This window comes from Zingiber officinale, chromosome 4A (genome assembly GCF_018446385.1).
Source record: "Zingiber officinale cultivar Zhangliang chromosome 4A, Zo_v1.1, whole genome shotgun sequence".
Classification (NCBI taxonomy): domain Eukaryota; kingdom Viridiplantae; phylum Streptophyta; class Magnoliopsida; order Zingiberales; family Zingiberaceae; genus Zingiber; species Zingiber officinale.
Genome location: NC_055992.1, coordinates 148207689 through 148279777, shown reverse-complemented (window position 1 = coordinate 148279777; position 72089 = coordinate 148207689). Strand labels below are relative to the sequence as shown.

Below are 72089 nucleotides of genomic sequence, written 5' to 3'. Positions count from 1 at the left end.
AGAAGACAGATTGTCTAGCATATCGAGGTTATGTAATTTTGGCTTTCAGGATGTACGTTATATTGCTGGTTTGAAAGTTGCAAAAAGGAATTTACAAGACTATAATCAGAAGAAAGGATAACTTCTTCCACATCATCTACATAAACAATAGAGTAGATGGAGAATGTATCAGAAACATCTGATTGTACTTCTACTAAATCAAGATTTGTGCAGGTAACTAGTTTTGCTTCTCTAGTATATAAATTCATTTTATTTTGGCAAGCAGAAAATAAATGTCCTGGTTCATTATAGGCGAAAAATGTGATGATATTAGCATACATCTTCTTTGGTTTGAACTTTCACACATGTTTTTCTTTATTAGATGGGGTTTCTTTGCTCTATTTTTTCTAACATAGTAGGTATTTTTGGGTTTTATTGCCTTGGGCCTTGATACCGATCTTTTGGGTATTCTTGATGAATGATTTAATCTTGGTCTAGGTTGGGTGAGACCATATTGTTGAGGGGTATATATCTGGTTACAAAATTCATATTGTTGATTTTTTAGTTGCTTTTGTATGTGGATATAGGTATATTTTTCTTTAAGTATGGAAATAATGTATTGGATTCTTATTCCAATGTTATTGTATTGTGGTGCTACATTCATATTTGTCCAAGCTTTATATATTTCCTTTCATAAGTCTCTTGGAAGCTTGCTAAAGAGTCTTTCTCCTAATTTTGGGTTATAATAGTTTCCTGAGGCTGCTGTTAATGCTAAGAAGTCATTACAAAAAGGTTTAATTCAGTTCTAGCTAAAGAGTTGTAATTATTCTAAGTTCCACATAGCTTCTCTTTGTCTTATATCTAATTGAGTATTTGCATCTCTGGCAATAAATAACCTATGAATTTTATAGCAAAAATTAAGTATGTTATTTCCTTGTGAGGTCATCCTAGCTACTTCTTCAGGATATGTAGTTTTATAGGCTTTCCATGCTGCTCTGGCAACATCGCCTAGGTAATTTTCCCATACTGTTATCATGACTTCTCCTGTTTCTATGTCTAGTTCATGTCTGGCTTAATAATCTCTTTTCACGGAGACTATCCACTGTTCTAAATAGGTATCATAAAGTTGTGGATCATCATATTCTCCAATATTTAGTAAGACTGAATTTTTATCAAAGTAATTTCAGGTGGTCTCCTTTTTCCTATTGTTCTCAACAAAGGATTATTATAAGTATATGGGGTAATCTTTGTTCTTGGAGGATGTCCTTCTCCATAATCCATAATTCTCATAGAGCTTTCAAAGTATTTTACTTATAATGGTTGTGGTCTGAAATTACTAGTGCTACTAGATTCAGCTGGATTCATTAGGTTTACTATTGAAAAGTAATATTGCTTTTTAGCAATTATATTATGGTCTTCATCGAAATATAACATCCAGTCAGCTTCTAATTTATGGTGTAAAAGGTCAAAAGTTTTTAATTCTTTTAAATCTTTTTTAGTGAAATAAGTAGCTATTTCAAATGGGATGTAAACATATTCATTTAAGTCATCATAAAATAAATAGTTATTCTCAACATTGTTGTTTGTATGAGTTTCCAGTATGTTATATTCTATGTTCATTAAGTTCATATTAATTTGATTTTCTTCATGATCTTCTCCTTGTGATGTTGAGGGTTTGTAATTATGAAATTTTACTATGGAGCTACAATGTCTATCTTTATAAATAATGGATTTCGTTGGTTTTAAAATTTATGGTTTAGCGCTTAGCTAAAAAAATATTAAAAAAAATAAAAATAATAGTAAAAAAATTACAGCAACATTACATTACTGTTGTTATTATTTACTTTATTGTTACAATCCACTACTATTACACTTTCTTTTCTATCATTTACTTTCCTGTTTGCTATTAGTATTTACTGTTCATTGTTACGATACTACTTTTCCAATGTAATTTCTTAGAAGAAATATAAAAATGTCTATTATTATTATATTTTCTTTTCTACTATTTATTTTACTTTATTATTTACTATTACCATTTACTATTTATTGTTACTATACTATTATGGTTACTATACTACTTTTCCAACGTAATTTTTTTAAAAAAAATTATAATCTCATTTAGTCTCATTGACTATCTCTGGGGTGACCGATCTGATCCCACGGAAGTTTCTCAACGGTCACTAGGGTAAATCGAGAAGCGCACATGGCGGTCAGCCCAGAAACCCAACATCCTTTGATTATACTCTCTATTTAGAGAAAAAAATCTATAAATACATCGTAACTAAGATTCAAACTGTGGATACTGAATGACAATATGAATATCCTCCATATACAGTATACCCTTAAATTTTAATGATTTGGAGTTTTAAAAAAAAACTCGTTTTCTATTTTACCCAAGTTTCTTAGGAAAATCTGGTCCACCTACCTCCAAAGGACAGGTGTCTCGTGGAATCTACATCTCCTACACACCTACCTCCAAAGGACAGGTGAAGGTGTCTCATGGAATCTACCACCTACCTCCAAAGGACAGGTGAAGGTGTCTATGGAATCTACGTGAAGGTGTCTCATGGAATCTACCACCTACCTCCAAAGGACAGGTGAAGGTGTCTCATGGAATCTACCACCTATCTGGAATCTACCACCTACCTCCAAAGGACAGGTGTCTCATGGAATCTACCATCTAGATTGACCAACCAGTTGACAAATATTGTCATACATTCAATTAAAAGGTGCGACACTTAAAATGTTACTTCTATATTGCCTACCGTAGAGGATCTCATCCTACTCTTGGGGTTGTACGATGCATCCTAAATCCATAACTTAGAGATGAATCTCATGTGTATCGTTCTAAATTGATTCAACGTGCTAGCACTTTGCAAGAATATAAACACCACACAGAACCTTCATACTAAGGGAGTTATACTTCCAATGTCTGAATTGCATCTTATGTTTTAGGGGTGGAGGATAGTCATGAGTACCTCTTTTCCTTAGGATATCTTGGATCATTAGAATTCCAAATGAGTTTTTTTTATAGTCTGTTATATAAAAATCTAAAAATTATTACTCTCTTTGTTACAAAATAAATTTCTTATAACTTTTTCGTGGCCCTATTATTAAATTACAATCTTTATTTTTTTTTATAATTTAATCTTAAAAAATTTATAGGCCCACCCATAGTAATCAATTTTAAGGAAAAAAATTGTTTGAAATTTCAAAAGTGGTCTTTAATTAAAAATATCAAATCTAGCCTATAATGGTTCCAGTTTTTTCGTTAACTTTTTATGAATACTTTTTTAAAAATTTTGTTTTGAAGGGTTAAAAACAGTGGGAAAATGCCAATAATGTCAACTCTCTCGAGTAAAACCCCATTAATGATTCAACTGCCAATAGATACCTCTTACAAGATCATTGATCAAGACGATTAAAAGTAACATTTCTCTAATTTTTATCTGTAGGAACCGGATCCGACATCATTAATTATCCCCAAAACTATAAGAGCGAATTAACTCCCCAATTCAGCGAGCATGCCATGCATTTATTGAGGATAAATCCTCTAGATCGCTTTTGTGATTTAGGGGATGATCCTTAAATATATATTGGTGGAATATATGACTCCTACTTATAAAATAAGTGAGGATCATTCATCCTCATCAATAAATACTTAAAAATCATTCCCTGAATCGCAAAAAACAATCCAAAGGATCCGGGCTTGCATTTATTCAACGAGTCAATAAATTCCTTAGATGCATCACGATACGTCACTCCATCTCCTGTTTAGCTCTTTCTTTTATTGTTTTAATTTTATTTTTTATAAGTCGGCACTTGGAACTAGACCTGACCATGGTTCGGAACCGACGGTTCGACGGTTTGGAACCGCCGGTTCGACGGTTCAGAACCGCCGGTTCGACGGTTCCAGGCAGGTCGACCCTTAACCTTAACCGCCCAAGACGGTTACGGTTCACGGTTCAGAACCGCCGGTTTACGGTTCGGTTCACGGTTCGTCATGGTTCGCCACGGTTCAAGATTAATATGTTAAAAAAAATTAAAAATTAAACATTAAAAAATAGAAATTAAAATTTATTGAAAAAAGGGCTTGCATTTATTTAAGTTGCCTACGTATCCCTTTAGGGGAATCAAAGCTCACGTAGTTCTTTTACATTTTTATCCTTTTACATTTTCATTCACTTCCATTTTCTGTTCCTGTCGTATTTGTTCCTTCAGTATCAAAATCTTCAACTTCGTCATCTGAAAGTTGCATTCCTTGGATTCTTTTCTCCGCTCTGGTCCAATCGTCCAGTAATGCTTGGGCTTCCAATGAGTCGGGAGACAAAGTTGATCGTCGTTCATCTAATATGTTGCCGCTGGCACTGAACGTCTGCTCCACAGCAACAGTTGACACTGGACAAGCTAAAATTTCTTTTGCGATCACGGAGAGAACAGGAAAGCTTTGAGCCTTCTGTGACCACCACTTTAAGATATCGAAGTTTTCGCTATCTGCTTCATTAAAATTAAAAGAAGTCGTAAAATAATTCTCAAGTTCCTGTGTGGAACTTGAGGATCCTTGTGGACGTTTTGTCCCTTCTTTTAATAAGAGTTGTGCTTTTGTAAATTTTAAATTACTACTAGTAGTTTGTTGAATTTCAGAAATATTAATTTGTGTTCCATATTTTACATAATATTGATTATAAATATCATATAAATAAATTCTAACATTATATATAATATTAACTAGATCAGGGGAAGAAGAATCTTTAATTGAAATTAAAGCGTCATAATATAAAGTTAACATTTCTTGTAAAACTTCTAATTTAAATCTAGGATCTAAAACAAATGCAATTAAATAAATTTCAGGAATTAAATAAAAATATTTTTCCCATTTAGTTTTCATAGCTAACATGCAAGGAGATAAAGATTCATTATTAATATGTTCATTTAAAACTAATACTATATTAGAGAAATTTTCTAAAACTAATTGAGCAGTGGGATAATAAACACCGGAAAGTTGTTCGGTTGCATCATTAAATACTTTTAAAATTTCACAAATACTACTACAAATATTCCATTGTTGTGAAAATAAATATATATTAGTATTAGTGTTTTGTGCACAAAATGAACATAATAATTCTTTATATTGAAATGAATCTTGTAATAATTGGTATGTTGAATTCCAACGTGTTGGTACATCACGTGGAAATTTTTTAGGTCTCATTCCATTAATTTTACAAAACCTACCCCATTGTTTCATTATAGATGGATGAGACCATAAATAAGAAATTGTAATTCTAATTGGTTTAATATAACTTTCTAAAATTTTTAAACCATCTTGAACACATAAATTTAAAACATGGCATACACAACGAATATGAAAAATAAACCTCCCACAATAGGTTGACAAACAAATTTTAGATCATCTATACAAGCGGTATTAGAACTAGCATTATCTAATGATATTGAAAATATTTTATGAGTTAAACCATATTCTTCTAAAATTAAACATAATAATTGTGCGATATTATGAGCATTATGTGATTCATCAAAAACTCTATAAGCTAATAATCTTTTTTGGAGGTTCCAAGAGTTATCGATCCAATGGCAAGTCACACCCATATACGAATGTGTTTGCCAATGATCACTCCAAATATCGGAACATAAAGAAACTTTATTATCTAATTTACTAAATTCATCAATTAAATTCTTTTTCCTTGTTTTACTAATTTTTAATTATACGAGTAAGTGTAGTCCTAGGAACACGTTTAGCACATGGATTAAGAGATTCTTTACAAAAATCTTCAAATGTGCATTTAGATCCAAAACTAAAAGAAAGATGTTCTACGGAAACAAATTTAGCTAATGATTCTCTTAATTTATTATCCGAATATAAAAATAAACTGGAATCGGTACTACCGCTATTTGAAGAAAATCTTGATAATTGTGTTTGAGAACGGTCGAGTCCATATTCCGTCGGGTGCTTCGTTTCTACATGTCGTTTCAACGACCCATAGCCGCCGCCGGCTTGGAATTTGTAGGAAGCATTGCAGTGCTTACATTTTGCACGCATTTCTCCCGACGGAAGAGTGACCTTCTCAAAATGTTTAGTAAAAATAGAAGACTTTAGAGGAGGAAGTTCCCGAACCTTAGAAGTAATTGCATCGGTACTTCCTTGTGTTTCGAGTGTCGGATTCGGAAGATGCTCGATCTCATCATCGGTGGATTGAATGTTGGAGTCCTCCTCCCATGGATTCATTATTTGCTTTCCCTTCCGAGCTCGAGATGATGCACCTCCGCGGCCTCCTTCCATTGTAATTGAAAATTGACAACGAAAGCGTGTAGAGATTAGAGAATACGAAAATGAGATTAAGAGTAGAGAAGATGTGTGTGAAAAATGATGAAATGAGCTCTCTATTTATAGAGTTTTGATAGTAACGGACACTAAATCATAGCTATTGATCAAAAAACGGTCAAATGATCCTAACCGTTGAAAAAAAAATACCCAAAAAACCCTCCCAATGGCTACAAACCGCCAGTTAACTGGCGGTTCCAACGGCTATGAACCGTCGGTTAACCGGCGGTTCAAGTCGTTTAAAAAAAAAAAAGCCGGGCCGGTTCCGGTTCGACCCGGCGAACTGGGTCAACGGGCAACCGGCCCGTTGACCCGGTTACGGGCCCGGGCCGGGTCCGGACCAGACCCGGCCCGGGGTCGGGTCTACTTGGAACCTCTTCAATGGTTAGTTTTAAATGAATTTTTTTTTCAAATCTAAATATATCATATCAATAATATAAAAATTTATTAAAATATCTCTGATGATTATATATCTAAATTAAATGATATTTTTTAAAATTCAATTTATAGCATGAGTTACATGACTTCATACATATTGCGTCAAATTTTATCTCTATAATAATTCAAGATTTTTTATTTAGTTTTTTAGATTTTACAAACCTATCTTAAATTTTATATTGGAGATGCATGCCCTTATGTATCCAATTTAGGTTGATAATTTTAAGATTGACTGATTGTCTTATAGAAGTTTCCATTAATTACTATGGTAAATTGAGAAGTATTTATAGTGGATAGTTCATCGGTCCAACGTTCTTGAATTAATCATCTACTGATTTACCTCCTCCGTGTTGGTATAGGGACGGGTTGGCGGGGGCACTGGGGGTGAGCGAATCATCTTTTGCCACTTGAATTAATCATCTATTAGTCCTCTCAGAGCTATGCGATGATTAAGACATGGGGTGTTATCACATGAGATTTTGGGATCAAAACTCGACATGCCTGAGTAAGCCTTCCCCCATACCTTTACCACCTGTACTAATGGCTAGTAGTCACCTATGATTTACTTCCTCTGTGTTGATCTAGAGATGAATTGACGGGGGCGCTAGGGTGAACAAATCACCTTTTGCCACTTGAATTAACTATCTATTAAATAAAATTTATCTGCTAATTCGCTAAAATTATGACTCAATTCTTATATAAGAAGACGTTATGCAACTGTGCTATTACCCAGAGCTATTTTCTTCCTTGCAATAATAAAGGTGAAGTCATCATCTTAATGATTTGTTCCTAGGGATCTAAACGAGCCGAACCGAGTTGAACAGTATTAAGCTCGAGCTTGGCTCGTTTAAGTTATATTTGAGCTTGAGCTCGGCTCGAGCTCGGCTCGAGCTCGAATCGAACTTTTATTACAAGGCTCGAGTTTAACTCGATTTGAAATTATCAAGCTCGCGAACAGTTCGAGCTCGGTTCGTTATTAGTCCGATTATCATAGTTAACGAGCCTAATTCGTTAAGTGAGCTTGGGCTCATTTTAGAGCTCATTTTTTTGGCTCGTTTTAAAGCTCGTTTTAAGGTTCGTTTTAGAACTCATTTTTTTGGCTCGATTTAAGATTCATTTTAAGGCTCATTTTTTGGCTCGTGAACCTATAAACGAACATGTTCGCGAACTTACGAGCCGAATATCTTTAAGCTCGAGCTCGGTTCGATAAAACTGTCGAGCTCGAAATCGAGCTCGAGTTCGGCTCGATAAGATAAACGAACGAACTCGAATAAGTTTTTTAGTGAACCGAGTTCCGAATAACTCACGAACTGTTTGATTCATTTACATCCCTAAATATTTCTATATCCCTAGAAAATCTCAAAATTTATTACAACAAATATCCATATGTATACTACTTGCGCTAATTCTTTGGGAGCCAATCTTGGGCAATCATAGAAACACAAGGCTAGAAGATGAGCTATTAGAAAATAGAGTAGACAGATGAAGTTGCGTGGAGATTCATGCTGCTCCAGAATACTTTAAATGATTTTTTAAAGAATTTCATAATGAAATGTTTTTTTAAGAGGACCGAATTAGGTATTTTATGTCCATTAAAAGTTAATCCTAACATTTATTTGAAGAAATATCTATTTTAAAATTTTAGGGACGTGTTTGATTTAGGGATATCACAAATAACTAAAGTTATTTGTCCATGATAACTGTGTTTGTTTCGAGATTTTTTTGGATTCCTAAGTTTTTCTTGATTTCGAAATGTAAGTAAGCGTCATCAATCTTGGTATTGAATCTAGAATCAAAAAACCAAGGGGCACCCAAGGTTTTTCTCGATTTCGGAAGTTAGACAATTTTTTTGCCGAAATTATCCTGAAGGATTAGAGTGCGGTAGTGCGGTGTGGAGGTTCACTGCGGAACTTTATGTGGCGTGCGATGGAGTGGTGGCCGGAGGTGGCAGTGGCGGGCGGCAACAGTAGGCGACGGACGACAGTAGTGGGCGGCAGGTGGTGCCGGATCAACAACGGGGCGGTGCGGCAAGCAATGACGTTGCATTCCTTCATGCATGCAGATCACCGCGAAGCTTCATGGTGATCGAAGGTGGCAACAGTTGCAGTGGCAGAGTGGAGGCAACAGGTGTCGACAGTGGGCGGTAGGCGGTGCCGGATCGGCAACGAGGCGGTGCGGCAAGCAGCGGTGTTGCATTCCTCCACGCATGCAGATCGCCATGAAGCTTCGTGACAGCCGGAGGTGGCAGCAGCAGCAGTGGGCGACGGAGGTGGCAACAACGACAGTGGGCGACAACGACAATCGGTGGACAACGACAGTGGCGGGTGGCGACGGATGACAAGCGGTGATAAGCGACGGGCAGCCAATGTCTTTTTTTGTGCAAGAAAAAAATTCAACACAAAACATCAATAGAAGGCATGCATGCGAAATAATTAATTTGATAAATAAAGCTAAAAACTAAAGCAAATTAAATTTAAAGCATGTATAAAAATTAATTTTAATCAGGTTAAATATGCTTTTGGAATCCAAAATGTTTTTATCTACTGAATTTATCAGAAATTTTTAGGGTATATAATTTCTATGAATTTTTCTAATTCGACCCTTGTGAAATTAAAAATATCAATTTAACCCTTGAAATTTCTAAAATTTTGAATATTTGAACATGCAAAATTTTCAAGACATTCTATCTGTTATTTTAATTTTACATTTTCATTTGTAACTTTATCAAATTCTTCTGGTGGATATGCTTTGGCTAAGATGGTTTTTAAGTTTACATTTTCCTTTTTCAATTTATTATTCTTAGACTTGAGTTTATACATTGATCTAGACATTAAGGTTATACCAGAATATAATGATAAGAAGGTAAAAGACATATTTTACTTACTATATCTGATCTGAAGCTGAATTCTCTCTCTTCATTGCTACTTTCTTAAGATGTAGCTCCTCCTTTATCATTGGTCTCATTTCGATGACTTGCCATTAGTGCTAGTCCAACATACTCCTCTAATTCGGATTCTGATGATGACTCGTCCTATGCTACCTTTATATTCTTGTGTTTCAATTTGCTTGGTCTTTTGTTTTTCTCCTTCATTTTTAGCTCCGGGTAGTTATCCTTGATATGTCATTATTCTTGGCAGTTGTAGCATTTGACTTTCCTTTTTCTAGGAAGAAATTGCTTAGCCTGCGACTTGTTAAATTTATTAGATTTAAAAAACTTTGAATATTTTCTTACCAAGAAAGTTGTTTCGTCTTCGTCTAACGATGTGTCAGACTCCAGTTCATCTTTTATAGCTTTCAGTGCTAGATTCTGACTTGGCTCATTTTCTTTCCTCATACTTGCCCATCTATATTTGTGTAATTCCAAAGTTGAAAATAGTTCTTCTAAATTACTTATCTCTAAATTCTTTGATATATAGTAGGCGTCTACTATTTATGCCCACTATTGAGTTATAGGGAGGCTTTGAGAGCATATCAGATTGAATCCTGATTCGTTACCAGTTCTCCGAGGTTTGTCAGTCCAATGATAAACTCCTTAATCTTTTTGTGTAATTGGGCTATCGTTTCTCCTTCTTGCATCCAGAAGTTTGTCAGCTGATTTTTGAGCAAGTCTTGTCTTGCTAGCTTGGCCTTCGATGTCCCTTCATACAATTTCAGAAATTTCTCCCAGAGTTCCTTTGCGGAGTCGTAAGTGGCGATCCGGTTGACTTCTTGCGACAGTAAAACATTCAGCAGATGGAACTCTGCTTTACCGTCTGCCACAGAGTTGACTTACTCCTTTTTGCTCTAGAATTGTTCTTCTTTTTCGGCTCCTTGTTGATCTCTGTACACTGAAAACTCATATTTAATTGTAAGTAAATTGTCAAAATCCATTTAAAAAAATACCTCTATTTTTTTTTTCAGATAGTGAAGTCCCCTTCAAACTTTGATAAGTGAATGCTTGCTCCGACCATTTCTTTGATGCTTAAGTTGACGGTTAGTCCTTCTGAGATAGTTTAACTCTGATACTAATTGTTGGTACAGTTGAGACTAGCTGGAGGGGGGTGAATAGCCTGTAAGTATAATTTTAAAACCAATCTCTTACTTTTTACTTAGCAAGGACACACTGTTAGTTTAAACAAAATAAATAACATAAAGAAAGAGTAAGAGACAAGAAGTTTTACTTAGTTACAACAAGGATGACTGTTAATTCAAGGCAGTTGAAGCTCACTAAAAGTTCTCCTTTAACTAAGGCAGAGTAACCTCTTACAATCGTTGAAAGCACAGAAACAAAGAACAGAATTCCAATACAGTGTTGTATTAAACTTCTAGGACCAAGGCTCTATTTATAGTCTACTGGTCGAATTCATCCTTTGGTTGACATGGCAGCTCTGGATGCTTGGAGCAAGTTCGGGTGCCCCCAGTAGTGCACATTATCCACTTCGCAACAGCTCTTTATCCGCGTGAAGATAAAGTTTTATCCTCGCTCGGGCACCTAGACCAATCCAGGCACTTGAAGTGTTGCTGACGTGGACCCAAACTCTATCCATGCCGCAACATCTCTAAAAGGGCAACTTACTGGTCTAAACTAGTCCTGGCACCTAGATTCCAGGTGTTTGAACAAGTCAACTTTATATTGACTGTTGCAGCAATCTGTGTGACCTTAGATTTTGATATTTGGGCAAAGATTTAAGTTAGGATTATTGTTGTATTTGATATGCGTTGTGAGTATGTAAGATGTAACGCGCGCCCCTCCTGCTAGTAGGGCGGGGGTTACTTTACTTAACTATTTGCAGAAACATTCATGCGTATTAAAAATTTCTTTCGAAAGTAAAACAGTAGAAATATCCCGAAGTCATGCGGAACAATAACATAATAAACTTAGTTCATATCAACATAAAACAAATAACATAAGCAGGTCTCTTATTTCGTCTTAGCCGAGCCACCACCACACACATCTCCTTGCCTCTCCTGTAGCTCCCCTAGTTCATCCATTCCTTGCCTTTATCTGCGGTACAAGGAAAGTAAGCTATAAGCACACAGGCTTAGTAAGATCCTTTCCTACTCACAAAAATCATATATCACAGCATAAACACATAAACATATAACCATGAAAATATGATCATCTAACTTCATATTGTGAACACATAGCATCATAACATATCATCTCATAAATAACATCATGCTATATCATATCATAAATCATCATGTCATAGAAAACATAAGGGCATAGCATATCATATCAAAAATCATATTATGCAAGATGTCTTTTAAAACATGTGTCATATCATATGCAAGATGTCTTAAAACATATCATATAGTACTTGAACATAATATCATCATGAGGGCCCGGCTTGTACCACATACATATATAAATGCGCGCAATCCCTAGGACAGGGTAGCTAGCTCCGAACCTACTAGGGATCTAGGTCCGTACTACGACCGTCGACCTAGGGGCGTACTAAGGAGCCCATCCCTTTACTAGACCCGTTCATAGTCCGTCGGCCTAGGGGCGCTTATGGAGCCCACCCTTGGTACAAACCATACAAAGTAAAATAGCATATCATGGTTCATGTCATAACATAGCATATCATATCTTATCATATCATGAAGAGTGCTCTTAGTCCCAAAGGAGAAGCAACTCTTAGGCCTTCACTTATCATATCATAAAGAGTGCTCTTAATCCCAACAAAAAGGGAAGCAACTCTTAGGCCTTTGCTTATCATATCATAAAGCATGCATACTTGGGCACATAGCACATCATAAGAGATATTATCATGCATGGATCATAAGCATACATAACTGAGCATATCATTTGTCATATCATAAAGCATGCATACTTGAGCACATAGCACATCATAAGAGACATTATCATGCATGGTTCATAGGTATACATAATTGCACACATCACCTATCATAGAAAAACATAATCATGCATGGAATCATTAAATAACATCTCTTAATTCATAACATAGCATGTGAGGCACATCTAGGCTCCTAAACCCATTATGGCCGAAAGTTCAAGAGTATGAACTTAAACTCTAAACAACATACAAGCATAAGAATCTCATGTTAACTTCATATCATATCATAAGGAAAGTCATAAGCATGTTAGCCCAATTTTTAAGCTTTCCTAGGTCTTGATCCTTATCATGGCCGAAAGTTCATGAAGAAGGAAAATAAGCTCCAAACAACATACAAGCATGAATATCAAGCTAACTTCATATCATATCATAAGGGGATCCATGAGCATGCTAGATTAGATTTTAAGTTTACTTGAACCCTAATTTTGTTCATGGCCGAAACTTCAAAGAAGAAAATCAAGCTCTAATCAACATGCAAGCATAAATATCTAGATAAACCCATATCATATCATAAGAGGATTCATGAGCATGCTAGGTTAAATTTTTAGCTTCCTTGAACCCTAAAATGGATCATGGCCGAAAGTCTCATGAAGAGGGAAATCAAACTTTAAACAACATACAAACATAAGTATCTAGCTAAATTCATATCATATCATAAGGAGATTCATGAGCATGCTAGATTAAATTTTAAGCTTCCTTGAACCCTAGAAATGGTCATGGCCGAAAGTTTCATGAAGAGGAAAATAAATTCCAAACAACATACAAGCATGAATATCTAGCTAAGTTCATATCATATCATAAGGAGATTCATGAGCATACTAGATTAAATTTTAAGCTTCTTTGAACCCTATATTTGTTCATGGCCGAAACTTCATGAAGAGGAAAATAAATTCCAAACAACATACAAGCATGAATATCTAGCTAAGTTCATATCATATCTTAAGGAGATTCATGAGCATGCTAGATTAAATTTTAAGGTTCTTTGAACCCTATATTTGTTCATGGCCGAAACTTCATGAAGAGGAAAATAAATTCCAAACAACATACAAGCATGAATATCTAGCTAAGTTCATATCATATCATAAGGAGATTTATGAGCATGTTAGATTAAATTTTAAGGTTCTTTGAACCCTATATTTGTTCATGGCCGAAACTTCATGAAGAGGAAAATACATTCCAAACAACATACAAGCATGAATATCTAGCTAAGTTCATATCATATCATAAGGAGATTCATAAGCATGCTAGATTAAATTTTAAGGTTCTTTGAACCCTATATTTGTTCATGGCCGAAACTTCATGAAGAGGAAAATAAATTCCAAACAACATACAAGCATGAATATCTAGCTAAGTTCATATCATATCATAAGGAGATTCATGAGCATGCTAGATTAAATTTTAAGCTTCCTTGAACCCTAAATTTGTTCATGGCCGAAACTTCATAAAGAGGAAAATAAATTCCAAACAACATGCAAGCATGAATATCTAGCTAGGTTCAAATCATATCATAAGGGAATCCATGAGTATGCTAGTGATCCTGTCCGAAAGCTGAATCAACGAACACTGGGCACGTGGCGCTTTCCAAGCGGCTGACGTAGATCTCCTGACTGCCTGCACGGACCTCCGGTGATCCTGCACAGAAGTCGGGCCGGGAAGGGTTCCCGGCGATGACCCTCCGATGCTCAAGTCAGGTAAAGCTCGACAACAAAGCAGTGGCTCCAAAGCTCGTAGAATGCGTACCTCCGATGAAGGGTGAAGACCCTTTATATAGGGCTGTGAAGAGGCTTGAGCACATGTACCGAGGTGCATACGTGTCCTCTGTCCATACCCCGGTATGGGCTTGTCAGAAGAGCTTACCTAACCCCATACTGCTACAGTTTGAGCACGTCTCTGATAGGACAGCGGATCCTTCTGTCATAGGATTTTGAGTATGGCCTGAATGCAACACATGCTCGCTGTCAGAAAAAGATGTCGTTTGTCCTTTTGTCCTTACTCTCTGGCGGGCGTCTGGCCGGCCAGCCTCCGCAACATCCGGCCGGACGTATACAGTGGTTTACTTGGGGAGATTCTCAATCACGTGCTTTGTGGAGACTATTAGCAGTAGGCTACCTCATGTATTCGGCCGAGCGTGCCATCCGCTCGGCTCTGTGATAATGTCCGACGAGCGCCGGAACCCTAACTCTCGACAGGGTGCCTTTATCCATCCATTAAACGCCGGGCCGGTCGGCCTGCCGGTCGACCCATCCCTCTCCGGCCGGCCACCTGCCCTTTTGACTCCCACGTGGAATCGACCCCACCGAAAAGGGGTCCCCTGTTCTTACCACTGGATTATTTGCCTTATGATTCGATATCTGACCTTAATGGAAAAGGATTTGGAGAAACTATCAATATTCAATATCCTATTCAAATATTTAATTATATATATATTTTGTTGATATTAAAAGTATATTATATAGATGTTTTAATCTATTTTGTTAATTATATATTTTTTAAAAAATATGGTATTACTTCTCATTTTTTTTTTTCACTGATGATAGCTGCGTATCTCCAAGCAACCCTTTACTTGAGTGGGATCCACAGCATTGTCCTTTGACCTCCCATTAGGAAGCGTGTCAAAATTTGCTGTAGTTTAGTTGCTTGTCTAACAATAAATGTCGCAACCCCCACCCGTTTCTGTGAAACCGTATTCCGGTCTCACGAATCACGACAATACATGAGCGCATTTTCAAAAATATTTTATCCGAAATAAAACACAGAATTTGTAAATGGATGAATAGGTTCACTTCCAATATTTTATTAATTCATCCTAAGATAAAAAAAATAAATAAATTATGAACGATTATTAATTTTTAGAGTAATGATTAATATATAAGAAAGACATTTAATTATCAGTATTTCAGATTATGTTATTACGATAAAATATTTAAATTGTCATCTAAATATTTACGATTTACATTCCAGTTATATAATATTTGTAAACAATTTTTCTTCAAATGGAGAAATATAATAAAAAAATATGAAATTTCTGAACTGATAGTCGCCTGAGCTTCCAGATAGGCTTCCAGATGCGCTTGCCGATATAGGCTAACAGATTATCATTGAATCATCGGTGCCTTGCCCAACCGTCTCTCTTTCTCTGCCGTGGAGCCATGGATCCTCCCTCTTCTGCCGCCCGTCGAGCTTCTGTTATCGCTGGCCACCTCCTCGGCCCCTATCGATCTATCGCCAACTTCTCCTCTTCCCCGGTCACGCCTTCCCCGTGCCTCAACTACTCCCCACCCGACCTCTCCGAGAAGCCGCCGGCTTTCGACGTCGCAGCGCTGCGTCGGATCCTGGATGGCCACCACCACGAGGCACGGGACTGGCTGTTCCATCTGATGGAGGAAAGCCCTCTCTTTTGCCCCCGCCGCCGCGGCGAGTTCACCTTCGTCGCGCCGGATTACAACCAGACCAAGGAGCAGCAGCGCGCGGCCACGATGCGGCGGATCGAGTACCTGCTCGGCCAAGGAGTGTTCCAAGGGTGGTTCACGGGGAGCGACCCGGAAGCAGGCATGAGGAAGTTCGCGTTGTTCGAGTGCATCGCCGTCTTCGATCATTCCCTCTCCATAAAATTAGGTGTCCATTACTTTCTATGGTAAGACGCTTCTCCTTTCTTTTTCACTTTTTTGTAAAAAGAAAAATCAAATTCCGTGGGTTCTTCTGAAAAATGATGGCAAATTGCCAAATTTTGACCGGAAGGTTTAGTGGTCGTTGTCTGGCTGAGTATATCTGTAAAATTTTTGCTTTTACTGCGAAATTGATTACTTCCCATTAAGTCCATGATACACACCTCATCGCATCGAGAACATTGTGACATCTCCCTTCTTTATCCAGCATATCCAAATATTCAAACAGATTTAAATTCTTTGCCTTATGTAGAATAACCTAAACCCAAATACATTTCAATGGGGTCTGAAATAGTTTCACCACATATTCATTACCAAAAACAGACTGTTTTTTGGTAAACACATCAGACACATGAAGATATAACTATGGAGATGAGGAATGTGACATTCTTCGAAGAGATCTTTTTGCATAAACACAAGAAAGAAGAAAGTTCTAATAAAAAGAACTTACGAATTTGCAAATAGTACAAACAACTATAGGAAGGGCATATAATAGTATGTATAATGGTAAAACTCAACATAGTTGTTAGAGACATAATTCGATCTCCAGTTGTGTGATGGAAATTATGTGAAGTTGAAGGAGCAGCTTGTAGATCCTTTTGCTAAAGGCTTACTCTGAGACAACTATAGGAAGGACATCAGGTGGTTTCTTGGTAAACACATCAGATGCATGAAGATGCAACTATTGAGTCGAGGAATGTGACATTCTTCGAAGAGATCTTTTTGCATAAACACAAGAAAGAAGAAAGTTCTAATAAAAAGAACTTACGAATTCACTAATAGGTCAAACAACTATAGAAGGGCGTATAACTTAATATGGTTGTCCAAGACATAATACCATTAAATAATTGATCTCTAGTTGTGTGATGGAAATTGTGTGAAGTTGAAGGAGAAGCTTGCAGATCTTCTTACTAGAGGCTTACTCAAAGATCAAATGTATTGCATGTATATGGAATGAGTAAAAAACCTAACATATGAATCGAATAGTAGTAGCTCAACTATGATGACCGAAAATTCCAAGATCATGATTCAAATAGGACAACTAAATTATAAGATTTGAGATACATGAGAGTAATAACTCTAACTCATTCCTGTGACATAAAGGTACAACCTGCAAATAGGTATAGGTTCAACCAAAGGCTCTTAATAATTCCTACACTGTACAATTAAGGGTTTAATAAGGTGTTGCAGATATTGTTCACAGAAGATCACTTATATAGCGCAAAGTGAGGTCCACTTTAAATTGAAAGTGCGTATGGATTCTCAAGCATTATCATGGCTAAAACAATCAAAATAAAGAACTAGTAGAAGTTTAGGGGCTATTGTATGAGTATTATTATGTTGGTTTACATCAACCAACTATTGAATAATTTAAGACATTTCTCTTGGTAGCCGAGTAAATCCAATCAAATTCACTTATGGAAGCTTTAAAGTCATTAGCTACCTTTTCAACTGCACTAGTTTCTCGTTGAAACTCTTGTTTAAGACTTTTTAAATTTGTCTATAACTTTCATTTATGTTGAGATTATTGAAAATTGTTTTGTTTGCCAATCAGTTGAATAGAAACATGGATGAGCTATTTGGCAATGAAGGGTAATGAATACCACTTTTGTCCTAGTGCACTAAAACCAATAAACATAACGAAAAGTAATAGCAAGCAAGACAAACCAAGAACACTATTATTTAACGTGGTCCGACAACCTCCCAAGGCGCTTGCTTAGTGCATGATCTGTGGATCACTTCCGAATATCCATTATCTTTCTTCTTCTCGGTAGTACGATGGCAGAGAAACCTCTTACAACTCCTTTGATGATTGCACAAAGGCCATACAATATGAAAGAAGAAGATTACAGGAGATCCTCAACACTTTGACAAAGTTTAGATGTGAATCTCTTAATGGTTATGCAATTTGTAGCCCTTACAACCCTCTACATAGCCTCTCCAACGAATTCAAAAGTTAAAAAGTTATTATACCATGCTTGCGTCAATCAGTTGACATGGTTTGCACCTTCAGTTGATTGATTTCATTGTAGCATTATCTAATCCTACTATTGCATCTTCCGTATATGGATATATTTGAATTGGTCTATCTAATAACAACCAATTGACTATAGTATTACTATCATGGACAAGTCTCTTAGATGCATTGGGCTTTTGGCTCATTTGACGTGTTATTCTTCACGTCTTCAATTACATAATTCACAAGAAAGTGATGAAAAAGGCAATTATAAGGTATTATACACTTGTAAGAACAAGGAAAACTTCAAAAAATACACCAAAAAAAATAGCTAAGAAAGAAGTGAATGAAGCCAAGAATGAAAAATTTGGATGTTTATATCCATAACTAGATACAAAAGAAGGAGAAAGAGACATTTATAGAATATCTAAGCGAGAGAAAAGAAGACAAGAGATCCAAATAAGATGCATTAAAGATGAATGCAATATGATGTTATTGAATGATGAGGAAATAAAAGAACAATGGAAGAAGTATTTTCATCATCTTTTTATTGAAGGTTTAGGTGACCAACTTAACTTAGATAATTTAAGTAGGTTAATGAATATATAAATTTAATTTAAAATTCAAACTTTAAAAGTTAAAGAAACTTTAAATGGGATGCAAAATGGAAAAGTAGTTGGACGATATCTCGATAAAGGTTATGGAAGTGCTTAAAGAAACAAGATATTCAATGACTTACAAAATTATTCAATCTGATATTGAAAATGGAAAAAATATTAATGAGGACAAGTACTCTAGTTCCCTTATATAAGAACAAAGAAGACATAAAATTATACATACTATAAGAGTATTAAACTAATAAGTCATACCGTGAAATTTTGGGAACGAATAATAGAAAAAAGACTAAAGAAGTTGACAACGGTGATCAAAAATCAATTTGGATTCATGCTTGGAAGGTCGACAATAGAAGATATATATCTCCTCGGATAATTAATTGAAAAGTATTAGAAACAGAAGCAAGCTTTATATATGATATTCGTTGACCTAGAAAAATCTTATGATAGAGTCCCAAGGGAAATTTTATGGAGAATTATAGAAAAGAGAAGTGTTAGTATAGCATATATTGAACTAATTAAAGATATGTTTAAGAATGTAATGAAAGAGTGAAGAGTGAAGACTTCAGACGAATTAACAAAGCGATTTCCACAAAGATAGGGTTACATATCAACTATCTTTTTATACTAATCATGAAAGAACTCACTAGACACATCTAAGACATAGTGTACATGTTGTTTGTCGATGATATTGTTTTAATATATAAGACACGTGAAGAAGTAAATGTTAAACTCGAATTTTGGTACAAAACACCGGAAGTGAAAGGTTTTAGTCTTAGTAGAGTAAAGACAGAATATATGAAATTTAAGTTTAACAATATTAGACATAATGATACAATTGTTAAGATAAGCGATGACTATAACAAAGAGTTTTAATTATTTAAGTTTATTTTTGCAAAGGATGAAGAGATTGAGAGATGTCTTACATATAATACAAACAGAATTGCTGAAATAGAATGGAGCGTTAGATGTTCTTTATGATCGTAAAGTGTCTCAAAAATTTAAAGGGATTTTACAAAATGGTTGTTAGACTTGCTATATTATATGAAGCTGAATGTTGGGCTATGACTCCAAAACATGAAGAAAATATGAGAGTTATAGAGATGAGGATGTTAAGGTGGATATGCGGACATAAGAGGATGAATAGGATAAGAATTAAGAAATGAGAATATCAGAAAGAAAGTCAGAGTTACACCTGTTGAGGAAAAACTTTGTTGGAGTTGCATCTATTGAGGAAAAACTCTTAGGCACGTTTAAGATGATACGAACATATATTTAGATGCTTAATAAATGCTCCAGACGATGTGAAACTATAACAAATATGCACATCAAACGAGAAAGAGAAAAATAAAAAAACCTAGATTAGCAATATAAAATAAGATAAAATTTATTTAAATATAGATGATGATATAGTAGGGAATGTAGTTTCATGACATAGAATGATCCATATAGTTGACCCTATTGGGTTTTTCGGACCGCGAAAATCGCTTTTTCGCGTCGCGAAAACCCCGAAACCCCCGCCACCGGATCCGTGCAAAGAAAAATAAAACAAAAATATGAGTACGAGTTTCTAAAGTCTAGATCTACTCTAGATAAGAGCCTTACCCTCGATGCGATGCCCTTCGATATCCCGCTAGTCCAACGGTTTGCCGGATCTCAAGATTGTCAAAGTAGACAACCCTCTAGAAGTATCCACACGAATAAAATTAGGTGGAGAGGACCAAACAAAGGTGTGCTAAGAGAGAAGAGGGAGAGCAAGAAGAGAGAGCTCTAGGAGGAAGAAGATGGAATTGAATTCCCCTTTAATGAAAAAAAAAAATGAATTCCCATTCATTTGAGTGGCCGGCCACACCAAGTGTAACTCCTCTCATTAATGTGGCCGGCCACATTAAAGCAAAGGAGAAGATGTAACTTCCATTAGGTGGCACAATCATGTGTTAACTATGATGATGTGGCACATCATCATTGGCCACTTAATACCAAGTTACAAATGATGTGGCATAAAGTCAAGTCAAACTTGACTCTTCCTCTTCCTCTCAAGTCAAGTCAAACTTGACTTAATCTCTCTCATGGTTGATCTAATCCAACCATTTAATTCAAGCCAATTTAATATAATGAATCTAATTCATTTAATTAAATTGATTCAATGAGTCATAATCTAAATTAGACTCATTGAACACATGAATCAACTTGAGTCTAACTCAATTAGCCTAATTAGGATTACTCTTAATCCAATTTGATTCATCACATGAATCTAATCCTCTTGGTTCATCATATGAACCTAATCTCCATCTAATTGTCCTTTGTGTGTGACCTTATAGGTTCTTGTAACGTTGGAAATGCCCCTAAACCCATTTAGGAGCATAAGTAATGAGCGGTATCTAGCAACACATCATTACTACCCAAGTTACAAGAATGTTGAGATCCAACATCACATTGTGACTACTAATTGTGACTCCTCACAATATATGACAAGTGTCCTTCTATCCTAGACATCTAGATTGATCAATATGAGGCATAGACCGTGTCATCCTCTAATCAATCTAAATCTTGAACTCCAAGTAGACTCACTCAATATCTCATATTGACTCATTTGGGCATGGCCATGCACTTCGTGGTCTCACTCTATCAAGAATATCGATGTCGCTCCCGTCATATAGGAGGAATAGATCCCATCTACATCACTCACATCCCTCTGCATAATTCGTTACATACCCAGTAATCGCCTTTATAGTCCACCCAATTACGGGAGACGTTTGACGAAACCAAAGTACATAACTCCTTATGTAGGGATCCATGGTGACTTCAGGTCCAAGGACTAGTAGTCATACTAATAGCCGCATGAGAAAGTATATGACACTCATATAACGATCCATGAAACTTTCTCATGGCAGGTCATTTAGTATACATTCTCCAATGCATACCCATGTGTCAACTTGATATCTCTATATCCACGTGAGATTAAGTCATCGAGTTGACCTACGTTGTCTCATTAACATTGTCCCTGAATGTTAATACTCGATTAGGAATGATTAAGAGTAGTGCTCCCTATATCATCTCACTATCGGTTCAAATAACCGATTGATATAGGTGAGAACCTTCTACTCAAGGACGCTATTATACTTAATTTATTTGGCACCAATACAAGTAAGTATAATAACCAAAACAAATGCCTTTATTTATATAAGAATATGATACAACAAGTCCATAATGTAATCATCAAATGATTGGCTCTAGGGCTCTAACTAACAATCTCCCACTAGCACTAGTGCCAATCAGTGTAGGCTCTAAGCCCCAATGACCTAGTGTGACCATCATACTTCCTCTGTGCCAAAGCCTTGGTCAAGGGATCTGCGATGTTAGCCTCTGTAGGTACTCTGCATATCTTCACATTTCCTCTCTCGATAATCTCTCGAATGAGATGGAAGCGTCGTAGTATGTGTTTGGTCCGCTGGTGTGAGCGAGGTTCCTTCGCCTGTGCTATAGCTCCATTGTTGTCACAATAGAGCTCAATAGGGTCAGCGATATTGGGAACCACCCCAAGTTCAGTGATGAACTTGCGGATCCAAATCGCCTCCTTACGCCTCCGATGTAGTAATGTACTCGACCTCTCGTGAGATCATTCTTGTGTTGTGCTTGAACTCTTCCATTTCACAACACCACTATTTATGCAAAATCTGAACCCTATGCGATCGATAATCATCCCGGTTTGCGAAGCTAGATCATCGTAACCCTTTACGGCCTAGCTCATCATTGCCTCCATATATCAAGAAATATTCTTTAGTGCTTCTTAAGTACTTAAGAATGTTCTTGATCGCTATCCATGACTTTCACCGGATCTGACTGTCTCGTCATGCTTAAAGCATACGAGACATTAGGTCGAGTACATAGCACGTACATGATAGATCCATGGCTGAGGCATAAGGGATCTTATCCGTGCGGTCTCTCTCCTCTGAAGAGGGACCTCGAGTCTTCGAAGACTCACGCCACGTGACATCGGTGAAATCCCTTCTTGGAGTTCTGCGTGCAGGCAAACCAAGGAGTACCTTGTCAATATGTGTACTCGACTTAGGCCAAGCAATCTCTTGGATCTATCTCTATAGATCTGTCCCTAGAATACGGGATGCTTCACCTAAGTCCTTCATCGAGAAACAAGTCCCTAGCCAGTCTTGACATAGCGAAGGGATGTCTTTCCCAACGAGTAGTATGTCATCCACTAATATGATGAAGACAACTATGTCCCCTACATTCTTGTAGACACAAGGCTCATCTTCGTTCTTGATGAAACCAAACTGCTTGATCGCGTCATCGAATCGAAGATTCCACTCAGAAGCTTGCTTTAGTTCATAAATGGACTGTCGACTTGCGATACTGCTAGTATCTTGTGGATCTCAAAACCCTCGGTTGTGTCACACATCCTCGGCGGGTTTCCGTTCAACGCGGTTTGACATCCATCCGCCATATCTCATAGTCGTGGTATCTAATAGCAAGCGTGATCCGAATGGACTTAAACATCGCTAATGGAGAAAAGATTTCATCATAGTCGATACCATGAATCTGCTTGAAACCTTTAGCTACAAGCGACCCTTATAGATAAGTCTATCCATATCGGTCTTTCTCTTAAAGACCCACTTACACCCAATGGGTTTTACCCTTCGGGATCAACCAAAGTCCATACTTGGTTGGTGTACATGGATTCCATCTCGGATCTCACGGCCTCTAGCCATTTCTGGAATCGTCTCATCACAACTTCACGATAGGTGGTAGGCTCGTCCTCCCATGGCGTCGTCACGTGGTCGACAAGAGAAATGAATATTTCTCGGTGACGACGCATCCTATCAGACATGCGGTATACTTGAACCGGTTGTTGTTCCTCAACACTTTGTGGAACAATATCATCCACAATACTGTTCCAGTTCGACTTCCATCGAGGCTTCAGTGCTATGGTCCGCGTCTTGAACTTCTTCAAGATCGAACGTACTCCACTAGTCTTTCAAGCAAAGTCCCTTTCTAGAAAGACCCGATCTTGCCACAACTGGGAATGTATAAATAATATCCCTTAGTTTCCTTGGGATATCCAATAAAGTAGCACTTGTCGGATTTGAGTCCTAACTTGTCTGACTTGACGTCGAACGTAAACCTCACAACCCCAAATCCTCATGAAAGACACATGGGTTCTCCCATCCATATCGTATATGGTGTCTTTATCACGGCCTTGGATGGAACTCGGTTGAGTATAAAAGCTGCCATTGTCTAGAGCATAGCCCCAAAGGAATGTCGGAAGATCTGTGACTCATCATGTACCATATCTAATAAGGTACGATTCCTCCTTTCGGATACACCATTCCACTGTGTTCCAGGAGGAGTGAGTTGGGATAGAATCCCACACTCGCTAGATAGTCACGAAACTCACGGGCTAAGGTATTCTACCCTCGATCCGATCAAGTATCTTAATACTCTTGCAAGTGGTTTTGTGCTTCGTTCTTGAATTCTTTGAACTTTTGAAAGGATTCGACTTATGTGTCATCAAGTACACATAACCATATCTCTGAAGTCATCAATAAATGTGATGAAGTACCTATAACCGCCTCTGCGACGTTGAAAGGGCCACATACATCACTATGTATAAAACCTAACAAGTCAGTCTCTCACTGCGCCCACTAAAGGGAGTTTTGGTCATCTTGCCTAGTAGGCATGACTCGCGCGTCTCATAAGATTCAAAATCAAATGAGTCCAAAGAAACCATCCTTATGGAGTGGGATAATGTCGTTTATACGACTGGCGGCGATGCGAGATAGGTTTGGTTCGTATCGTTTGACTTGAACCTCTTGGTATTTATGTTATAGATAGGGCTTTTAAGGTTTAGAATGTAGAGTCCGTTCATCGAGGTGCACTACAGTATAACATATCTTTTAAATAAACTGAACAACATTTGTCTTTTATTATAAAGAGAAACCTTTCTTGTCAAACAAGAAACCGAAATTATGTTCTTAGTTAATGCGCAGTACATAACAACAATCATCCAACTCTAATACAAGCCTGAGGGCGAGATGAAAATAAGTCCCTATAGCAAAGAATCAGTGCTCCATCGCCACACGTAGGTCCACCTCGCCTTCGCCAATGCCCTGCTATTTCTCCGCATTAGTATAAATGTGAGAAGCACATCCGATTTAATACCCATGATGAAGAAATAGATAGATTGACTTCATAACATATATGAAGTGCAAGTCTCACTCGCTTCTTCTTAAGATCTTCCGTACACCTGCGGTTCCTCTTCCGGTGCGGTCGACCGCGGTGGGCGGTGCGTCATGGCGACCCTCCTTAGGGTTTCATTGCCTTGCCTTTGCCCTGGCAGGACTTTCCCTTGCCTTTGGGCTTGCCCTTGCCCTTGTGTTTCAATCATCAGAACAGAGTGGGGCTTAGCCTTAAGGTTCATTCTTAACACTCGGGCGATGGCTTGTCAATTTCGTTCATATTGTAGTTTAGAATCGAATCGACTATAGCTATCCGGCAAGGATTGCAAGATCAGGCGGCTCTTGGCCGCGGGAATCCTAACCTCTGAGGTTTTCTATGACCCAATCATCTTGAGTACATATGGGCCTACGGGAGCCCCATCTAACATCTTGCAAAGCGTGCCTTCGAGATTTTAAATCTCTCACCTCGCTTGTCCTCGATACTGACGAAGATGTTCAACGTATCGTAGCGCCCATTAACTCGTGTTGTCCGAAACTCGAGTTCACGGTCGCGAGCATTAAACAGACACATCTAATCGTCGTCTTGATGCTTCAGAAGCATCTTTTGCCCGCGTGGCGTTGGCGGGAGGAGCCTCCAGAATGGGCCGACAGTTTACGTTCTGGGTGAGAACTATTCTCAAGTTCCTGTACCAGTCCAGGAAATTTGCTCCGTTGAGCTTGTCCTTCTCAAGGACAGAACGCAGGGAGAGTGTTCGTATTCGACGTCATGGTTATCTACAACAGAAAAATGCAGAAAATAAATATCATATTCTTTTAAATCATTTAATTAGGCCTTTAACTAAATGATGCTCCCACTGAATTCTATAATTCATGTGGGACAAGATCCACATCATACTAACCCTTGAGTTAGCTTTGGCTAATACGCCCAAGATTTAGTATGATCGGTAGGTAACGATTTACCAATTACATCTCTATGCAACTCTTGTTTATATGATCATTATCCGCAGTTATATTAAAACTTGAGTTAGTTTTGGCTAATACGCCCAAGAATTAATATAAATGTGATTTATGTCCTATCTTTCCAACCATTGGAAGAATGCCTATAGTTGTACTCGATCCAACTGAGTTCACTAGGAATACTCAATCTAATTGAGTTTGTATTCGCCCATGCGTTGATAAGCGGGACCAAGATTGTCCCTCCGTACCCTACCAAGATAATATGTGTTGCTCTGCTTTGGCAGATTCAACAACACATGTGATCGAGGTAGTGATAGGTATCACGGCACGGTAGGCATTAGAGTTGACGCGATTTAGATCTAATCTAATCGAAAGGGTGCATCTTGTACACGATTTAGATCTAATCTAATCGTTAGACACTAATTAACTACTAATCATGCATCACATACACACAAACAATTAATTAAATTTATTTGTGATTAGTCATGGCCCTACTACGATATTCTCAAGCCAATGAAAAGATCGGATGGTCAACCTAAGGTCAACAGCTTCTCAAGCTTCTCCCTTTGACCACCTTGTATTGCTTGCGCCCTCCTCATAACTCCGTCACGAGTGGACCTTCTACGGCTCCAATTTTGTACATTGCAATTTTGAAACTCGAGTTACATTCGAGTCTAAACTAATTTACAACAAAAATAAAAGAGAAAGGAACACGACGCGCAGGTCGCGTATCAAGTATACAGCACACACAATCACATGACGGCACGCAGGCCGTATTATGAATTACAACACAAATATACCAATCAAATTGGGTCTTTTTGGGCCATGACCATCACAAATTATATATAATTCTAAATTATGTAATTTCCATAATTTTCTGTAATTTTAATACTAATTTTTACGAGTAAAATTTCTCGACAGTCCCGTTTAGCGGTTTTCGGGCGCAATCGCGGAACGAATCCCCTTGCGGAGCCAGGGGCAGCGTCCCTACCCGCGAACTAACCATCGCGAGTGTCCCTAAGCGATCCTACAGCGCCTTAGCCCGCTGTCCCAAAAAGATTTGGGGCGAAACCTTGCCGTTTCGGAAAAAACTTCTCGGTAGTCGAAGCCTACAAGTGTCGAAACACTTGTGCTTCGCTTCTACGAGAAAAATACCCATAAAAACTCTAAAAATCATAAAATTATAGAATATTACAGAATCTATATTTTTCATAAAAATACAAATTAAACTCGTACAAGTATTCGCACGTGGCTCTGATACCACTGTTGGATTTTTCGGGCCGCGAAAACCGCTTTTTCGCGTCTGAAACCCCAAAACCCCCGTCACTGGATCCGTGCGAAGAAAAATAAAACAAAAATACGAGTACGAGTTTCTAAAGTCTAGATCTACACTAGATAAGAGCCTTACCCTCGATGCGATGCCCTTCGCTATTTCGCTAGTCCAACGGTTTGCCGGATCTCAAGATTGTCAAAATAGACAACCCTCTAGAAGTATCCACACGAACAAAATTAGGTGGAGAGGACCAAACAAAGGTGTGCTAGCACCTAGGGTGTTCGGCCAAGAGAGAAGAGGGAGAGCAAGAAGAGAGAGCTCTAGGAGGAAGAAGATGGAATTGAATTCCCCTTTACAACAACAACAACAACAACCAAGCCTTTTCCCACTAGGTGGGGTCGGCTGTATGAATCCTTTTACGCCATTGAGCTCTATCTCCTATTATATCATCATCTATATTTAAATAAATTTTATCTTGTTTTATTATTGCTAACCAAGTCTTTTTTGGTCTTCCTCTTCCTCGTTTGATATGCATATTTATCATAGTTTCACATCGCCTAACTGGAGCATTTATTGGTCGTCTAAGTACATGTCCGTACCATCTTAAACGTGTCTCTCGGAGTTTTTCCTCAATAGATGCAACTCCGACTTTCTCTTTAATGCTCTCATTTCTTATTTTGTCCATCTTCGTATGTCCACACATCCACCTTAACATCCTCATCTCTCAGAACTCATCTTCGCTCGAGTGCTCAGTCGTGTGACATTCAGCTCCATATAACATAGCAGGTCTAACTGCGGTTTTATAGAACTTACCTTTAAGTTTAAGAGGTACTTTACGGTCACATAAAACACTCGACGCTCCCCTCCGTTTCACCCATCCTGCTTGTATTCTATGTAAGACATCTCTCTCAATCCCTCCATCATTTGGTAAAAATGATCCTAAATATTTAAATCGCTCGGTTCCAGGCAACTCGTCCTCTCCTATCTTAACAATTGTTTCATTACTTCTAATATTGCTAAACTTAAATTCCATATATTCTGTTTTTAATCTACTAAGTTTAAAACCTTTCCCTTCTAGTGTTTCCCTACAAGATTCCAGCTTAGCATTTACTCCTTCACGTGTCTCATCTACCAAAATAATATCATCTGCAAACAACATGCACCACGGTACTGTGTCTTGAATGTGCGCAGTGAGTTCATCCATAATTAGTGTAAAAAGATAGAGACTTAGAGCTGATCCTTGATGTAACCCTATCTTTATTGGAAATGCTTCAGTTACTCTTTACTCTGGTCGTTACATCCTCATACATATCCTTAATTAGTTCAATATATGTTACGCTAACACCTCTCTTTTCTAAAATTCGCCATATAATTTCTCTTGGGACTCTATCATACGCTTTTTCTAAGTCAATGAATACCATGTGTAGATCTTGTTTTTGCTCCCGATATTTTTCAATTAATTGTCTAAGAAGATGTATAGCTTCTATTGTCGACCCAAATTGATTTTCTGTCACTGTGGTCTTCTTCCTTAATCTTTTTTCTATTACTTTTTCCCAAAGTTTCATAGTATGACTCATTAGTTTAATACCCCTATAGTTTGCACAATTTTGTACGTCTCCCTTATTCTTATATAAGGGAACTAGAGTACTTATCCTCCATTGATCAGACATTTTTTTCGTTTTCAATATCATGTTAAATAATTTTGTAAGTCATTCAATACCTTGTTTCCCTAAGCACTTCCACACCTCTATCGGAATATCATCTGGTCCAACGGCTTTTCCATTGGGCATCTCATTTAAAGTTTGTTTTACTTCTGAAGTTTGAATTCTACGATAAAAATTAAAATTTCGACGCTCATTTGACCTAATTAAATTACCCAAGTTAAGTTGGTCTCCTAAACCTTCATTAAAAAGTTGATGAAAATATCTCTTCCACCGCTCTTTTATTTCTCCATCGCTTACTAATACCCTATTACATTCATCTTTAATACATTTTATTTGACTAAGATCCCTTGTTTTTCTTTCTCTCACTTTAGCTATTATATAAATGTCTCTTTCCCCTTCTTTTGTATCCAATTTTTGATATAACCGTTCAAAAGTTTCATTTTTTGCTTCACTCACCACTTTCTTAGCTTCTTTCTTGGCTATTGTATATTTTTTTAAGTTTTCCTCATTCTTACAAATATATAATTCCTTATAAGCTATTCGTTTTTCCTTCACTTTCTCTTGTACTTTCTCATTCCACCACTAAGATTCTTTACTTAGCGGTGCATGTCCCTTTGACTCACCGAGGACACTCTTAGCTACTATTTTTAACTTTGATATCATCTTATCCCATGTTGTATTAGAGTCATCATATATTTCACCTAATGCTTGTACTTCTATCTTCTCCTTAAATATATGTTGCTTCCCATCCTTTAACTTCCACCACTTAATTTTATGAGTCATATATATTTTCTTTCTATCGATACTATGTTTGAGGTATATATCCAACACTACTACCCTATGTTGGGTAGTTAAGCTTTCTCCAGGGATGACTTTGCAATCTTTACAAATCTTTCTATCCTTCTTCCTAACCATAAGAAAGTCAATTTGCGATTTATTATTCCCACTTTTGAATGTGACTAAGTGTTCTTCTCTTTTCTTAAAAAACGTATTAGCTAATATAAGGTCATATGCTATCGCAAAATCTAATATAGTTTTCCCTTCCTCATTCCTCGTTCCAAACCCATAGCTCCCATGTACTATCTCATATTTCTCATTTTTCACTCCGACATGCCCATTTAAATCACCTCCTATTAAAATCCTTTCATTTGGTGAAATATTTTGTAATATTTCATCTAAATCCTCCCAAAACCTTAATTTGGTAGCTTCATCTAATCCTACTTGTGGTACATATACGCTAATTATGTTCATAGTTTCTTTCGCCACTATTATCTTAAGGGCTATAATTCTATCCTCTTTTCTAACTACTCCTACAACTTCATCCTTTAACAAACTATCTACAATAATACCCACTCCATTTCTTGTTTTACTCTTTCCAGTGTACCATAACTTAAAACCCGAGTTCTCTATCATCTTTGCCTTCTCAACTGTCCATTTTGTCTCTTGTACACACAAAATATTAATTTTTCTCCTAATCATGATTCTACTACCTCCATTGATTTACCAGTGAGAGTTCCTATGTTCTATGTTCCAAATCTTAGATTATTAGTTTTCCTATCATATTTGTTTTTATCTAATCTATGGTGTGAGAACTCTTGCCTATTTAACACTACACCCAAGTTCTCATAGAGATGTAGCGGTCCTTGCTGAGACGTTACAGTCGGACCCTGTAACGCGAACTCTTGCATATTTATCACTACACCCGAGTTCTGGAGATGTAGCGGTCCTTGCCGAGACGTTACAGTCGGACCCTGCAACGCGTTCCTTCCGAGGAACAACCTAGCATTAGCACAATAGTTTAATGGATTCATTCATGAAATATTTGCCATAGTTTGACGCTGGCTGGCAACCTAACGCAACCATCCTCCTTTATCCGCGCTTGGGACCGGCCATGACCGGTCATCATGGGCGGAGTTGAATTCCCCTTTAATGAAAAAAAAAAAATGAATTCCCATTCATTTGAGTGGCCGACCACACCAAGTGTAACTCCTCTCATTAATGTGGCCGACCACATTAAAGCAAAGGAGAAGATGTAACTTTCATTAGGTGGCACAATCATGTGTTAACTATGATGATGTGGCACATCATCATTGGCCACTTAATGCCAAGTTACAAATGATGTGGCATAAAGTCAAGTCAAACTTGACTCTTCCTCTTCCTCTCAAGTCAAGTCAAACTTGACTTAATCTCTCTCATGGTTGATTTAATCCAACCATTTAATTCAAGCCAATTTAATATAATGAATCTAATTCATTTAATTAAATTGATTCAATGAGTCATAATCTAAATTAGACTCATTGAACACATGAATCAACTTGAGTCTAACTCAATTAGCCTAATTAGGATTACTCTTAATCCAATTTGATTCATCACATGAATCTAATCCTCTTGGTTCATCATATGAACCTAATCTCCATCTAATTGTCCTTTGTGTGTGACCCTATAGGTTCTTGTAACATTGGCAATGTCCCTAAACTCATTTAGGAGCATAAGTAATGAGCGCTATCTAGTAACACATCATTACTACCCAAGTTACAAGAATGTTGAGATCCAACATCACCTTGTGACTACTAATTGTGACTTCTCACAATATATGACAAGTGTCCTTTTATCCAAGACATCTAGATTGATCAATATGAGGCATAGACCGTGTCATCCTCTAATCAATCTAAATCTTGAACTCCAAGTAGACTCACTCAATCAAATGAGCTCAATATCTCATATTGGGCATGGCCGTGCACTTCGTGGTCTCACTCTATCAAGAATATCGATGTCGCTCCCGTCATATAGGAGGATAGATCCCATCTACATCACTCACATCCCTCTGCGTAATTCGTTACATACCCAGTAATCGCCACCCAGTTACGGGTGACGTTTGACGAAACCAAAGTACATAACTCCTTATGTAGGGATCCATGGTGACTTCAGGTCCAAGGACTAGTAGTCATACTAATAGCCACATGAGAAAGTATATGCCACTCATATAACGATCCATGATACTTTTTCATGGCGGGTGATTCAGTATACATTCTCTAATGCATACCCATGTGTCAACTTGATATCTCTATATCCATGACTTGTGAGATCAAGTCATCGAGTTGACCTACATGCTAGTCTCATTGCATTAATATTGTCCCTGAATGTTAATACTCGACTAGAAATGATTAAGAGTAGTGTTCCCTATATCATCTCACTATCGGTTCAACTAACCGATTGATATAGGTGAGAACCTTCTACTCAAGGACGCTATTATACTTAGTTTATTTGACACCAATACAAGTAAGTATAATAACCAAAAACAAATGCCTTTATTTATATAAGAATATGATACAACAAGTCCATAATACAATCATCAAATGATTGGCTCTAAGACTCTAATTAATAGACCCCACCTAGTGGGATAAGCTTTGATTGTTGTTGTTCACTTACGTAATTCACCTTCTCGGCTTAGCAACACTCCTGTGCTCCTTGTCATGCAATCCCTTGATGTTCATGCTATTCTTCTCTCAACTCCACGGACCTTGAGTCATCAAGCGCCCACCTTAACCATGCTAAGTCTCCATGTGTTTTGCTCAAATATTGCATAATTTTACATACATATCAAATGCAATAATGCCCCTTAACTTAAACTTTCATCAAAATCATGATCGATTGTGATCTTAAAGGGTTGATTTTGACAACACAACATTATCATGCGACCATGCCAATTATGTGGTGTCTCGATCCTTGCATCATCAACCACTTTTTTTTGAAAGCAATGACATATAATTGACATGATGCCTCAACACTTGTGTCGTTTGTGCACACGCTTGCATGCCTATGCCCCAACCAGGTGATAAGCTTTCCAGTGAATGGGAAAGCAGGTCCACATCCACATGAACATAAAACAAGACACTGTCCATGTGTTCGTGTGATTTGAACTTGCATGTGCACATTAACTGAAGAACTATGCCTATAAATATATCTTCTTTAATGCTTTGAATTCACTCTAACTTAATTTGCGATCTCTACTCTTAAGCTTTTTTTGTCCTTTCTTTCCATCAAAATAGTTCCAAGACTTTGAAAGTTTGTTTGAAATTTAGAGTGATCTTATTTGGGTAAAAATCAAAAGGGCGTCCTCTTTTTAAAAAAAAGTCAAAAGGGTGCCCCACCATATTTCTTATATCGAAGATATCTTTATTCTAGCGTTGTTGTAGCAGCTATGGCTGCTACAACGTGTGGAAATAAATAATTCAATTTGGTAAAAAAAATCTATACATAGAGCATTTTTATATCAAAGTTTTTTACTTAGTTAAAATTGCTTAAACTTGATTGAAATTGCTTCAATATGATCAAATTCACCATAAAACTATTAGAACAAGGATTAATTGCCACAACTTTGTACAACAACAACAACCAAGCCTTTTCCCACTAGGTGGAATCGGCTGTATGAATCCTTTTACGTCATTGAGTTCTATCTCCTATTATATCATCATCTATATTTAAATAAATTTTATCTTGTTTTATTATTGCTAATCAAGTCTTTTTTGGTCTTCCTTTTCCTCGTTTGATATGCATATTTATCATAGTTTCACATCGCCTAACTGGAGCATTTATTGGTTGTCTAAGTACATGTCCGTATCATCTTAAACGTGTCTCTCGGAGTTTTTCCTCAATAGATGCAACTCCGACTTTCTCTCTACTGCTCTCATTTCTTATTTTGTCCATTCTCGTATGTCCACATATTCATCTTAACATCCTCATCTCTGCAACTCTCATCTTCTGCTTATGTGCTCGAGTCATAACTCAACATTCAGCTCTATATAATATAGTAGGTCTAACTGCGATTTTATAGAACTTACCTTTAAGTTTAAAAGGTACTTTACGGTCACATAAAACACTCGACGCTCCCCTCCATTTCACCCATCCTGCTTGTGTTCTATGTAAGACATCTCTCTCAATCCTTCCATCGTTTTGCAAAAATGATCCTAAATATTTAAATTTCTCGGTTCCGGGCAACTCGTCCTCTCCTATGTAACACGGACACCCCTCCAAAAAATTTTTTGGGTGTGTCAGACACGGACACGACACGCAAATACGTGTGTCGGACACGGCAAAAATCGTGTCGTTGACTTTTTCCAAGTTTGACCAGCCAGACACGGCTAGGACACGGACGAGACATATTTTCGGACACGTTTGGGCACAATTGTAACAAAATTAAAAATTTCGAGGGTAAAAATGAAAAATAATAAAATTATGAGGACTACTTATTAAAATGACAAAAAAACCCTAAACTACTCTCCCCACGCCCCCGATTCCTTTTCTCCATCGCGACAAATTGTTTCACGCCGCGAGACGCGACCAGCCGACCATCTCCCCTGCGCTTTCGCCGCGTCGCCTGCTGCTGCTCGAAGAAGTCCGCCACAGCTCCACTGCTCGCAGAACTCAGCAGCAGTTCGTCGCTGCTCGCAGAAGCCCAGTGGCCAGCGTCGCCTCTCTGCTCAAGCCAGCGTCGCCGCCGCTGCTTGCAAAAGCCAGGTGTCGCGTCGTCGCCTGCTCAACAGCAGCCCTCATAGAAGCCAGCAGCAGCCCGGCGCTGCTCACCGTCTCCCGCCGCTGCTCGCAACAGCTCTCCCGTCGCTGTCCTCTTTTTGCCCAGTGCCCTCTTTTTGGTAAAGTGGTAAGTTTAGTTTTTTGTTTTTTCTTTTGAGATCACAAATTTGTTTTTGCTTTTGGTACGATTTCTGGTAAGTTTAACAATAGGCTCCCCAGTCCTCTGCGTTGCTTCTTATTTCTTAGTTCAGTTAGTTGTTATTTTCAGTTTACTTGCCATGGAAAGTTTTCAAAATGAGAGTGGCAGTGCACATGAGGATGTTGATGATTATTCTCCTTTGTGGAAATTTGTAACCAAGGTGGAAAAGGCAGTTGGAGGAGGAAATGTTACTTGGTCATGCAATATATGTAATAAAGTGTGCAAAGGATCATATTCAAGGATGAAAGCACACCTGTTAAAACAAAAAGGTGCTGGAATTGCAGGTTGTACGGCTGTTACAATGGATCAAATGAAGCGTATGCAACAACTTATTGATGATGCAGAATTGAGAAAGAAGAATTCTAAACAAAAAGAAGTTCCGCTGCCTTCGTCATCTGCATCATCAAATATGGCTTCAAAATCCTCATTTTGTACTAGTGGTATTTTGCAAAATGATGATCCAACAAAGAAGAGGAAAGGACCACTTGGCCCGCTTGAAAAATCTTTTAACTTGAATGCCAGAGATGAGCTCCACTCTGAAATTGCAAGGTTGTTTTACACTGGGGGATTATCTTTCAATATTGCTAGGAATCCTCATTATGTTCGTGCTTTCAGTTTGGCTACTCAACGAACAATTCCAGGTTATCTTCCACCTGGATACAATTTATTGAGAACTTCACTTCTTCAAAAAGAAAAAGCTCATATTGGAAAGCTTTTAGAGCCAACAAAAGCTGCTTGGAAACAAAAGGGAGTTAGTATTTGTAGTGATGGGTGGTCGGATGTGCAAAGAAGACCGCTAATTAATATCATGGTTGTCTGCGAAAGTGGTCCTATGTTTTTGAAGGCGATAAATTGTGAAGGTGAGTACAAGGATAAAGCTTTCATCTCTAAGTTGCTCATTAATACCATAAATGAAGTGGGACATCAGAATGTTGTCCAAGTGGTCACTGATAATGCTCCTGTTTGCAAAGCTGCTGGGCTACTTGTTGAGGCAAAGTACCCACACATATTTTGGACTCCTTGCGTTGTGCACACATTGAATCTTGCTTTGAAGAATATTTGTGCACCGACTGACTCTCTACAAAACAAAGAAGCCTTTGATGAATGCAAGTGGATAGCAGAAGTAGCAAATGATGCTTCAATGATCAAGAATTTTATCATGAATCACAATATAAGATTATCCATGTTCAACGATAACTCAAACTTGAAGATGCTATCACTTGCGGATACTCGATTTGCTTCTACGATCATTATGCTTAAAAGGTTCAGACAAATCAAGAAATGTCTTGAAAACATGGTGATTAGTGAAAGATGGGATTTGTACAAGGAGGATGATGTAGTGAAGGCCAGAGTAGTGAAGTACAAGATATTGGATGATCAATTTTGGGAACAAATTGATTATATACTTGCTTTCACAAGTCTAATTTATGAGATGCTAAGGAAAGCATACACTAATCAGCCTTGTCTTCATTTAGTTTATGAGTGGTGGGATGAAATGATAGAAAAAATGAGAGTTGCTATCTCAAAGGGGCCTCATAGTGGAGATTCAAAGTTTTATGATGTTGTTCATAATATTCTAGTGGAGCGTTGGAATAAAAGCAATACACCTCTTCATTGTTTGACGCATTCTTTGAATCCAAGGTAAATCTCTAAAATTTTTTAACTTTCTAAGTTTTAGCAAATTAGAAATATTAGTTTATGAATGATGTTAAACTATCAATCTTTTTATGTAGGTATTATAGCCATGAGTGGCTCCAAGAATCTCCCGATCGTCTTCCTCCTCATAGGGACATCGAAGTTTCAAGGGAAAGGAAAAAGTGCATTGAAAGAAACTACTCCAATTCATCCGAACGAAGAAGTGTTAATGAGGAGTTTGCCTCTTTTTCAGCTGCCATTGATGATTTTTCTGATAATGATTCAATGCGTGATCGAGGTTTGATGTCTCCAACTAAATGGTGGGTTATCCATGGTGCTTCTACACCAACTCTTCAAAGTTTAGCTTTAAAGCTACTTGGGCACCCATCTTCTTCTTCTTGTTGTGAGAGAAATTGGAGCACCTACAATTTCATACACTCATTGAAGAGGAACAAGATAACACCACAAAGAGCGGAAGATTTGGTATATGTTCACTATAACCTTCGTCTTTTATCTAGGAGGAGTCCACATTATAATGAAGGAGAAAGTAAGATGTGGGATGTTGGAGCAGATGGGTTTGATTCCATGGACATGGAGGGTGCTGCTATCCTTGAAATTGCCAATTTATCTCTTGATGAACCTGAATTGGAGTCGGTCTTATTTACTGACGAAGGCGGTGTTGGCGATGAGACCGATATGGATATTTGATTTTTTTTACAGTTTTACTTGTTTATTTAAGATGTATTTGGTGTGTTGCATTTTGTTATGTTTACTTTTTGTTTGTAATGGATATTATGGTTGATCTAATATGAACATGGTTTTCTATTATAGGATTTTTAATTTTTAATACGATATATATATATATATATATAATATTTTTTATTTTTTAATAATCGTCGTATCCTAGCCGTATCGTGTCCTATATTTTTAAAATTTTTCCTATCCCCGTATCCGTGTCGTATCAAATACGATACTCGTATCCGTATCCGTGCAACACTGGTCCTCTCCTATCTTAACAATTGTTTCATTACTTCTAATATTGCTAAACTTAAATTCCATATATTCTGTTTTTAATCTACTAAGCTTAAAATCTTTCTCTTCTAGTGTTTCCCTCCAAGATTCTAGTTTAGCATTTACTCCTTCACGTGTTTCATCTACCAAAATAATATCATTTACAAACAACATGCACCACGGTACTGTGTCTTGAATGTGAGCAGTGAGTTCGTTCATAATTAGTGCAAAAAAAGATAGGGACTTAGAGCTGATCCTTGATGTAGCCCTAACTTTATTAGAAATGCTTCAGTTATTCCGCCTGAAGTCTTTACTCTGGTCGTTACATCCTCATACATATCCTTAATTAGTTCAATATATGTTACGCTAACACCTCTCTTTTCTAAAATTCTCCATATAATTTCTCTTGGGACTCTATCATAAGTTTTTTTCTAAGTTAATGAATACCATGTGTAGATCTTGTTTTTGCTCTCGATATTTTTCAATTAATTATCTAAGAAGATGTATAGCTTTTATTGTCAATCTTCCAAGCATGAACCCAAATTGATTTCTGTCACTGTGGTCTCCTTCCTTAGGGGTGTCAATTCGGGTGGGTCGGGTTGGGTCGGGTTGAGTTTTTTTTTTTTTTTTTTAACCCAACCCGAACCCGACCCGAACCCAAGTTCAACCCAAAACACCTAAACCCGAACCCGAACCCGACCAACCCGATGAACCCGAACCCGACCCATATAACCTGAAAATCCGATTCAAAACGACTTTTTTGGGCTATTTTCCCTATAATTCTTCACTTTTATCTCAATACTCCATCATTATCATACAAATATACATAAAAACATCTAAATTTTTAAAATAAAATTTGATTTAACCCCAAAAAAACCTACAAAACCCTATATTTAAGTTAACCTGGGTCAACCCGGGTCAACCCGAACCCGATCCGACACGAAAATTTTTTACTCTCCAACCCTCCAACCCGAACCCGAAAATGCCCAACCCGAACCTGATTTTTTTCGGGTAGACTCGGGTTGGGTCGTCGGGTCGGGTTCATTTTTGACACCCCTATCCTTAATTTTTTTCTATTACTTGTTCCCAAAGTTTCATAGTATGACTCATTAGTTTAATACCCCTATAGTTTGCACAATTTTGTACGTCTCCCTTGTTCTTATATAAGGGAATTAGAGTACTTATCCTCCATTGATCAGACATTTTTTTCGTTTTCAATATCATGTTAAATAATTTTGTAAGTCATTTAATACCTTGTTTCCCTAAGCACTTTCATACCTCTATTGGAATATCATCTGGTCCAATGACTTTTCCATTGTGCATCTCATTTAAAGTTTGTTTTATTTCTGAAGTTTGAATTCTACGATAAAAATTAAAATTTCTATGCTCATTTGACCTACTTAAATTACCTAAGTTAAGTTGGTCACCTAAACCTTCATTAAAAAGTTGATGAAAATATCTCTTCCATCGCTCTTTTATTTCTCCATCGTTTACTAATACCCTATTACATTCATCTTTAATACATTTGATTTGGCTAAGATCTCTTGTTTTCCTTTCTCTCACTTTAGCTATTCTATAAATGTCTCTTTCCCCTTCTTTTGTATCCAATTTTTGATATAATCGTTTAAAAGTTTCATTTTTTGCTTCACTTACTACTTTCTTAGCTTCTTTCTTGGCTATTGTATATTTTTTTAAGTTTTCCTCGTTCTTACAAATATATAATTCCTTATAAGCTATTCGTTTTTCCTTCACTTTCTCTTGTACTTTCTCATTCCACCATCAAGATTCTTTACTTAGTGGTGTATGCCCCTTTGACTCACTGAGTACACTCTTAGCTACTATTTTCAACTTTGATACCATCTTATCCCATGTTGTATTAGAGTCATCGTATATTTCATCTAATGCTTGTACTTCTACCTTCTCCTTAAATATATTTTGCTTCCCATCCTTTAATTTTCACCGCTTAATTCAAGGAATCGTATATATTTTCTTTCTCTTGATACTATGTTTGAGGCGTATATCCAACACTACTATCCTATTTTGAGTAGTTAAGCTTTCTACAGGGATGACTTTGTAATCTTTACAAATCTTTCTGTCCTTCTTCCTAACCATAAGAAAGTCAATTTGCGATTTATTATTTCAACTTTTGAATGTGACTAAGTGTTCTTTTCTTTTCTTAAAAAACGTAATAGCTAATATAAGGTCATATGCTATCGCAAAATCTAATATAGTTTTCCCTTCCTTATTCCTCGTTCCAAACCCATAACTTCCATGTACTCTCTCATACTCTTCATTTTTCACTCTGATATGCCCATTTAGATCACCTCCTATTAAAATCATTTCATTTGGTGGAATATTTTGTAATATTTCATCTAAGTCCTCCTAAAACCTTGATTTGGTAGTTTCATCTAATCCTACATATGATGCATATACGCTAATTATGTTCATAGTTTTTTTCGCCACTATTATCTTAAGGGCTATAATTCTATCCCTTTTTCTAACTATTCCTACAACTCCATCCTTTAACAAACTATCTACAATAATACCCACTCCATTTCCTGCTTTACTCTTTCCAGTGTACCATAACTTAAAACCCGAGTTCTCTATCATCTTTGCCTTCTCGTCTGTCCATTTTGTCTCTTGTACACACAAAATACTAATTCTTCTCCTAATCATGATTCTACTACCTCCATTGATTTATCAGTGAGAGTTCTTATGTTCTATGTTCTAAATTTTAAATTATTAGTTTTCCTATCATATTTGTTCTTATCCAACCCATGGTGTGAGAACGCTTTCCTATTTAACACTACACCCAAGTTCTCATGGAGATGTAGCGGTCCTTGCTGAGACGTTATAGTCGGACTCTGTAACGCGAACTCTTGCATATTTAGCACTACACCTGAGTTCTGGAGATGTAGCGGTCCTTGCCGAGACGTTATAATTGGCTGCTACACTGCCACACTATTGTAGTAGCCAATTACCAATTTGTGTCTATTGTAAAATTTTCACGCTGAACTTCACCATGTTGAAGGCAATTTTGGCCAAGTCGATAAATATTTTTTTTACATATAAAAGTGTTCTATGTATATTACCAAGTTGAATCAATTGTAGCAGTAACTCTGTAGTTGCTACACATTGTAGTAGTTATGCTGTAGTTGCTACAACAACGTTGGAATAAGGGTATCTTCGGTATGAGAAATATGGTGGGGCATCCTTACTTTTTTTTTTTTTTTTGAAAAAGGATATATTAAATCAGCGACGACAATAAGGGAATGGATACGTCTATTAATCTCAAAGGAGTATCTCAACGTCTAATGATAAAGTCATTGGTGATAGTCATCCTAAATGGACGAGTCAATCCACCAACAGGGTACTTTGATAGCTGAAGGATTGTTGCAAATTTTTAAAGTACACGATCCAGCTTATCATTTGGATGCCCTAGTGGTTTGAGCCATTGATTTATCGGCAAGATTACTGACTGAGCTTGAACTTGTTGGATCAATTTCGTCATATTCCATCCAAACAGATCGCATATTGGTTTTTTGGGACAGTGTCCATCATTAGTTAATAAATCCTCCATTAGCAGCTACAAAAGGAAATCCAGGTATAATCAATGTATACTGGCCAATTCAGGATTGGTTGATGTATAGATTAGACCTAACATATTATCCATCATACCTTCCTAGACAACCAAGAGATGGAAAAGGAATCAGAGGAATAGTTAATAGATTAAATGTGAGAGGTAATTAATAAAGAAAACATATACTGGAGTTCATTATCTTCCATTTCAAATTATTATATATGATGCCCCCAGAAACCAACAATCTCATACAGAGAACAAATCGCGAAGAGAAAATTTTATTAAACTAGAGATTGATTTCGAGGGTCCTCTTTATAAATTGGAAAATGGCTCATTCACTCAACTTATTCTCCTAAAGTTAGATTATGAGTTTACTCAGTTAATTATGACTAGTAAAAGATAATAATAGGTCTTACAATTTGTTTTAGAAAACTCAAAATCTAAAAATAAATTACTTTACAACCTAAACATATCTACTGAATTATTCTCCATGCCAAGAACTTGGCTTCAGCACGAGAAAACTAAAAATCTTGATAAAGTCTTCCATTATTGAGCATAAGCACAGAATGATCAATCAAGGGTTATCACTAGGGAATTTGACTCTAAAGCTAGTTGGATCTGAAGAACATTTCTGGCGTCATCTATCGAAGCTTGTCTTCTATAATCCAAGTGTATCTATATTCAAATATCCTTCTTTGAATGGTTCCATCAGGAGCTAGCATTATCTGCATAAGGTGGAGGAGAGTCAAGGCATTGAATTTCAAGGATTCCAACTTATGGGTAAATCAACAGCCAAGGTAAAGGGCTCTAATACCAACTGACGCAACATGCAACTCCAGGAGCTAATGATTTTACACACAAAACACCCTCACAAAGAGAAATATAGTTAAACCAAAGATTTATTTAGGGCCCTTTTTATAGTTTGAAAAATGACTTGTTTTCCTAACCACTCTTGTAAAAACAGGGTCTCAATTTACGCATTAGTTATAACTAGTAAAGGCATGATAATGGGTCTTACAAAACAGAATTTTGAAGAACCCAAAACCTAAACATCTATTGCATTACCATTAGTTGTTTCTGTTGGAACATATATATCTTTCACAGTGTATATGTTAGTTATGCCACGTGCCATAGTGGTAGTTGCTACTTTGGTTGAAAGTAGTTGCTACTTTGGCTGAAATCTTGAAAAGCCTTTGACTAACCAATTCTATTATTAATGTTAGTATTTCATTGTGGTACCTAGTCTTAATTGTAGTAAATTGATTTTATTATAGGGGAGGCGCGATCAATTTTTTGGGCACAAAGCGTCATCATGACAAATGGCTGAATGCTTCTGAGAATTTTCAGGTTAAGGGATGCTTTGCAATGACTGAGTTGGGACATGGAAGTAATGTACGTCGTATATCAAAGATGAATATGTTTGTTGAAACATTTTTTCAGTCTCTCTTTTATTGGGTTTGACTTTTTCTTTTGAAGGTTAGAGGAATTGAAACGATAGCCACTTATGATATTGATTCGGGCGAGTTTGTGATAAACACACGTTGCGAGTCAGCTCAAAAGTATTGGATAGGAGGAGCTGCTAATGTAGGAAAAGTGTTTGTTTCTCTTTATAGCACTAATAAATTGTCTACAAACCAAAAGGGGTCTTTGTTTGAGTTAAATATAAGCAGGGTTGATCTTTACCTGCTGTATTTGACATGCATCTAATGATCTTGTTAATCCACCATTTCATCAGCATTCGACGCACACAATAATCTTCTCTCAACTCCTTATAAACGGAACCAACCAAGGGGTCCATGCATTTATTGCACAAATTCGTGATAATGAAGGAAACATCTGCCCCAATGTTCGTATTGCTGATTGTGGTCACAAAATTGGGTTAAATGGCGTTGACAATGGCCGCATCTGGTGAGGCTGTACAGTTGATGCTAGAGTTTATTGTTGAAAACTGTTTATTAGTGTCTTCAATTTCTTTTGCAGGTTTGATAATATTAGAATCCCTCGCGAGAATTTGCTTAACTCAGTTGCTGATGTATTGCCTGATGGGCGATATGTTAGCTCCATAAAAGACCCAGATCAGGTGACAACAATTGTTATGATCATCATATTTGTTATATTCCAACTTGTATCGGAACAGTTATATTTTCTTGGAAGAAATGGTGAAATAATGTGATATTTTCATCGCAAAGGTTCTTTATATATGGTGTATGTCCTGCTTAAGATATTGCATTTCTATTTCAGAGGTTTGCAGCTTTTTTGGCCCCACTAACATCGGGCCGTGTGAATATCGCAGCAACTGCAGTTTATATATCAAAGGTGCACTTGCTAATTATGCTTAAGAGCTAGTTAACTATTTTGATGCTCTGAAACTGAGATAAGATTGTTGTGCATAATTATTTGTCAGGTTGGTTTAGCTATTGCTGTGAGATATGCTTTGACAAGGAGAGTTTTCTCCATAACAGCTGATGGCCCCGAAGTCTTGTTGCTGGACTATCCTGCTCATCAACGACGACTCTTGCCACTTGTTGCGAAAACGTAATTCCCATTAATCTGTCATATCCTACCTCTACAGACTTTGATATGAATTCTTCTGGTAACAAAGAAATCCTCTAATGTCAATTTTCGTCTTTTCCTATTGTGAAGCTGTGCGATGAGTTCTGCAGCCAATTTCTTAAAAAGACTATACGTCGATAGGACACCAGAGAGTAATAAAAGTGTTCACATTTATTCTAGTGCTCTCAAAGCTACACTCACATGGAATAACATGAGAGTACTTCAGGTTCGTGCGCCTCAGCACAACTGCTTTATTTTCTCTCAGGATTTTTTTTTTCTCAAGTCAGGATGTTATTACCTTTCATTTCATAGGAGTGCCGCGAAGCCTGTGGCGGCCAAGGTTTGAAAACAGAAAACCGCATTGGTATTCTGAAAGCTGAATTTGATGTCCAGAGCACCTTTGAGGGAGATAATAATGTACTAATGCAACAGGTAATGAAGTAATGTTTTCTTTCTATGACCATCTATTAAGTAGATGCACATCAAACTAAGATTAGAAGGATTGAAACAGGTTAGCAAGGCACTCCTTGCAGAATATATAGCAGCAAAAAAGAGGAAGCACCCATTCAGAGGACTGGGGCTGGAACACATGAATGATCCTTGCCCCGTCATTGAAGCTAATCCTACAAGCTCTACTCTAAGAAGCACCGAGTTCCAGGTAGGAAGTTTAACTGTGTTATGCATACTTCGTTAATTTTAAAAATAAAGATGCATTAAACATTTCAATCATGTAGCTCAATATCTTTTGCTTGAGGGAGAGAGATTTGCTTACGCGCTATTCTAGTGAAGTGTCTCGATATCAAGCTGATGGTGAAAGCAAAGTGAATGCAGCTCTTCTGGTACATGCTTATTGCAAATGCATTTTCTGATTTGGTTGGAATGTTTATTTCTAAAGACCTATAACTTGTTAATGGACATATCACAGAGCTATCAACTTGCTGATGAATTGGCAAGGGCCTTTTCTGAGCGCACAATATTGCAAATATTTATAAAGGAAGAAACGACTCAATCTCCTGGGCGGTTAAAGGTGTGTTTCTTATATATTACTAGAAGCTTTTCTGTCTCCTTAGTTTGCGAACTTCAAAATGAAAAAAAATCAAACAACCAATCATGCGGTTATCTAGTTAGTTCCTCTATAGGAATGATGTAGTTCTATTCAAAACATTGTCTTTGCAGGATGTATTAGGATTGTTGAGGTCCATGTATGCTCTCACATGCGTCGAAGAAGATGCTTCGTTTCTCCGTTACGGATACTTGTCACGCGATGGTGCTGCTGCTGCGAGAAGGGAAGTTTCAAAGCTTTGTGGTGATTTAAGGCCTCATGCGCTTTCTCTCGTCAACTCCTTTGGGATCCCTGATTCTTTCTTGAGCCCAATTGCCTTCGACTGGATTGAAGCAAATTCTTGGTCTACTGTTAAGGATGAGTAGATTGCTTTCATGAATGAAATGAGAATAATTAGCTGCAGCTTCAGCAGCTGCCATATGGTCTTGGTATGCACCATGGAAACTTGGGAACGGATTGTGAAGGACGTTTGAGATGAGTGTAATCATTTTCCTTTTTTACTATAATGGTATGCACTATGAAACAATGATCAGTTATTGTACACTTGCCATGTATGGTATTCCAGAATAATATGAATAAAATTTTAGTTGTTAATATTACGTTTGCATTTAAATTCTAATTTCTGTTGGAAATTAAAATTGTATCAACTCTCAAATTATTAGTCCTAATACAGGGGATCCTAATCCCTTTTATACATTGATGATAGATTTATTCTTCATAATCATTTTTTAAATTAAATTAAATAGACTTATCTAAAATACTAAAAAGGTTCTTTTAAAATAATAAACAACTGTTGTTAGGTTTGTTTATCTAGTCTGATTTTGATTATGGGGGTTCTAATTTCTAAACTTTTCCTTCTGGTGTCAGGTTTTAATTTTGATAGCTAGTTTCTTAGGTTCTAGTTTTTTAGAATTGAGTGAAAAATTAGAAAAGCATCCTCTATTATCGTTTTAGTTAAAGACCGCACTCTAAAATCTCAATGTCTCAACATATTTCTCATACAAAAAATATACTTAATTGGCACAACGTGTATGAGTTCAAAGACACGGTGCCCTCAGGGGCATGATTCAAGGCATTGCATGAGTTACAAAATACCCTTAACATAAATTATTGACAATTTGAAAAATAAATGCATTGTTTGAGTTCAAAGGGTCCATGGAACATAGGAAGTGGTCTATGTTAGAGATTTGGATAGTATACATTCATTAGTAGTTTTGTTAAAAATTAATATATGGGCTTAAAATGTTTAAAATTGAAAAAGAAAAGGATTATACAAGTCTAAAGAATTCAAAGAACAAACAAGGTATTCATATTTGGATTTTTTTTTTTTTTGAAAATTGAGTACACAGTAATTTTGTCAAAAGCAACATGATGTCTAAACTTTAACTAATATAAAAGTTACCCAGGGTAGCGCAGACGGTAGACGCATGATATCTCTGGCGTAATGGTCAGGGGTCGATTCTCAGGTACTGACGACCTGGGGTTTACCCTGCTATGCGCCTATGGCCTGTGTACCTGCATGAACCTCCCTCCATATCCATGGGACCGGCACTAGAGGGGTTGCTAAGGAAATGGATCTACCTTTTTTTAACTAATATAAAAATAAATTTACTATCTTAGTAGTTCCTTTAGTATCAGTTCTATGAATATGAAATGAGATAAATATAAATACATAGGTCATAAACACATAATAAAATAAATTCTAAAACATCAGTTTTTCATAATCGATATTTAATATTATGTCAAAAATATCATACGTCCATTATCGAGAGAATCTCATTGGACCGGCAACACGGCAATGGTTTGGTGCCAAGCATTTGCCAATAGGAACACAACAATGTAAACAATTATTCTACCTTTTCACTCGACCAAATAAGAAAATACATGGATATTAAAAAACTAATGGCGGAAGAAATAAATAGTTCTCTGATTCAGCTAAAAAGATCCTTCACTTTATAACTGCTCTACCTATCTTCTATTAGATAGAGGCAAGTTTTTTGGTCGAGGAGAATAATACTGTAAAAAATTTAATCCCCTTAAAAGTTATCTAAATTGTTAATTTTTATCATTTATTAAATTTAAAAAAAAAGTTGTTTAGTTTTTTTAGAAAAGTCTATTAATTTTATTAGCGTTATCAAACTATAAAAGGGGTTAGGATTCATGAAATTAAGTGTTCAAAATTGACGGTTCGATTCCTATTCTTAACCTTAACCAATCTTACCGTTCACAGTTTTGAACCATCGATTACCATTTGATTCACGATTTGTCGAATTTCTTTTATTCTTTTATTATAACTTTTAAAACTTAAGGATTGAGAAGAATAATGTATTAAACTTTAAATATTTTTATTTGTTGATACTACTATTTTTTTAATTTAATATTAATATTATTATTCTTTAATATGGAGAGATATTTATATCATATAAATTATACCTTTTATTTATTTGATTTTATATATTGGAGGATAGTCATCCCTAACTAACTAATTAATAACTAACTAACTAACTAACTAACTAACTATATATATATATATATATATTCAGGTTTACCAATAAAATATTTCATTGGTAATCCACCGATATATTTACCAATACTGTTTTGACGGAAAATTATTTGTTTGGAGATAATTGGAAACAATTTTTCTGACGGAAATTAAACTTCTATGGTTATAATTTTCGACTAAATACATATTTCATCGGTATATTCAAAAAAATATTTGTCGGGCGCCTGGACCCAAAAGTCAACTTCTAGTTGACTTTTTAGTCCAAGTCTTCAGCTTCGGTTCCGCTCACTTGGGTCCAGATCTTCCGCTCCGGCTCCGTTCGCTTGGGTGATTTTGGTCATCTAGAATAGGGCTCACCCGAATCCATTTTTCGACCTTCAAACAATCTTCCACTCCGGCTTCTCGTCTCTCGGAAACGTCGCGCGCCTCCTTCTCGTTTGCTAGCGTACTCTTCCGCAGCACCTCGTCTCTTGGACACATCGAGCCGGTGGACTCTCTTCCGTGCCGTCCTTCTCGCTAGCTGTGTCTTTCACTTGACTTCCTGTGCTCTTGAGTTCTTGCACACTTAGACACAAGGGTTAAAAACATAATAAGACCTAACTTAACTTGGTTGATCACATCAAAACTACCACGGAGTACTTATACTTTTCTTGCAAGTACATTAAAGGGAACTAAATCTGACGCTGAAACTGAATCTGAATCCGAATCCGAATCCGAATCTGAATCTGAATTAGATGAAGAAGAGCAACTAGTAAACATGATAAGGAAGATGTTCACTAGACGTAAGAAAACCTTCACTAAATGCGACATGAAGAAGATGCCCACGTCTGCATCCAACAACTCAAAAGCAAATGTCACGTTCTACAACTACAACAAAAAGGGACACTTCAAACATGAATATACGAACAAAGACAAAATCAAAAAGAGGCAGAAGAAAGTACTAAAGTCGACTTGGGACGAATCTTCTTCGGACGCATCAGGAGCATACGAACCGAAGCAAGCAAGCTACCTCACATTGATGGCAATCAGAGGTGAATCGAACGAAGAAGATGAGTTTGAATACGAATTGAGCCACAAATCCTTATCCGAGTAAGACTGGCCTAAAGTAAATTCCTTTATCAGCGTAAATTCATTTAAAGTAATTTCTTGCCTAAATAAAAGATTAATTAAAATCGAGGAACACGCTAAACAACTCCTAAAGGAAAATAATATCTTTAAGGAAAAACTGAACACGAATTCGGTGACTAGCCAAGTTCAAGACAAAGATTTAACTCAAGTTGTAAAACTTGAAAAAGAAAACTCTATCCTAAAAAGTCAAGTCAACGAGATTAAAGGGAAGTTGGAAAAGTTTACCTCGGGAATCAAGTACCTAAATATGATACTTGGTTCTCAAAGAGCGGTGTACAATAAATTTGGGCTCGGATACAAATCCAACATAAAATGCAAATCATTTTTAATGATAACTTAAAATTTGAAATTAACTAAAGCTTAGGTTATGAAAGCGTGCCTAACCACGCAAATAGGACTAAACCAATACTATGTACCAAAAGATAAAATTCACTATATAAATCCAAAAAAACCAAATACACCACTCTCAACCTCAAAAACAAAATCTCTAAAAATAAATTCAAACCTAAAATCAATTAAACCTAAACTAAACAAGAACAAAATCAATGTAACACAAACTATAACCAAGTCTACTATAACTATAAAGCAAATCGACACAAACCTAAAACCTAAATCCAAAGTCCAATAATTCAGGGGGAGGTTCCAAATTAATTGACACCTCTAAAAATAATAATTTACCCGACTGGGTAATTAGGACTAGATTAAATTAGGACAAAAGTTAACTTGATAATGTTGGTGCGGGAAACATCCGACGATCGAACCCAAGTTTTGATAATGACAAAGGATTCAAAGTTAAGGTTATTTGTTATCTAATGTGTTGAATGAGCTTGCAGGAAAAGTCCTAAGGTATCTTAGGCAAAAGTCCTAGCTGTGATTAGGCAGGCAGGAAAACCCTAGGGGTGGTAACCCTAGGTCCTAGGGGGTGGTAACACTAGGCGGAAAGACTTGGCAAGTCGAGGTCTTCGGGCAAAAGTCTTAGAGTCGGGGACTCTAGGTGAAAAGTCCTGGTGTCACGAACTAGGTGAAAGTCTGGGCGCATCGTGGAGCGGACGTCCAACGGAAAGACCTGAAGACTCGGGTGTTGAGCAAAAGTCCAGTCGGTCTGGAGGACCGAACTAGCAACAGATATACTCTCCTGAGTGGAGTAGGTGAGGACATGTTCCCTGCTGAGAGAACAGTAGGCGTCGGTTCGACCTAGGGTTTCCGGACGAAAATTCAAAGTCAGAATCGGACAGTCCGGTGACTGTCAAACATCTTTTTATATTCATTATTATGTGCTAACTTTGTGTTGTAGGATATTTTTGGGACTAACATATCCTGCAGGGACAAAGGAGCAAACTTTGCCTCGGATGAATATTACCTGAGATGCCCTCCATGGACCTTGGAGGCGCCTCGGGTGCAAGGCAGAAGGAGTGCGTGCAGCGAAGTTGGAGGTGCCCTCAAGGAGTGTTGAGGCACCTCGGACGACATTGGTGGCACCCTCAAGGGAGATGGAGGTGCCTTCAAGAGGATAGGCTACGAAGGAGTCAAAGCTCATCCTCGCTACGAATTTACCGCTGACGGAGGCGCCCTCAAGGGTGTTGAAGGCGCCCTCAACGACCTTTATTAGGAGGTCTCGACCATCAACTGTTTGCTGCTAACGAGACGTTCCAGCTGAGCCATAACACGACCCTGACGACCCGGAGCTGCGAATTTCAAATTCCTGTTGTTGGTATAATTTTTTAGTGCATTTAAATTATAACACCCAATTATACTATTTTCTGAAATTACAGTTGTTACCCAAAGTAAACGCTCAATGAGCGTGAGCCTTAGAATAGGAGTCATCCTAGGCTCTGAACCAAGTAAAAATACTTGGCGTCTTCTCTATGTGTGTTTTATTTAAATTTCCGCTGCATTTACTCGATCGTTTCAAATACGAAAAGTGAAAGTCACGAGCGCTATTTACCCCCTCTAGCACATCTCGATTCAACAGATAAATGGTATTGGTGATGTTTTGGATGATAGTACGTTAAGGAAGCTCTGTTTATGCATGTCTAGGAAGATATGACTTCGACTTGGTACATTTAACTTAGTGGAACTAACTGAAGCTACCCTTTACTAATCCTAACCGGTTAGACTAAATTTTTTTTATTAAGTTCAATAGATAAGATTATTTGAAAAAATTTTAAGGCATGATTACTCTAATGATGTCTAAGTGACTCACCACAGCTTAGAAGTTTATCCAAAGAATATCTATTTATTGAATCCAAAGCTAAACTTGAATCTAACACAAGTTAAATCCAAATATGAAATTCAACTTTGTAGGATCGATGACGTGCTAGAGGGGGGGGGGATAACACTCATTGACTTTTTCACTCGTTTTGGAAAATAAATAGAATACGCAATGGAATAACGAAGGAGAACAAGAACAATGCTAATACAGTTTTCTTTTACTTGGTTTGGAACTTGTGACGACTTCTACTCCAAGGTCCGCAATTGTTGATCGCTTTCATTGGGCAATTACTATAGATTCGAATAAAGATTACAAAACTTGAAGTGCAATATAACAAAGTTACCAACAACAATAGAACTAGAAGTCTTTCGTCGGTTGTCGAAGCAGCGTTAAAGAGAGCAACAATTGTTCGTTCTTGATCTCAGAAATTTTGTTATAGAAGCAACTGGTCGAGCCCTCCTTAAATAGCCAATCTAAGCTTGATCCAGATCCACTGATCTCAAAATCAGGTTTGGCTCGTCGCTGATCGGTCAACAGATCCCCTGGTTCGGTCTATCGATCCTCTGGTTTGATCAACCGATCCTGTCTGAATTGGTCTATCTTCTCGTCCAGATTCAGCTTCGGATGAGTCCTCATTTGGTCGACCGATCCTGCTATCCTCGCTGACTTATCTGGTCTGATTCGATCAATCCGGTCTGATTTCGGTCACGGTATATCGACTGTTGGTCGACTATACCTCAGGTTCGGTCGACCGATCCTTCAGTTGAACCTGTTCATCTGGCTGGAAATCTATCTATTTGCTTTGGAGGGTCGGTCGACCGATCCCTAGTTTGATCGACCGATCAAGGCTAAGTTCGACCATGCAAAAATGTTAGTTTCCTACAAAACAGAGTTAGACAAAATAGAAAATAATATATAAATCATTAACTTGACAGCCTTCAGACTGTCCGGTTCTGATTTCGAATTTCCTCCGAAAACCCTAGGTCGAACCAACACCTATTGTTCCCTCAACGGGGAACGCGTCCTCACCTACTCCTTTCAGGAGAGATTACCTGTTGCCAGACCGGTCCTCCAGACCGATTGGAGTTTCTGCTGGATGTCCGCTCCATGACCCGTCTAGACTTTTCGCCTAGGGTTACCACCCCCTAAGACCTAGGGTTACTTCCCCCTAGGGGTTTCCATAAACTAGGGTTATCACCCTCTAGGACCTAGGGTTACCTCCTCCTAAGGTTTTCCATAACCTAGGGTTATGATCCCCTAGGACCTAGGGTTACCACCCCCTAGGATTTTCCACCTACCTAACCACAGCTAGGACTTTTCATCACCTAGGGTTACCGCCCCATAGGACTTAGGACTTAGGGTTACCTCCCCCTAGGGGTTTCCATCTGCCTAAAATCTACTAGGACTTTTACCTAAGACAACTTAGGACTTTCCTGTAAACTCAATCAACCTTGTTAGATCACAAAACAACTTAACTTTGGACCCTTTGACATAATCAAAACTTAGGTTTGATCGTCTGGTACTTCCTGCACAAAAAAACTTAACTCATCTCATAAAATTATAGGATTCCTTGATTGAAAATATAGATTGGGTGAGATGACTAAGGATTCAAATTAAATTCAAATTAACTTCAAATTAAACTCAAATTGAATTCAAATTAAATGCAAATTAAACTCCAAGTAAATTCAAACTAAATTTAAAATTAAACTCAAATTAAATTAAATTTAAATTTAACTCAAATCAAATTAAATTCAAAATTAAAATTAAATTAGATTCAAATTAAATTAAAACTAAAATCAAACTAAGGTTACACTTAAACTAAATTCCCCTTCTTTCTTCCTACTCTTTATATGAATCTAAATGGATATTGGATAGTGGTTAAACTCCGGACACATGATCGGGGATCAAACAATATTTACAAATCTAACATTCAAAAGAATAGGAACAGTTGTCTTTGGAAATAATGGCAAACCTAAGGTAATTAGAATAGGTAGCATTGAACTAGAATCTAACTTTGTTATTCATAAAGTACTATTTATTAAAAATTTTAAATTCAATCTACTCAGTGTTAGTTAATTGTGTGTTTCAGAATATAAATACATCCGTTGAATGTGTAATTAAGTACATAAAAGACTCCATAATAAAATTGAAAGGACTTAGGAATAATAATATTTATATAATTAACCTAGTCATCTTCTCACGTATGTGTCAATTGACACAGAAAGAGAAAACCTGGCTGTGACATAGGAGAATGTCCCACACTAACTTTAGAAACCTCTCCAAACTAATTAGCTTAGTTAGAGGACTACCAAAACTACCCAACTTAAACTCAATAATCTATAATGTTTGCCAATAAGGAAAACATACTAAGTTAAACTAATCTAACTCAAACTAATTCAATCCTTGAATTACTACATGTAGATCTATTTTACTCATATGGGATTAAGTCCATTAATATAAATTTATACTGTCTAGTAATAATTAATGATCACTCAAGATTCACTTGGATAAAATTTTTAAAAAATAAAGATGAAATATTTGAAACATTTAGGGGGCGTTTGGTTTGTGTTTTCCATGCTATTTTCTATTTTCATTTTATGAGAAAATGGAAAACGCATTTGGTTTGCATTTTCCACATTCATTTTTAAGAAAATGAGAGTGTTTTCTAAGAAAATGAAAAACGCGGAAAAGTCATTTTCTGAAAACGTGCGTTTTTCAGAAAATGAAAATGAAAATGGAGCAAACCAAACACACCCTTTGCGATCCTTGTAAACAAATTGAAAATGAAAAAGATTTAAAAATCATGAGAATTAGGAGTGACAACGATGGGGAGTTTAAAAATCATAAGTTTATAAAATTCTACTTAGAAAATAGATACCACCAAGAATTCTCGTGCCCCAACACACCTCAACAAAAAGGAATAATAGAAAGAAAAAAAATAGAACTCTTCAAGAAGCCACTAGAACAATGCTTAATGAATACTAATTACTAAAATATTTCTAGGGAGAAACTGTTAGTATAGTCTGCTATGTACAAAATAGAACAACAATAAATAAGAAACATAATAAAACCTCATTTAAAATTTACTATAATAAATTACCAAATATTAAATACTTTAAGGTATTTGGATGTCCTGTTTACATATTAAATACAAGAGAGTACTTAGAAAAAATTACCTCAAAAGTAGAAAATGAAATCTTTATAGGGTACTCCCTAACCAGTAGAGGATATAGAGTTTACAATAAAAGTACATTAAGAATTGAGGAAATAACCAATATAAAATTTGATGAAAATACAAACACTAAAGACTCTTAGTTAACTCAACCTCAAAACCAACCAATTGATTTTGTTAGAGTCGACATTGACCTAGGGAGAGTACGTGAAAAACCAACAGATGAATACGAAGATGAATAAAATCAATCACAAGAGAATGAACAAACACAAGCTAAGCTTAGAATAATAAGAGTTAGCTTAGACCACCCAGTTGAACAAATTATAGGTGACCCAGACCTATGAGTTTAGACTAGATTATCCTTCAGAAACCTAAGTCAAATATCCTTAATCTCTAAAATTAAACCCAAAACAACAGAAGAATCTCTACTTGACCTATACTGGATTATAGCTATGTAGGAAGAATTGGTCTAATTTGAAAGAAATGAAGTCTAGGACTTAGCACCACTACCTGATAATAAAAAGGTAATAGAAACAAAGTGGATATTTAGAAATAAACTAAGTGAAAATTGAGAAATTATGAGAAATAAAGCTAGACTAATTGCTAAAGAATTGAGTCAAGAAGAGGGATTTGACTACGATGATACATATGCTCCAATAGCCAGACTTGAGTCTATTAGAATGCTACTGAGCTATGCAACCCATAAGAAATTTAAACTTTATCAAATGGATGTTAAGTCCACTTTCTTAAATGGGCTAATTAAAGAAGAAGTGTATGTAAATCAATCACCTGGATTTGAGAGTCTAGATCATCTTGACTATATGTTCAAACTAAAGAAAGTCTTGTATGGTCTTAAATAAGCACCTAGAGTCTGGTATGAATGGTTAACCTCATATCTAATTTCTAAAAGATTCAACCAAGGTCAAATTGATCCAACTTTATTTGTAAAATCACTCAAACAACACATCTTCATAACCCAAGTATATGTAAACAACATAATTTTTGGATCAACCAACTCATAATTTTTGCAAGAATTTATAACCTTAATGGAGCTAGAATTTGAAATGAGCCTAGTAGGTAAACTAACCTACTTCTTAGGATTATAAATTAAACAAACTAATGAAGAAAATTATGTCTACCAACAAAAATACATAAAAGAATTGCTTACAAAATTTGGAATGGAAAATACCAAAGAAATAAAAACACCAATGGTAACTAACACAAACTTAGATAGTAATCCAAATAGAAAATTTGTAGATCTAAAATATTATAGGAGTGACATAGGCAACCTTTTATATTTAACTACAAGTCGATCTGATATTTTATTTGCAGTTAGTATGTGTGCTAGATACCAAACCTGTGCTAAAGAATCCCACCTAACTAATGTAAATTTTTTTAAGATATTTGAAAGGCACACCAAATGTAGAAATTTGGTACCCTAGAACACCTAGTTTTGAACTAATAGGTTACTCTAATTCAGTTTATGCCAACTCTAAACTAGATTATAAAAGTACAAGTGGTGGATGCCAATTACTTAGACCATCACTTGTCAGTTGGTTTAGTAGAAAATAACATTATGTTGCTTTATCTACTACTGAAGTAGAGTACATAGCAATGAGTGATTGAGTAGCACAACTATTATGAATGACGCACACATTAAAAGATTTTAACCTAGAATATAAAAATAAAAATCCATATTGATAGTATTAGTTCAATCAACTTAACAAAAAAATCTAGTGCATCATTCAAGAACTAGACATATTCAAATTAAACATCATTTTATTAGAGATCACGTCACTAAAGGAGACATTGAACTCAATTATATTGAGTCCAAATCAAATTTAGTTGATATTTTCACTGAACCATTACTAGAATCTGAATTAAGTAATCTACGAAAACGATTGAGAATGTGCACGATAGACTATGACCGCTATTTTCAAAATAATTTTTCAAATGGTTTGTAAATTTTAGGGATTTTTTTACTTATATTTTCTAAAAAAATTCCATTTCTTTAGAATTTTAAAATTAATTTTAGCGTTAGTCTTGGTCAAATCCATAGAAAGCATGTTCCTATAGATCTAGGAATCGAGCATCTCACAAGCAAAATATGCCTACCTTGATTGTGTATGCATGAACTTAGAACAACGTGAGATGCATACGTAAATTGCTTGGACTTAAGATACTTATATTAATACATTAACATAAGTCTGGGTGAAAAATATCAAAATTATAGTGATCAGGTTAAGTAATCCATCTTAGTCAAACACTAATTGGATATATTTATTTAACTTGACTGACCAAGTGAACACTACTATTTTTTGATAGTCAATTAGTAACAAACGGTTAAACATTTAAGAATAATTTCTAGATGAATATTTTTCTTAAATAATATCAAGTTCAGGGTAAGGATATTTGGAGAATAATTTTAAAATTATTTTTTTTGACACATCCTAAAATTCTATTTTTGAAAATTATTTTAGAAATATTTACTTATTTTTTAAAAAAATAACTTAGAATATTCTTGTTTAATGTTTTTGAAAATATTTCTCTGATTTAAAATTTTTGAAAATATTTCTAAGTGGCTTAAAGTATTTTGAAAATATTTCTAAATTAAAAACTCCTGACTTAAAAATATTTCTAAGTTCATGTTTAACATACTTTGTAAATCTTTCTAAATTCTTGATTAAAATATTTTTTGAAAATCTTTTGAATTCTTCAGAACTGTTACTTATTTCAAAACCTATTAAAAATTTTAATTTTTTTTCAAAGTTTAGTGGAAATTATTTTAACTCTAACCTCCTTCCTACAATAAGCCTGTAAGGTTTTATGCTTATTTTGTAACATTTATACTCACTTGTGTGTTTCAATTCCTTAGTATACTTGTATATTTTTTATGAATGCCAAAGGGAGAGAGTAAGAGTTAAATAAGAAAAAGTAAGGAAACTTGGTAAGGGTTAAGTAAGGAAACTAAAAACTTGAAAACCTTAACCCTAAAAATGCTCAAGAGAATAGAACAGTACTTGCTTAATTTTTGTTGTTATTCCTTTTGCATTATTTTTCTAACTTTAACTCAGGTTGTCATTGCATCAAAAAGGGGGAGATTGTTGGTACAGTCGGTACCAATGGTCAAACCTGAATTTTGATAAATGATAAATAGATTAAAGTTAGACGTGTTGTGATCTAACCTTGTTACCAAGTGTGCAGGGTTGACTAACCCAATCAGGATGTTCAATTTTTGATTGGTTGAAAATCGAATGTGTGATTTTGATAAGTTGGGATGTTCGATTCCCGACAGATTGAAGTCCAGATATGAGATTATGGCAAGGGCCGGGATGTGTAATTCATGATTAGAGACCTAGATTGTTTTCCCATATATTGAACTTGTAATATCTATCAACCTAAATCACAAGAAACCTAGATTTTAAATCGGATAAATTACAAACTATGTTATCTTTCAGATTCCGACTAAAGATAATGAGCTCTAAAACTAATATAAATAAAAATATACCAACACTAAAATCACCAAATGACTATATTATGTTATATATCAAAATAATAACTTAACCTACATCTTAAATTCAATCATGTAAAATCATAAATGTGTATTGTTTATTAAATTATACTTCAATATATTATGAAAAAAATTAATGAAAATTAATCACAAACAAATATAACAAAAGAGTATGCGGTGAATCAAACTTGTAGCTATGAGCTTGTGGCAGGGAGAACTCGTAATCGCGATTTAGTGGTCTGCTGAGCTTGTGGCCAGCCCCGCTACCGGTTGCTAGCTGGCGGCTGGCCAAGCAGTCGACTGTAAGCTGACAGTCGACCATACTGCTAGTAGCTGGCCAGCACACGGCTGGCTGTCAGGTTGCTAGTAACCGTTTGCGGGTGGCTGACACAACTGTTGGCCGCCTGCCGGGGGCCGACACAGCCGTCAGTCGCTTGTTGGCGGCCAGCACAACCGTTTGCTAGAGACTAGCTCAACCGTTAGCATGCGGCTAGCGGCCGGCAAAGCTGCCAGCCGCATGCTGGCGGTCGGCGGAGGTCGGGAAGGAGAGAAAAGACTTGGGAAGGAGAGAACTTACTTGAAGATCATTGGAGAGGAGAGATTGAGTTAGGATCGTCGGAGAGGAGAAAGATGAGTGCATGAAAGGAGAAGGATTTGTGCCCTAATTTTATTTTCGGGATTCCCGACGGAAATTAGATTCCGTCGAGAATCCTAAAATTGATTTCCGACGGAAGTTGAATTCCATTAGGAATCCCGCCATTTCCCCCCAAATTAATAAGTTTACCAACAAAAATTTAATTTTGTTGGTAATTACTGATGAAAATTTTATTCCGTCGGTAATTTCATCGGTAAATCTGATTATTTTTATAGTGTTATTAAATAAATTATATTTCTTGATAAATTTATTAGTGGATATATCATATAAATCAAATAAGTTTTATAAACTCAATATTGAATTAATAAAATGATAAAATAAGACTAATGATTAAGTAAGAGAATTTAAATGAGATTAATAAATTTATTGAGTTAAAGGTAGAACCGCTTAGAAAACATTGAAGACAAATAAGTTGTAAATTTAATTTTAATAGAAAGTTAGAATAGTTTTACGTCAAGGAATTCAAAGTAAATAATTTATAAAATTAGTTTTAATAGGAATGGAAAATAGTCCACATGACAAAATTCAAGACAAATATCTTTAAAAAATTAACTTTAATTATTAAGTTAATTAATATTCAACGACACTATTATTATCATTTATTAAAATATTATTAAATAAAAAATTATGATTAAAAAATGTAAATAAAATATATATAGTTTTTAATGAATCAATGATTCACCGGGCCCCAACCTAGACCCGGCCTTAGAATAATCAAGATGAGACTAGCGCACAGGGCCCATCTTCGACAGACTTTTTAAAATAATTTTTATTTTATTTTTTAAATAAATGCCAATAAAATAGGTTTATCGAAAAAAATTAAATTAAATTAAAAAGATAAGACCACATTTTTTTAAAAAAACATTTATATATTTTAAAGTAAATACTACTGACACCGTGTTAAAAAAAAAAAAAGATCTCATTATAAATTTTAAACTATTAAAGATTTTTTTAATGGGTAAAAAAAAAGAAAGAAAAAGAAAAATATGCAGGAACGTTTTCTTCCTCCTTCAATGGTTTTTTTTATTTGTATCGCTTTAAACTCTGAAATCTCTAAACATAAATTAGTTTGGTTAATGAAATTATTTTTATAATATTATTTTTATTATTTTTTATAAGAATAAAAAAACTATTTTTTTTTACACCAGACCTTTAAAATTTAGGAACGATCTCAACTGTTAATCCATCTGTTGATGTAGTTATAGACTAGGTCCAGTTCAGATCCAACTCGGAGTCGGATCTATAGGTAATGGATAAGTTTCTCAGCTAATATAATTTTCATTTCTAAGTGTGAGAATCAATAACTCTCTTCCGAATGAGGATCATATTTTTATCCCTCTGCTGTGCTTTGTCAGTCAGGATGATTTGCCAATTGAAACAGATGAGATTCTCTATCCTGAAAATGTCGTGTCCCCGTATCCCAACATCGATCGGATGGCTATGGTATTTTCATGATGTACATTGCATCCTTAAGATGTGATTTAATTCGTTCGATCGATGCTAGGATACAAGGACAATATTTTCGAGACAGAGGATCTTATCTGCAATTGAAATGGTAGGTCAAATGCCTTAAATCTATCACTATCATCGAAGTTTCATTATTCAAGACAAGTTATCACTTAACACATTTGCGGCCGGAAGAGACTTAGATGATAGGGATCCATTTGAGTAATAACACCCATAGTTCTAGGTTGGACAATGAAAGGTGAACAACCTTGAAGATGCAATACAATCCAAGATGGTAAAAGTAATGAAAAATATATTTGAAATTTGCCAAATTCATAGATAGAGATTATCATTGATATGAATAGGCCTTAAAGAGGGTGGATTCTCAACATGTGTAAAATTTATCAGATCATTTGATCAATGTAAAATGTAACTATGCTTGATGAAACTCTCCATGATTTACCTTATCATAATTTAGTCCTGAAAGGTTATCACCTTTACTATAATTATAGGCCTTAACATCACATTTTAACAAAGTAATAGAATGTGATTGTTTAAAACAGTTAAAGAAAATAGAGAGTTTATTCATGGAAAAGTGAGAGGAATTGCAGCCAGAATAAAATATATATATTTATATATATATTCTCCATTTTACTTTTTTTTTGATAAATAATATTCATCTAACAAGTCAATTTAAACTCATGTGTTAGTGGAATAAATCCTAAATGAAGTAAGTAGCCCTAAATTTTTTTACGGTTCTACCGAGGACCGGAAAGCTCCATCTCGTCGACCATGGCGGCGGAGGCAGCGTCGTCGTCGCTGTTGTTTTCCTCGTTGCCGCAATTGATGTTGAAGAATTCGTTGGCGTCGGCATGACTGCCGTCATTTTTCGGGATTCGTATGGGCGGCCGGATGGAGGCCTCCCATTTGTCGGCCAGGCCGTCGCCTTCGAGCATCCGCACCACCTCCGACATCTTCGGCCGGTGGGCGGGGAGGAATTGCGTGCAGAGAAGCGCCACCTGCACCATCTCCGCCAGCTCGATCCTGTCGTAGTCGGTCCCCAGATCGCGGTCCAGCAGCAGATCCAACTTCTTCTCTTGGTACACCTTCCTCACCTGCGTGCAACCCCGAGGCGGCATTTTCACAAACACTTCGGAGGCTCGATGTGGCATTTACTCAAACAGTAGGGAGATGGGGTGCGACTAACGTACCCAGTCGAGCATGGCGCCCTTTTGGTTCTGGCTGGGCCCCTTGCCGAACTCGAGGACGCGACGGCCGGAGATGAGCTCGAGAAGGAGGGTGCCGAAGCCGAAGACGTCGGTCTTGTCCGAAGACTGGCCGGTGGAGAGGTACTCGGGGGCGATGTGGCCGACGGTGCCGCGGACGGCGGTGGTGACGTGGGAGTCGTCGTGGTCGAGGAGCTTCGCGAGGCCGAAGTCGCCGACGACGGCCTCGCAGCAGTCGTCGAGGAGGATGTTGGCGGCCTTGACGTCGCGGTGGATGATCTTGGGGTCGCACTGCTCGTGGAGGTAGAGGAGCCCCCGGGCGGCGCCCAGGGCGATCCGCTTCCGCGTGTTCCACTCCAACGCCGGCTTACCTGAACCAGAAAAAACGCGAATGTTAAAGCCAAACATGACCGTTCATTCTGGAGAGATGGAGATGGGAGACAGATGTGGGTGGGATTGGTCAATTGTGGGCCAGACTAACGGCGTGCCGTGATGACGACGATGAGGCCGGGAATCGCAGAACGTACGGCTGAGATGAGCCTTACGCGAACTGTATTAACTGCACTCTGTGGTCTGGTACCCGAAACTGACTACTACGTGACAAAATAAAGACGCGGTTGTTACACCCCAGTCTCGGATCCATTCCAAATCACTTTGCACAGGACATTTCAAGATTATGCTAGAACCGTTGGATTAATCTTGCAGAGTTCTGACCGGAGTAGGATAGGCAATGCATGGGAGGGAGGAGCGTACCTCGGAGGCGGGCAGCGACGCTGCCGTTAGGCATGAAGGGGTACACGAGCAGGCGTTCACCGCCGGCAGCGCAGTAGCCAAGGAGCCGGAGGAGGTTGCGGTGGATGGCGAGGCTGATCATCTCGACCTCCGTGCGGAATTGGGCCTCGCCGGAACCGGAGCCGACGGCGTCGGCCCGCAGACGCTTCACCGCCACCAAAGTGCCGTCGGACAGCCTCCCCTTGTAAACGTGTCCGAACCCACCCTTGCCTAGCACGTTACGGCCGCTGAAGTTCTCGGTCGCCGTCCGAAGCTCCCTAAGTGTGAAGCGCCGCAGGTTCCCCAGCCCTGCCCCTGCCCCTGCCGCCGCCCCTTCCTCCTCCCGCTCTGTTTGCATGAGACAAAACTCAATCGTCATCTCCGTTACCGTAACACTTGCACTACTATGTCCATATCTCTCTTGTGATGCAGGATGGCACTCACCACTGAGACCGAGGACCCATTGTTTCTTCTGCCGCTTTCGGCGGCAAAGGAAGAGCAGCAGGGCAACGAGGAGCAAGAGCAACGAACCTCCGAAACTGACGCCCATTGCGATGCCCAATTTCTTCGCTTTGGATCTCTCTGAAACGACATGGAAAGCAAATTGTAGCTCAAAACGTAAACTTTCTTCGCGATGAGGTAAAATGAATGGATCAAATGAATTACTCTGAGTCGATGATTCCAAGAGGAAGGGAAGGGAGCTGGGAACGGTAGTCCGCGAGCACTCATCCATCCTGCTGCCACATTTTAATGGATTCCCGACGACGCTGAGGAAACGAGAGATGAAGGAACAATTTAGCAACAAGCAGATGCAATAGAGAACATCTCAATTTCATCCAACGTTTACTTGAAAGTCCTGATCTGGAATGGGAACTCGGGAACAGATCCGGTGAGATTGTTGTACGACAAGTCCCTGGAAACGAGATAAACTTTGATAAGTCTTATGTTTCGCAAAAAAAAGAGTAGAAGTTTGCAGCAGCGAACGCCATTGTTGTTGCTCACAAGAAGGAAAGCTGCGTGATTTTGGACAGCGACGCGGGTAAGGACCCGGACAGGGTGTTGTTGTTTAGCCTCCTGCGGAGAGGATCGAGGAGAGAGATTAGAAATTTAACGGCAACAAGTCGAGCGCATTAAAAGACGCGCAGAAGCATGCTTGATTTGGATTCTTGTGGAGATCTCCTTATATTCTTTGGATGGCATGTTAAGGATTAAGACGTGTTGAATGTCTCACAGATATCGAAGGCTGGCGAGGTGGCCCAATGAGTCTGGGACGACGCCGGAGAAATGGTTGTTAGATAGGTCCAAAGACTGCAGCTTCGGGAGTAGGCCTAACTCCGCCGGCAGCTCGCCGGAGATGTTGTTGTTCTGCAACAGTCTGCCAAAAAAAAAAACATAGTAGAGCAGAGTTGAGGAGTTAGCGCAGCACAAAGTCCTGCACCATAGACGAAGCTTTGTAAACATCGCTCACACTTGCTGGAGATTGGTAAGGTTCCCTATTCGCCCAGAGAGTACTCCTGAAAGATTCTGGCTCGGCGCTCCCCTACAGAAGAAAACACGAAAGAATTGCTAAATTTAGCTTCTGCTGAATGGGATGGGAAGAGAGGGGGAAGAAGAAGACTCACAGGCCAATAACATGGTTGTCTGAAGAACAAGTGATCATCGCCCAGCTACAGGGATCCACAGAGTCTTCATCCCAGTTGCTCAAAACCCCATGAGGGTCGTGCAAATCGCTTCTAATATCAATCAAAGCCTCCACTGAAAAGGACGACGACAAACCCAAGCAAATCAGTGGAAAAGGGGCACAAACGACTACGATAGACTAAAAGACTAAAACCAGGGAATACCTTCCATGTTAAGTGGCTCGAAGGAGAAGGAAGCGGAGAACAACAAGGAAAGCAACAATAAGAAGAGGCAGCAGCTCGAAGCCATCGTAGGAAGGAAGCGGCAGAGGGAGCACACTGCAACAGGAGGTGGTGTGTTATATGTGAGTAAGAGGCGGATGGGCATCATGGAGCCATGGAAGGAATAGCATGATTAATCCACAGGGTCAGGTGTCGATGTGCCATGCCATCCCATCATGACCGAGGGAGAGATGATGAGAACAATGAGAATGTTGAACGGAGGGAGGGGCCATTATGACCCATCATGGAGCATGACATGGGTGTAAAGAGACCATGCATGGCCTGGTGAAGACAGAGTAATTCGAAATCAGGGAGCTGATTTGGGTGTCAGTGTCTGGTGAGAGCCCAGGGGTGTGACTCCACTCATTCCATGGTCACTGCGTTGGGAGGAGGAGAGAGATAGGGAGGTGGAAAAGCAGAAAGGAGTAAAGAGAAAGGGTGGTGTCCTTGTTTATGTTTATTTTTGCTGGCTGCTTGGCCTTTGGATAAAGGAGGATTGGATTCTTTGGGAGTGTTGGAGGGAATTGTGCTCAATTATTGCTGGTTTGGCAAATGGATCCTTTGGTGGCTGCTTTTGTTCTATTACAAATGTGGAACTTGTTTATATATATACAGAAGTGATATACTGCGGATAAAATCCGTGCGGATCGCTACGGACATGCTTCCTGATCGGACTGGTGATCGATCAGGAAGCATGTCCGCAGCGGTCCGCACGGGCTTTGTCCGCAGCATATCACTTCTATATATATATATATATATATATATATATATATATATATATAGTTCCGAAATAAGCATATTCTTCTTTTGATCGCCCTGCATATGAAATTCTTGGCTCCAGCGGTAAGACTCGGCTCTAGTGAAGCGCCTCTTAATATTCAAGCATTTTATCCTTTCCTCACTTTCGACTTCCTTTAATGTCTACTCTTAACAAAGTTCATTCAATGATATTTTTCAAGCTTGATTCTTAATTGTGGTCTAGTTCGCAAGGAGACCATTGTTGGCCATGAAAAGGAATATCTTCACTTCAATCACTTGTGATTCCTCTAAGTGAATATTATAAATGTTTTCTAATTCTTTGTAGATAGAAGTGTCATTCTCACCTCACATTTATTCTATAACACTTTCGGTGCAAAATAATTGATTAAATGCTTGTATACTATATTGTTTTAATAGCTTGATAATATGACTAAAATTTGGTATATATTTGATGCACTTACATCAAGTGTGTAAGTTAATCATGTTATATTGGATTTGAAAATCGGAGTTGAAGTTTTTGGAGGAGCTTGGATTCCTTGAGGACAAGTAACTTGGATTGGGTGATGGATTTAGAGCTCGGGAGGAACTTGTTGGACTTAGAGTTGGATAGTTCGGACTGGGCAAGTCTTCGAATGACTTAAGAGAGGGCAACCTAATATCAATGACATGTGAACTTTATATTAGTTACATGTGGATGTAATCTTGGGTTTATTCGTGACATGTAAAATGTCTTGATGTGTGATTGTGTAGGTAGCGAGTGAAATACCTAGTGCTTTGATTGTGACAGATAACTAAGTCTTGTTTGTAGATTGAATCCGGGGTTATGGTGTAGCGACAGGATATTCAAATTATTATCTAGATATATGCGATTTGATTTTCAGTTATGGTGAATTTATAGGAATTTTCCCTCCAAATAGGACATGCAATCAAAGGATACTAGACTTCTTGGCCGCTTGTCGCGAGAGCTTTTCGATTTACCTTTGTGGCTAGTGGAAAAATTCTATGAGGTCGGGCTGGTCACCCCTAAGGCTAACTGGGTTTATCATTTGTCCCCGGGGCTATGATGTCGTGGTAGGGCATCCAGGTTGTCACTTAGGCACCCGCGGTTCGATCCCTAATTATGACGTATTTGCAGGAATTTTTCTTCCAAATGAGGAGCACAACCAAAGGATGTTGAGCTTCTGGGTTGGCCGTCGTACGTGTTTCCTAATTTACCTTGGTGGCTGGTGGAAAACTTTCGTGGAACCGGGCTGAACACCCCCAGGGATAGTCAATGAGGCTAACTGGGTTTATCATTTTTTTTCATTGTTTGTCGACCGACTCAAGTTGTGGACCTTGTGGAAGCTTATTGATCCTGTCTGAGAACGAAGACGTCTGACTCGTCAGCAATGCGCTACTATTATTGTTGATTAGGAAAGCAACGTGACTCTCGTTCTTTGAAGAAGAAGAAGTCTCATAAAACAAGTTAGAATGAAGACCAGGGAAGTCCCGACCAAGCCACTTTGACGTTTAAGTTAGTTCTTTATAAAAAAAGAGTGGTTACTAGAAATTAGAATTTTGAAAGTATGTTCGTGTGTATTTTTACTCATGAGAGTTGGCTACCTTTTAGAGGATCGGATCTTTCTAGCACGTTTTTCCCCTTCCCTCTTATTTCTCGCTATCGTGACAACATATTCTGAAATAAATGCCCATTGCATCCATTTATGTTGGAGTTAATGGCTGTGTTTTTTGCCATTCTCGCGATAACGGTTACATGATTCATTATCTTTCAGGAATAGTGTAATGCTTCATTGCTCTAATTCTTGATAGCTAAGATCATTTTAGTTTAGTTTAAGGAAGCTTGAAACATGAATCGAGAGTCAACAGTCGGTAATAGATATCAGGGGGTAACCCAGAGTCGGGAGTCAACAGTCAATAATCGATATCTAGGCGTAACCCAGAGTCTGCAGTTAGTAATTGGTATCTGGGGGTAATCCAAAGTTGGGAGTCAGTAATCGATATCCGGAGATAATCTATAGTTGGGAGTCAACAATCAGTAATCAATATCCAGGAGTAACACGAAGTTGGGAGTCGGGAGTCGGGAGTCCTACCTTGTTGACCCCACATACCACCCTGCTAGATTATTGACTTTCTTGGTTACATGGCATTGAGGAAATACCCTGGCATCACTAACCCTCCTTAAAGTTTAGTCGAAGGAGGTGCAAGTCTAATTAACTGGACTGCAGCATTATGTGACCAGGTCTCAGTTCAGTCTGTTGTATACGTGGACAAGAAAATTTTTAGCTCATCTTTAATGAGATATTCGCTTTAATTATTAACACACCTCTCAATCTTTAATGAGATCATTGTTGGATCGATTACGCACGTGAGAAGGGGGGGGGGGGTGAATTACATGATTTTCAAAAATTCTCTTTTCTCCATTTTAAAATCAGAGTGTGAACACAATGGAAAAGAAAAACACGAAAAGCAGGCACGAGAGGAACACAATCAATTTACTTGGTTTGGAGCCTTCAATGACTCCTATTCCAAGACTTAGGTCTCGTGGACCTATCGATGGGTAATTCACTATAAACCTCTTTCGGTACCTCTGGAAGAGGGATTCAAAGTATAGGGAAAGTTAGAACAAGTGCAACACCTTGCACTTATCCTTTTACAGTATTTAATTACACAAAAAAAAAAATTTACTGACACTTTGGAGATCAAAGTGGGAGCGCTCGTGTCGATGTCGTTCTGCCGGTCCCGATCAAAAGTCCTCAGAACAATCGTTTGGCGCAGCAGCTTTGCAGCAGAGTCGTAGTAGAAGCCTGGAACAGTCGGAAGTTCAATCGGATGCGCGGTAGCTCGTATAAGAGTTGTTGAAGAAGCGTTGGGCGAGCAACCTTTAAATACAGCATGGAAGGCATCATCTATAGCCATGGAAGGCGCCTTTCATAGCCATGGAAGGCGCCTTCTATATTCATGGAAGGCGCCTCTAATGAGGCAAGTTTGATCCCGAATAGTCTGGGACTTATCCGCTGCAATGCCAAAATTTTATTCTGTGGAAGGCGTCTTCCATAGCCATGGAAGATGCCTTTTATAGCCATGGAAGACACCTTCTATGAATAGTACGAAGACGCTTTCATTGCTTAAAGGCGCCTTCGGATACTATTCATCTGTAGGTAATTTTCTTCTTTTCTTCTTTTGCCCTGCAAAACAATGTTAGTCCAAAAATACCTTGTAAAACAAGTATTAGGGCAATTTAATAATAATACGGAGTAGTAATTAGTTCCTGCCCTTCCAGGATCAGGAACTAGTCAAGGTCTCAGCTTAAGGATCCTAAATGGACCTAAATTGGACCAACGCATACTGTCCCTTCAACCGGGACGCATCCTCACTTGGCCACTCTCCTCTAGTGACTTACCTTAACCTACTAGTTTGCTAGACATCCGATCAGCCCATCGACCTGTCTGGACTTCATGCCAACTATTCGGTTGACCTGTGGACCTAGCTGGACTTCGTACTAACTATCCGGTTGGCCCATCGACCTAGCTGGATTTCATACCAACTATCTGGTTGACCCGTCGACCTAGCTGGATTTCATACTAGCTATCCGATCGACCCGTCGACCTAGCTAGATTTTGTACCAACTATCCGGTCAACCCGTCGACCTAGTTGGATTTCGTACCAACTATCCAGTCAGCCCATTGACCTAACTGGATTTTCTGCACACTCAATCAAGTGGTTAGATCTCGATAGAACCTAACTTAACTTACTTGTCATTCATCAAAACCTGAGTTAGACCGTTAGTGTGAACCGCACCAACAATCTCTTCCTTTTTGATGCAATAATAACTTAGGTTAAGTTAGGGAAAAATGTAAGTATGAATAGACACATGATTTGGTTTAAATTATTCGGATTTTGATTTGTTTCAGTTTCAACTTAGCCCTTTAACTCTCCCCTTTGACATTCATCAAAAAATATGAATAGACGGGAAAAAAAGTTGCTAGGAAAAGTAAGAAAACATTTGTGTTTGACAATATGTCTCAGGACTACTTTGAGGGAGGAAAAAAATGTAAGACCAAATTTTTTTTTTAAAAACATTTGACAGCATATATGTTCAAGGATAGTTTTGAAATTACTTATTGTTTTTTTTAAAATGATAAAGAAAATAACTTATTAAAAATTGTAAAAATAATTTTTGGAAAGAACCATTTCAAAAACTTTTTCAAAGTATTTCAAGACATCTTGTAAAGTAAAAGATTTTAAAGACATTTTGTAGAATAAATTTTAAAACACTGGATATTAATATTTTCACAAGAGAAATAAGGTTAAAAATACTTTTAAAATCTACTCACTTTAGAAATTTTAAAGTTTTCTAAAAAAAATTGAAAATGCTGAGTTCTCCCAAAAAAAATTTAAAAATTTTAAGGTTAAAGTTCTCCAAGACAAAAGTTAAAATAGTAAATGTTGCAACATTAAAAATTATCTGAGAGGGTTTTCAAAATAATTTTTCAAGACATGTAATAATTTTTAAAATGTATTTTTTTAATGGAATGTTTTCAAAATTTTGCTGACTTATTTTTCCTCCCATTGAACCTGATATTATTTTAAAATAATCTAATCAGCTATAAATTATCCTTAACTGTCTAACTATTAGTTACTAACTAACTATCAGAAGATAGCAATGTTCACTTGGTTAGTCAAGTTAGGTCTTTGTATCCAGTTAGTGTTTGACTAACCTGGATTACTTAACCTGATTGCTATAGATTTGGTATTTAACGCCCAGACTTATGTTGATGTACATATAAGCATCTTAAGTCCACGCAAGCTGCCTATGCATCTCACTCCTTTCTAAGTTTGGGATACACAAACAAGGTAACCCTAATGCATTGGTGAGATACTTAAGTCCTAAATCTATAGGAGCATGCTTTCTATGAATTCGATCTAGACTAAGGCTAAAATTGATTTTCAAAATTCTAAAAATAAAGGAATTTTGAGAAAAATAAATAAAGAATTTTGCCCTAGAATTTAGAAATGTTGAAAATAATATTGAAAATATTGATCCTAGTCTATGAAACACATTCCTAATTTTAACAATCAGACTGAAGAACAACTAACTGAAAATAGTGAGTCAAGTCATATACAATGCATAATAATGTATGTGACACGATCAAGTCTGATTATCATCAGTAGGTGGTGGTAAGGGTTGCTCAAGAGCGCACAGAGCCTGAAGAATCTGCTCAAATTTGGTGGTAATGTCATCTCAGAGCGAAGTAAATCCAGTAGTCATCTTCCCCCGGAGTGTGCCGAATCCATCTGAGACTGACTGCCAAAGCTGAGTGGAGGACTCCTCAAGTCGAGCGAGTCAATCCTCGACGGATAGAGAAGTCGAGGGCTGAGTCAAGGTCGAAGGCTAGTCCGAAGTTGGAGCATACCCAAACATCTCCTTAGCCATAAACTCTGGCCACTCCTCTCCCTCGGCTGGAATAAAAGGTGGAAACTCCTCGATCCCGACTGGTGCGACTGGCAGAGGCACACCTCTCCAAACTAGAGTCCCCTGAGTGGTGATGTTTATATGCGCTAATGCTAGCAGACGCTGACCAAACTCGTCATATGTACTAAGGGAAGTAGTCCTCTCCTGGGTCATATCTATCTCTAAGGTCAAAAATATATATGTCAAAATACGATAATAGGGCATGTGGGCCTCAAACCTAGTCATAAGGCCGGATACATGTATGACATTATGAAACATATGTAATGCAATGTCGATATCTAAACGCTGACAGAGGGCATATAAAAAGGAGTGGGAAGGTTGCATCATTGCAACGTCGCGAGATGTGATCGACAAAATGCATGTAGTCAGGACTCAATATAGGATATAATCCTGGACCCTGAGGGAGAGTGAGTTAAAGTCAGTCACTGTAGGTACTCTCTCCTCAAAAAAAAAATACATGTAGATAGTATCTAATGTAATATAGGAGTAGAGCTCATCAAATGGCAGATCCCTTCTAGAGTAACACAAAAATGGACATGTAGATGTTTTGAGTCCTAGACTAATATATAATAAAGTAGGGGAAAAGTGAAAATCCTTTCCACCAACTCTGGTGGAGTAGGTCAGGTCATCTATTCGTTCTAAGTTATTATAGAACTGATCACATAAATTGAGATTTACTGCATGACTGCAGTAAACCAGTTTTTCTAACTGGTAATGCTCAATGACCTATGTAATAGGGGTGCAAACTGGGTAAAAAACAGTCCTATTTAAGTACCTAATTTCAATGGAACATATGTATGCTTAATGAAATCTAGCCTAAGCCACTCGGTGGGAAACCTAGCATCAGCAGATGGAGCATTACTACTGCTAGGGGCAACATGTCGTCTTTTCCTAATTTGATACACATATAGGCATAAATGGACAAGAAAAATGCATAAAAACTAAGTATTGAAGATACATATTGAGGTAGGGTATACCTAGGAGGCATCTTTAAGATTTTGGGGACGAAAAGGTTGAGAAATCAGGGCTGGAAGGTGCCTTGTCACTGCCGAAATCGTGAACAAAACTCGGTTCTGTTCACTGAAAAAAAAATAGTCGAAGATACCTTCAAGCTTCATGGAAGGCGTCTTCCATCATTTATGGAGGGCGCCTTCAAGCGATTGAAGATGTCTTCCACTGTAAGGAACTAAAACGCTAAACACACTTATACACAGCAGAAACCATCTAGTTCCTCTAGGAGATCCATGTGAAGGGAAAAGAAAAATATACTAAGTTTTCTACAAGAGCATGAAAAATGTTATACCTTTGATGCGTGCACACAGACTTCAAACAACTTGGTTCACAGCACGATCACATGTTCGCACCTCTATGGTATCCACACGAACAAGCCTTACCTTCGTTTGTCTCACAAACTCACAAGTAGGAGAAGGAAAACACTTAAGGTTGTGCTAGCAACCTAGAGTAGGTGTTTCGACCAAGAAGAGAGAAGAGGAAGGAGAGAATAAAGATCTACCCAAAAAATGAAGAGAAAAATACTTAAGTATTTTCATCCAATGAAAACACTTAATGAGAATTAATTCAATTAATGAGCCTTAATGAGTATTTATACTCCATTAAGGACCACACTTGAAACTCCTCATTTTAAATTCAATTTCAAAAATTAAATGAAATGATTCATTGAATTTCGAAATTCAATGAATATCTCCATTAATCCTCACTTGAGTCTAACTTAAGTCTAATTCACTTGAGTCTAACTCAAGTCTAATTCAATCGAGTCTTACTCAATTAATCTCATGCAATTTCAAATTCAATGAATCACATTTCGTTAATTTGAATTTACTCCTTGAGTCTAGTTTGAATTGGACTTAATCTAATAATTAGATCCAATTGAGTCTAACTCAATAAGTCCAATTCGGATTAGACTTAATCCAATGATTCATCATATAAACTCATCTCCAAATCTACTTGTTCTTTATGTGTGACCCAATAGGTTCTCATAACGTTGACAATGTACATAAATTAACATTTAGATACATAAGCAATGAGTAACATCTAGCAAGATATCATTGCTACCCAAGTGACGAGAAAGTCGAGATCCGACCTAACTTGTCCGTGGCTATTATCTTGTATGACTTGGCTCCTCTATCCTTGATATCTAGATTGATCAATGAGGCATAGAATGTGTTATCCTCTTATCAACCTTTATATTTCTTGATCTCTAAGTAGACACACTCAATCAAATAAGCTCAATACCTCATATTGACTTATTTGAGTATGACTATGCTTTCTTGTGTCCTACTAATCAAGGGGCCCACAGATATCGCTTTCGTCATATGGAAGGAATATATCTCATATACATCACTCACATTCGTCCGTATAATTCATTGCATACCCAGTGATCGACTTTATTGTTGACCTTGTTACAGATGACGTTTACCAATACCAAAGTACACAACTCCTTATGTAAAGAACCGTAGTGACTTCAGGTCTAAGGATTATTCATACCAATAATCACATGAGAATGTTTATGACATTCATATAACGATCCATGAAACATTCTCATGGCGGGTCATTCAGTATATATTCTCTAGTATATACCCATGTGTCAACCTGATATCACATTTTCATAACTTGTGAGATTAAGTCATTTGTTGACCTACATGCTAGTCTCAACGCATTAATATTGTCCTTGTATATTAATGCTCGACTAGGAATAGTTAAGAGTAGTGTTCCATTTATATCTACAATGTCTCACTATCAATTCAACCAATTGATATGCTGTAGATAAGAACATACTACCCAAGGATATTATTATACTTATTCAATCGACACTGAATT

The 72089-nt window shown here is 37.3% G+C and overlaps 3 protein-coding genes across 3 annotated transcripts; 2 read left to right on the top strand and 1 right to left on the bottom strand.

Moving 5' to 3' along the window:
* Window positions 1–15661: 15661 nt before the first annotated feature.
* LOC121971611 (acyl-coenzyme A oxidase 3, peroxisomal-like) lies at window positions 15662–45093 on the top strand. Its single transcript, XM_042522946.1, has 13 exons — window positions 15662–16231; window positions 42153–42270; window positions 42355–42462; window positions 42614–42786; window positions 42859–42958; window positions 43120–43194; window positions 43283–43413; window positions 43522–43657; window positions 43744–43863; window positions 43943–44089; window positions 44166–44270; window positions 44357–44458; window positions 44608–45093. Exons 1-13 carry the CDS (start codon window positions 15747–15749, stop codon window positions 44857–44859), a joined length of 2052 nt encoding a protein of 683 aa, XP_042378880.1. The 5' UTR covers window positions 15662–15746; the 3' UTR covers window positions 44860–45093.
* Window positions 36317–37245, top strand: LOC121971612. Its single transcript, XM_042522948.1, has one exon. The coding sequence runs from the start codon at window positions 36351–36353 to the stop codon at window positions 36993–36995; it is 645 nt and encodes a 214-aa protein (XP_042378882.1). The 5' UTR covers window positions 36317–36350; the 3' UTR covers window positions 36996–37245.
* A 14633-nt stretch (window positions 45094–59726) lies between the features above and the next one.
* Window positions 59727–63401, bottom strand: LOC121971610 (probable LRR receptor-like serine/threonine-protein kinase At2g23950). The gene is made up of 11 exons (XM_042522945.1): window positions 62963–63401; window positions 62741–62873; window positions 62587–62658; window positions 62350–62493; window positions 62121–62192; window positions 61966–62031; window positions 61785–61885; window positions 61563–61700; window positions 61101–61466; window positions 60333–60718; window positions 59727–60236 (listed from the first exon to the last, which is right to left on the bottom strand). The coding sequence occupies exons 1-11, from the start codon at window positions 63126–63128 to the stop codon at window positions 59880–59882; spliced, it is 2001 nt and encodes a 666-aa protein (XP_042378879.1). The 5' UTR covers window positions 63129–63401; the 3' UTR covers window positions 59727–59879.
* Window positions 63402–72089: the final 8688 nt, after the last annotated feature.

Excerpts from the sequence above, each read along its gene's own strand:
- LOC121971611 (XM_042522946.1), top strand. The coding sequence starts at position 15,747 with ATGGATCCTCCCTCTTCTGCCGCCCGTCGAGCTTCTGTTATCGCTGGC. Across the intron at positions 44,090-44,165 it reads TAAGAAGCACCGAGTTCCAG|CTCAATATCTTTTGCTTGAG; the intron begins GTAGGAAGTTTA and ends TCAATCATGTAG. Across the intron at positions 44,459-44,607 it reads AATCTCCTGGGCGGTTAAAG|GATGTATTAGGATTGTTGAG; the intron begins GTGTGTTTCTTA and ends TTGTCTTTGCAG.
- LOC121971612 (XM_042522948.1), top strand. The coding sequence starts at position 36,351 with ATGAATGATGTTAAACTATCAATCTTTTTATGTAGGTATTATAGCCAT.
- LOC121971610 (XM_042522945.1), bottom strand. The coding sequence starts at position 63,128 with ATGATGCCCATCCGCCTCTTACTCACATATAACACACCACCTCCTGTT. Across the intron at positions 62,193-62,349 it reads CTCGCCAGCCTTCGATATCT|GAGGCTAAACAACAACACCC; the intron begins GTGAGACATTCA and ends TCCTCTCCGCAG. Across the intron at positions 61,467-61,562 it reads ATGGGTCCTCGGTCTCAGTG|AGCGGGAGGAGGAAGGGGCG; the intron begins GTGAGTGCCATC and ends TCATGCAAACAG.